This window comes from Nicotiana attenuata, chromosome 11 (assembly GCF_001879085.1).
Source record: "Nicotiana attenuata strain UT chromosome 11, NIATTr2, whole genome shotgun sequence".
Classification (NCBI taxonomy): domain Eukaryota; kingdom Viridiplantae; phylum Streptophyta; class Magnoliopsida; order Solanales; family Solanaceae; genus Nicotiana; species Nicotiana attenuata.
This window is the reverse complement of record NC_031999.1, coordinates 13,371,016-13,437,232: the sequence shown is the minus strand read 5'-3', so window position 1 is coordinate 13,437,232 and position 66,217 is coordinate 13,371,016. Positions and strand designations below refer to the sequence as shown.

Here is a 66,217-nt window from a genome sequence, read left to right as displayed (position 1 = left end):
ATTGTCAAACTACTAGACAGGGTCATTAATGGCTCCAAGGCACATGCAACTCCATATGGGTTCATACTGACTACTGTGTTGGACAGGCTAAGGGTGCCTTTGAAGAAATGGTAGATGGCATCAAGCAAGGAGCATTTTGGTGTTAAGACCTTATTGGCTTGTGACTATCCTGTCAATGCCACCCCAGTTGAACCTGGTTCATCTCTGAAGACACCTGTGAACATCAAGGTTAGGGCTTTGGTTCAAGAGTGTGGAACTAAGGATGCTGAAATTGCTAGGCTTCAGGCTCGTGTTGCTGAATTGGAAACTGAAAGAGATGGCCTTAGAGCTGAGCTAGCAAAAGAAAAGGAGAAAAGTGAGGGGATGATTCAGAATATGCTCAACCTTCTCCAAACCCAGCCCTCTAGTTCCTCCAAGCCTTAGGTCCTCCAATTGTTATCTTCTGAACCAGTCTAGTAACCCCACCAGTGACCCAGATTAGGGACTTTTTCTATTTTTTTTGCTCATGTTTGGAAGTTTTTCTTTCTTTTTGTGGTTTGTAGGTGGAAACATATCGTATCAATGACAACTGCTGTTTCTCTTGTTCTATGAAGATTTTGTTCTTAATAGTTTAAATGTGTTTGTTGATTATTGATGATTTAATCCATGATTTCACTTGCAGTTGCCCAAGTGGCCATGAGTAATTACTAAAATCTGGGATTCACACTGTATGCAACTTTTCGATGATGCCAAAAGGGGGAGGAGATATTATGCTTTAATTTATCCTGAATAATGTGATATTTATAACCTAAATTAAACCTGGTCCTTGATAATAAGTTAAGTGTTGATGGTTAAGCTGAGTTCTTACAGGTTTTTTGATCCATAAAAGCACAGAGTTTGTCATCATCAAAAAGGGAGAATTTGTTGGCCCAAGTTTAGGTGAAGTTTTGAAGAATGACAAATGAACTCAGTCATGGACCAGGTCCATCATGTGAGGCACAGTATTTATCAACCTAGACATATGAGATACACGTGAAGGAGATAAGTCTCAGTGATCAAGCAACAATATCTCCTGAACTAATCGAAAAGGTTGCATATTGGAGGAGGAGAGAAAGTCTCCTCATAGGAAGAGGACACAATCCGGATAAAGGATAGGGTTGGAGTTTGTATTATTCAAGGACTCAACTACGTTGGAAGATTAGCAATTGAGTCTCAATCAAACTCTGATTACTAACTCATTAAATAACAATGATTGTTCTCTTTTACATGTATTGCACAAACGCAGAAGTTAAACTAAATTGATAGCAAAAGAGCGAGGCAATTTTGCAAGCAATTTATGTGAGATTCAAGTGTGCATTCCTGAAGCTACTTGGACAAGATAGAAGAACCAATTCCACTGTGTCTTTCTTTTATTCTAGTTCAATTGTAGTAGGTGTTTTAAAGTTGTACCTTTCCAACTTTCATAGAAGCAATTGTATTAGGTACTTTGAGTATTCAAGTTAGAGTTAACTTGAAGGTGTCGCAACAGTTGAGGCTGTGTGCCACACTGGGATTAGAGTTTAATCCTTAGGTTTACAAGAGTTTTGTAAATGCTGTTTTGGCTCAGTGATTTTAGTGAAAGTATGGGAAAATCCTACTGAGTAGTAGGTCGTGGTTTTTTTACCTTTTGAGCCAGGTGTTTTCCACGTAAAAATCTCTGTGTTCTTTATTTTATGTACTCTTAATTCCGCAAACAGTAGTAGTAAGTACACCTAGAAGAACCAGGTTCTTCTAGAGCAAAAATTGGGTACCACACAAATCCACCCTCCCCCCCCCCCCCTCTTGTGTGGTATTGACGTTTAGAACATCACTTGGTATCCTCAATATATGTACCGGGGATCTCTTGGTATCCCGAGGATCTCTTGGTATCCTCAATATATATGCTGGGGATCTCTTGGTATCCCGAGTATCTCTTGGTATCCTCAATATATGTGCTGGGGATCTCTTGGTATCCCGAAGATCTCTTGGTATCCTCAATACATGTGCTGGGGATCTCTTGGTATCCCGCACTACAGTCAAAGTCAATATATGCGTAGGGGGATCTCCCGGAATACTCATCCGTAGTCCCAAAATAAAAGACAACCATATCAAGGAAAGAATCCACAATTTCATTCAAGAGCGAAATAGTATGAAGTAACACAGTATAATGATAAGAATAACAACAATTACCACAGAGAAAATATCGCAGAAGAATACAACTTAACACAGAGATAGCAACCAGGGATCTACCAGGATATCGTCCTGTAGCCCCCAAATGTAAATATCCAGTGGATCTCCCGGGATACCGTCTCGTAGTCCAAGTCATAGTGCGCGGGGATCTACCGGAATCCCGATCCGTAGTCTCCAAATGTAAATACCCAGTACTGGGGGAATCTACCTGGTGCAGTCCCGTAGTTCCATATAACTGTGCAGGGGGATCTGCCGGAATACCACATCCGTAGTCCCAAATAAATAGACAAGGGGTGGGGGGAGATCTACCGGGAACCGCCCGTAGTCCCAATGCAAACACGCAGCAACAACACAAGGATAATCAACTCAAAACAATTAATATGAAATGGACAGGTATTTCTAACCTAACAATGCTGCACAGAGTTCACATAAACAGTTTAAGGAGCTAGGACAATTAATACACTTAAGCATGCTTCCCTAAACTACGCAATAGGCTTAAAAATACAAGTAATGTTCAAGAAGAAGGAAACACAGTCAATTTACTTAATGAAAAACGGGTTTCCAACAATTAGCGCGTGTACGCACTCGTCACCTCGCGTACACGACATTCATATAACAACAATACCAAATCCTAGGGGGAATGTCCCCCACACAAGGTTAGACAAGCCACTTACCTCGAACCGGCTCAAAATCAACCCGAAACCACGCTTTTGCCACGAGTACTCGGCTCCAAATGGCCCAAATCTATTCAAATCAATTGCATAATGTAAATAAAACTTCAAGTAACGGATTCCACTAATTAATTCTAAACTAATACGCAAAATTAGGAAAAATGACCAAAATGCCCTCCGGGCCCACATCTCGGAATCAGGTGAAATTTACAAATTCGGAATCCTCACACTCTCACGAGTTCATATATGCAAAAATTACTCCANCTTTTCTCCAATTTTTCCACCCCAAATTCAAATATAATGGATGAATTTAAGCATAGATTCGTGGAAATTAATTAAATTCGAGTAAGGATTACTTACCCAAAACACCCAGGTGAGAATCTCCCACAAAATCGCCAAACCCGAGCTCCCAAATCAATTTTCTAACTTTTGAAACTAAATCCTCGAAATTCTTATTTTCTGCCCAGCAAATCCGCATCTGCGGTCAAATTTCCGCATCTGCGAGACCGCTTCTGCGGTAAAGGGAACCGCTTCTACGGTTTCCACTTAAATCCCCTTCGCCGCACCTACGACCCAGAATCCGCATCTGCGGTCCCGCAGGTGCGGTACACCTTCCGCTTCTGCGGTTTCAGCTCTTCTTCCCCTTGGTCGCTTCTGCGGCTTGGTTCCGCATCTAAGGGAGTCGCACCTGAGGCCTCTCAACCGCAGATGCGGTTATGACAGCAGTCATAAACTTCAGCTGCAACTCCAATTTCCCAATCTTTCCGACAACCATCCGAAATCACCCGAGGCCCCCGGGACCTCAACCAAAAGCACGAACAAGTCATATACCACTATCCAAACTTATACCAATCTTTAAAACACCTAAAACAACATCGAAACATCGAATTAACATCGGATTCAAGCCTAAGAACTTCAAAAACTCTCGAATTACGCTTTCGATCAAAAAGTCTATCAAACCTCGTCCATATGACTTGAAATTTTGCACACACATCACATTCAACACTACGGAGCTACTCCAACTTCCGGAATTCCATTCCGACTCCGATATCAAAATCTCACTATCGAACCGGAAACTTCAAAAATTCAACTTTCGGCATTTCAAGCCTAATTAAGCTACGGACCTCCAAAATACAATCCGAACACGCTCCTAAATCCGAAATCACCCAACGGAGCTAACAGAACTAACGAAATTCCATTCCGAGGCCGTCTTCACACTGTTCCGACTATGGTCCAAATTCTAAAACTTAAACTCTCATTTAGGGGACTAAGTGTCCCAAAGCTCTCCGAAACTCCAAATAAATCCTCCCGGCAACTCACAATAGCAGAAACAAACACGGGGAACGCAGTTAATAGGGGATCAGGGCGTCAATTCTTAAAACGACCGGCCGGGTCGTTACAATCACATATAATTATTACTATTACAAATGTCAAAATATTAGTTAGGATTTAGGAATAACATTTAAACGGAACAAAAGGCAGGAAAATTATGTTATAATTTTTTTATATTCAAAAACATCCAATTATGAATTAATAAATATTAAATAATTATTACATTAGTGAACTATTATTATGAACATCATTTCATGATAAGGAAGAGAATTTGGCAGGAAAATGTAGGTAAGCCCCAAACTCTTTAAATACAATTACTAATAAATATTAATAATGAATAATATTTAAATAGTGAAGGAAGGCTTGGGAATTTCATTACCTTTTTTTCCTCAATATAATGTTTTGGACACAAATTCTCTCACCAACGTGTCCTTACTGCATAGATCTATATGCTTGGTTAAAATTTCTCAACCTCCAAATTAAACTAGCAATTTGGTTGACATTCCAAAAGTGTGACTTACCTTTCTTTATAATTTACGTTAAATAAACTTCAAATGCTAAAAATTATTTAAGCAGTGTATCAACGACATCTTAACAAAGGCGATTGAAGAGATTACAACCGCACCGAGTTGATCACGCTGTCTTCAAAGATAAATTATTATATTTGTGATAATAAACTTATAGATTTAATATTCATATGCTTTTAAATAAAACTTTTATTTATTCTATCTCAATTAATTAAATTTTCAAAACATCATTTGTAAATTTACTATAACTGCACGAAGCGCGGACCAATTCACTAGTTTAATAAAATAGCAAATGACTTTTGTTGTCGATTATGGAATCTTTTAGTGAATCGAAAAAGTTCAATCAACATTTCTAAGTACTTTATCATTTTTATTTTTTATATTATTTTGTGCATTGAATTTATAATATGCATCTACAAAAAAATATAAAATAAATTAATTAGATTGGTTTTATTTCTATTTTTTGTTGTAAACGAATTGTAATAAACTTTATCACTTGCGACTTTGTAATAAAGACTCCTATTATTAATTATTTGGATGATATTGTTCCGTATCTCCTTAATTAAAGATACTTTTGAATCGTGACACCAAATGACATATTTATTTAGACTTCTATTTTCAACACATTCTTACCAAAATAACCTATATATTTTTGTATAAGATTATACTTATTTAATATATAAGAAAATAGCAAATGGCCTTTTTTTGTCGACTATGAAATTTTTAGTGAATCGTAAAAAGTTGAATCAACATTTCTAAGGACCTTGTCATTTTTATTTTTTATATTATTTATTTGTGCATTGAAATTTATAATATGTATCCTGCAAAAAAATATAAAATAAATAAATTACATTGGTTATATTTCTAAAACTTTTGCAAACGAATTGTATTGAAATCTTTTCTAAACATAATTTGCTAATTTGTTTTCTTATAATTACAGTGGACTCCTTCCTATTATTATGTGACAAAAATAGGTTCATATTTTTTTATAATTGTTAGAATAAGTTAATTCTAACCAATCTTTTTTAGGAGATTCAGATGGGCAATTTAATTCAATTTGAAAAAACAAATAAGCAATCCGAAGTTCTGAACAAATTTTGTATAAACAAATAAAATTTTCTTCTTTAATTCAATATATTTCAGAGTATTAATGACGCACAGTTACCATGGGAGATAAAATTTCTTCCTAAATAGAAGTGTATGTTTATAAGGCAAAATATTAATATAATAATTTGAGAAAAATAGTAAATGATAATTTTGTCTAGTTTTAGCGCACGTGCAAAAATAATTAAAAAAAAATAGCAATTGACGTCAAATAAATTATTTCAGGACCCTTTCTATAAATTAAATATAACAAATTCGAGTTGTAAATTAGTACATAAAACGTTAAATTTTTAACTATTTAGAGTTCAGCTATTTATGTTTCACTACCTATAAATTTTTTGCAGTTTTAACTTTTAATGTAGTTGCTATCTCAAAAATATATAAAGGAACACACACGCACAAACAAACATATATTACAGATAACGAAAGAAGCATGTTGAATAACCCGTGGAAGTCGCCAAGTATTTGATTAATGAACTTGACAATTATTGTGTAAAAATTTATAATCCTATACAAGAAAGAAAAATTTGTGTTTTAGAAAAAGAATAAATTTACTCGGTAGAAGGGCTAGAAAAAAGCAAATTACACTATTCTTATTATAATAAAAGAGAAATCACATCATAATTAAGCAAAAATTCTCAGTATTTTAAATGAACAGGCATGCCTGATCAGCTGACACTCTAGATTGCGAATAAAAGCAAGGATTTACTCGGTAGAAGGGCTAGAAAAAGCAAATTACACTATTCTTATTACAATAAAAGAGAAACCACATCATAATTAATCAAAAAATTCTCAGTATTTTAAATGAACAGGCATAACTGATCAGCTGACACTTTAGCTGACACTTTTGATTGCGAATAAAAGCAAGGAGAACATAAGCAAGAACTTTAGCGAAGATTTTATGCGGAAAAATTGAAAGTCAAAATTATTGTTGGATATTAATTCATGAAAATATACTACAAAGAATAAAGCAAAAATAAAAAACTAAACCTAAATCAAATCAAAACAAACTATGAAACAATTTGGACAATCATAAGCGGCTACGCATACGTTTTCAATTCTCTAATTCCCCAAATTTACTTGGAGATATGCTTATATAGTGACTTCTTCAAGTCTCCATATTTGGAAAGAAATCAAAGGGAATAAGGACTTTCTTTAAATAAATCTATGCGTAATTATTAGGTGAAATACTATAAAAATAATTAAGTAATAATTTGAGGAAAATAGTAAATGACAATTTTGTCTATTGTGGTGTCGTTTAATGAAGGGCAAAAAGTTCAATCAACATTTCGCTAAGGGGTCTTCGTGCTTTTAATATATATATATAATATATATATATATGTATGTATATATTAAAAATGTAATTTTGTTAAATTTCAATTAATTTTAAAATATGTAAATCCTGTTGTAAAATATTAATCAATGCCTGACCTGAGGCCCTGAAATAGTAGTATACAAACTTTGACTCTAGTAAACAGAATAACCTTTTTTTCTCCTCCAATTAGGGACAAGAGGAAGCATTCGGAAGAGGGGTGGACCCGTAAATTTGCTCCCGCTCGGACGCGCAATGCCGCTTGCCCGCTGACCGACTATTTGCCCTGAGTATCGCTTACTTATCTCCTACTGTTTGATTTGTTTCGAAATCAATTCTACAAATTTTCAAATTCAAGTCACTGTTACCCGTTTTATCCGATTAAGTTCTTGCTCGTATATCGAATTAGCCTGCCATATATACAAACAAACATGGCATCATTAGGTACCATGAACAAGATCGAGAGAGCACACCAGATGTACAGAGAAGGCAAATACGCGGAAGCCCTGGGTTTTTATACAGACGCGCTTTCTTTGGCCAAGACCAAGTCCCAAAAGATCGCTCTCCACAGCAATCGCGCTGCTTGTTTCCTCAAACTTCACGATTTCAAAAAGGTCAGATCTTTCATCGATAATTACAAAGCAGAAATATGTTGAATTCGATATTAAAAACTTGAAACCTCAAATGGTAACTTCTTGCTGGTATGGTTCGTGATAGTAAATGGTTGCTCTTTTGGGAAATTGCTTGAAGATTAGCCTTTTACTGAATTCAGCATGACTATAAAGTTTTTCCTTTTCAGTAATAACTTAGTGCAAATGAAGCAAAAAAGGATTTTCTCTTTTAAGTTAATGTTGACCCTACTTGTAGGGCTTTAAGTTCCAAATCAGTAAATCATCCTTTTCAATTTAGTGTTTATATCAAACCAATGATAGCATGACACGTCTCTTCTGTATACTCTTTTATCACTTAATTATGATTAATTAATGTGCATCACCTCTTTATTACTTAATCATGGTAAAGTACATTAGTTTGGTGTAAACACCGTGTGGGTGTAAGTTTTTACCCTGGCTGTGTACGTAAATTGTAGCTGTGGACTTTTGTCTATCCATTGTGTTCTTGATACCAGAATACTGCCAAAAGTTTCTGAATACGTAGTTTATTAATTACGAAACGTATTGGTTTTCCTATTAGAAATATCCAAGTAAGCTTGGACGTTTTCTTTTTATTTTAGGTTTTCCCTATATAAGAATGTAATACCATACTGAAATATCAAGGATATAAGTTAGCTGAAGAAGAGAAGATCGGTCAGTCTCCCTTTTGGTAAACTGTTAAACTGATGATGGTACTAACAATGAGGGCCAGTATTCCAACAGCGTTGAACATGTTTTCTACCAGATATATATGGCCTGCTTTCTGTGCAATATTTTTGTTGAAAAGTTGAGCACTGTTTCTGTAGTTTGTGTTGTTGAAGTATACTCTATTTTCTGCTTGGTGCTATTAGAAAGATAAAATAGGGAGGATTAGCATTATCTCTCTTCAGTGCTTGTTTTAATCCTATTGTTGGGTGTTGCCTTGTGCTGCAGGCAGCGGATGAATGTACGTTGGTGCTTGAACTAGATCAAAAACACACAGGTGCGCTGATGTTGCGCGCTCAAACCTTAGTCACCCTCAAGGAGTACCATTCAGCACTTTTCGATGTCAATAGGCTGATTGAATTGAATCCATCATCAGAAATGTATCAAAATCTTCATGCCCGTTTGAAGACACAACTGGTAGTCATTTTGCTTTTTTGTTGCGTTTCCTTTTTATATTTGTTTTAACTTTTTTACCAGCTCCCATCTATCTCTCTGCATACGGCTTAACTGTATATTAGCCCGTGTGTTTTCAACAATATATTTGTTTGTTTTCATTTACTTTAACAAAATGTCATAATTAAAGCATTCGTCCTTGCTATCTTTGGGGTAATCAACCACTAAATTAAGACAGAGTTGGGGCATAAGTTAGTCAAGCAAATGAATGGACTATCATTATATCCTGGTTTTCATACAGCTATTCGTAAATTGAGTCACCATAGAGTCTAGTTTAAGTGCTCATATAGAGTAATGGTTTCATGATTCTTTGTTCCGGGCCAAAAGAGTTCAAGGTATACAAGATTGTTTTCCTTGCCATCTGTCCCTTTTTACAGATTGTAATTTGAGACGTTTCTTCTTTCGTTCAAGGAAAGTCACTTGCTCCAATACCTGAAGCTGAAGTAGAGCTTGAAGAAGATGAGAATGAAGATGAGGAAGAACAATGTACTATTAAAGAAACCAATGAAGGTGATTTAAGGAAAGACGACAGAGATGTCATGGAAGCAACCACAGGAGAAGCTGAGTCTGGAACTGTCGAACTGACAACTGAAGTTGGTGATGTTGAGACAGCTGAAAAATCATCTGAACAACAGTCCACTAGCTGGGAAGCAATCCCACAGCCAAAGGGACATTCACGGCTGGACTACTCTAGATGGGACAGGGTGGAAGATGAGTCTAGTGAAGATGACGATGATGACGATGACGACGAGGAGGATTCTCAGCCACAATTTAGATTCCGTGTCAAGACTATTGGTGTGCGAGCTGTTAAGTAAAATGAAAAAATATTTAATGCAAGTTGCATAAATTGGGCGACAGCATTCTTTATTGTTTCATACGAAGAGAGCTGAAAGTCTATTCGGATTAGGATGATGGTAACTTGTTTCATTCAGCATCATGTGTGGAAGTCTCTGGTAGGCTCTATTCCTCGAGCCACTAATTGAAAGCTCCAGGTCATGTTGATAGTTGCTTTTTCTGTGAGCACAGAAACAATGTACGTCTTATATGAGGTGATTGAGCAACAGAATGAGGTAATCGCTGGCCAGAGTGAGATTCGTGTTTTCTGGCAGTGTTACTTCGACTCTATAGTGCTATTTTGATTGGTTACCTATGTCTGAAGACTGGTGTCCATGCTGCTGGCTGTACAGTCTCCTTTGGCGGCGCGAATGTAGATTTACATCTTTGGATGCATGATTCTGCTGAATGAATGAATTGTAAGATCGTCATAATGCTCTCTTTCCTATTTCATGGCTACCGATAGATCAAAGGTCAGCAATAGGAAGAGGAACATACCTTTTCTTTTATTTTTTATTTCTTGGGGGTTATGTTGTATCTTTTTATTTGTATTGTTAATGAATCATGAATGATAATGTTCCCGTTAAATTTACTAATAATATCTGCAGACAGCTTTGGGTAATAAGCTCTCTCCATTTTAGCTCTTTAGTTCAGAGTATACTCGTCAAGAATTAGGGTGTAAGATTGACGGTAGTCATTAGTCTCTTAGTCTTATCAGTAGTACTAGTACTATATTTGTATTTTTTTCTTATTCCTGGTTCTTTATATTACATGTTGTGCCATTTGTTCCTACTATATTGTTGTTGCTACTATTTGTTACTTTATTTTCACTGTTCCTTGAGCCGAGGGTCTATCGGAAACAACCTCTTTACCTCTGCGTACACACTACCCTCCCAGACCCCAACACTGGATTTTTTGTTGTTGTTGTTGTTGTTGTTGTTGTTATTGTATTTCAGAGTATACCTGAAATTGAAACACCGACCATTCTCCTTCACCCAGGAATCTACTCTTTTAGCCTTTTTCTGCGATATAGATGGATCGAAGAGTTAAATTCTAAGCGCATCATGCCATATTTTAGATGAATGGACTTTGTTACCCTTCTCTAGAAAGCTATAAATAGATTGACTAAGACTAACAATACTGACAAAGAGAAGAAAAAGAAATCAAGTTGAAGTGGCAGCATGGGTTGAGTTACACGGATTCTACTGTTTTTGACAAAATCTAAATGCAAGTCTTACGGAGTATGTGCTAAGTTTGTGATTTGATTGAATTTTCTCTCACAATTGATTCAATTTTATCTCTAATTCAATTCAAATTATGTAAATGAAACTAATTGTAGATTTGAAGATTGGGGTTAGGCTAGAGCTACACGAGTTATTATTGCTCTCTCTATTTCGTTTTATGTGATATTTTTTTTATCTGTTTCAAATAAAATAACATTTACTTAAAAATAGTTTAGTATGAGAAAAAGAGAAAATCTCACTTTATACCCATTAGTTCCAAACTATTTACCCTTTAATGCCCAGGCCCAAACTATTAACTACTCCTACCCATGTGCCCCAAACTATTTACCCGTCTTTATTATGTTCCTCTTCTTCTTCTTCCTCATTTTACCTTCCTCCAATTTTTAAAGTTTACAACTGTATTTGTTTTTGCTTCGGCAGTCACTCTTCTAGGTATATTGACGAAGTCTTAGATACCAAGAAAAATAAGAACTCACAAGAAGAAAAAAGCTGAGCAAGAAACAATATTTTTTGGAAGCTTCCATAAAACTAATACTATTTTGCTAACCACTTTTAAGCCATTTTTCTTAATCTAACGCGGTGACGTTTTAAAACTTACACATTTCCTCATAGGAAGAACAGATCAATTTTCGAAACTCCATATGAATGAGTTCAAAATGCCAGATCTGATTTTTTATAGTGTTTTACTGTTGAAATTCGTTAGTTATTGTTCTTTGATGTGTAGATTGTACCTTTGATGCTGGTTTTTGGAGATTTATTGTACATAAATTTAAATCCACCATTGAAGGACCTTGAAGCTTGAAACTCATAACTTGGTTTGTTTGAGTTTTTAATTATTTTGATCCGATCCTGTATGGGTTTGTTTGGAAAGTTGATTGGAGGTTGTAGCTAAAGTTTTAGTCAATTTGGTGGAGATTTTGTAGTATATTTTAGAAATTTGGGTTGAAATATAGTTGAACCAGAGAAGAAGACGAATTTGTATTGTATACCCAAATAGTATACAAATATACCATTTTAGTATACAATTCATTCCAACTATATACCCTATTAGTATAACTATATATTATATTGGTATCATATGCTAGTTGAATTATTTTTTGATTGTATTAGCTGCATTTAATTGGTACAATATTTGATTTTCTTTTAATAATAGTAATATAGTACAATATCTTGAAATACCTTATTATATTAATATGTGGTACACTATTTTTTTTTTATTTTTCTCATTATGCATGTGTGTTATGTAATAGTAGTATAGTCATATAGTTGTCGGGAATTAACTAGTAAAACTGTATACCATGTTGGTATAGTTATATGCCATATTGGTATCATATGGTAATTTGAACATTGTTTTGGTTGTTTTAGCTGCATTTTAAGTGAATTGTATTATGAAATTATTTATATGAACATGAGTTGCAATGCTGGAATTTTTGTGTGCCGATGGACATAAATTATGTGTATTATGTAATAGTTTTTATAGTTATAGGCAATTGTTGGAACGACCACATACAACTATATGCCCTCTTAGTATACGAAATGAGCAAGTTGTTTTGCGAATATTTAGCTTGCAATACGAGCATGTAATTTTCTCATACTTTTATTGCGTCCTTTAATGTTTTGGTACAGTAGTATAGTCGCAGATAGTTGTAGCAATATTCTAGAGAAATCATATGCTCTGTTGGTATACATATATACCATATTGGTATCACATGGTACTAGAAGTCTTTTTTGCTACTTATACTTTTGTTGCATTTTTTAATATTTTATTATCATTTTTATTCTAACTAGTATATATGGAGATTTGGTTGCCGTAGATTGTGTTTTCTTGCTCTATAACTGATTGTGTTACTGCTAATGGTAGAGTGTGTACTGATATTTATAGGGAAGGAGATCAAGATTTGAATGCAATCATGTGTTGATTCTTAGAATCTGATTATGTAATTTATAGTGCTTAGCAGCAGTCAATGTGATATTCAGTGAATTAGATCAAGTGACAACTGATATTATTTCAGTTTAATAATTAAATTTAAAAAATGAGAAAGAAAAAATAAAATAAAAGGTATATTGTACTAGTTATATTAAAAAAGGTGAACAAATATTTACTATATCAATTATTTTTTCTTATTGTATAAAAAAAGAATGATAAAAAATAGTGAAAACGGTAAAGAAAATTAGATTATGAAGAGAAAAAGAATATAAAAAAAAAGTTAAATAAAATTAGAAAAGGAAAAAAGAAAAAATAAGAAGAAAACGAGAAAAAAGAAAAGGAGAAAAGAAAAAAAAGAAAAAAAGAAGAAAAGAAGCATAGAAATAAAAAAGAATTGGAGGATAAAGAAAAAGTTTCCCACAAAAACTACTATGGGTAAAAAATATAATTAGTTTATGAGTAGAAAAACAAATGAATAGACAAGGATAAATAGTTTTGTTTTTGTAGGTAACTGTGTCATTCTCCCTAACAAAGGCATGCTCTGAAAAGGTCTTTCAGCTCCAGTCTGGGGCCTGGGCCCAACACGGACCCAAAGAGAAAAGGACCCCCCAACTTTGGAGGGAAATCCAATAAAATTTCAAACCCAGGCCTTTTAGAAGCAAAATGAAAACAAAAGTAAAAGAGACAAAAACAAGGAGAGAACATCGTGGAGCAAACGTCGTGTGCATAGCTTACGAATATTTCCTCCATTCCAAACCCTTGGAGAGGATTTCTGTTCAATTTCAGAAATTTAGGGTTTGGAATTCGGAATATGTCGGGGAGTAGCAGCCGGAGTGGCGGGCCGGACTTTCACCTCCCCGATGAAATACTTTCGGTCATTCCGACAGACCCGTATGACCAATTGGATGTAGCTCGGAAGATCACCTCTATGGCAATCGCTTCTCGCGTTACAAATCTGGAGTCTGAGATGGGTAGGCTCCGTCAAAAGCTTCACGACAAGGATCGCGTGATCCTCGACCTCGAAGACAAGGTCTCTCAGCTCGAGCAGGCCTGCCACGCGGCCGAATTGCGATTGAACATCACTCTCCAAGATAATGTATTAAACAAAATCTATTCTTTTATTCCCCTAGCTTTTGCTTTTCATTTCCATTTAACTGGAATTAATATTTTTTGCTATACTTTTCTGGAAATAAAAAAGGTGAAACTTTCCAAAGAGAGGGATTCTCTGGCTTTGACTGCAAAGAAGCTTGGTCGCGATTTAGCAAAGGTTATATTTCTTTTGTTTCTTATTCGATTTCTCCTGGTGAATTCTTCAAGTGTTATCTTATGGTTTTTGTTTATCTGTATTATGCTTTAGAAGAATCCTTTTACTTGATTTAAGCTAAAATTGTTATATTATACTTGCTAACTACAGGGGTGTGTAGCCTAAAGCCATATTTGACGAGGGGCTTAATTTTTTCTTAAATTATTATATTTTTAATTTGAAGTCCATTTTTTTAGTTTTTTAAGATGCAAAGTTAAATAATTTTTTTTTTTATAATTAATTTTTTTTCTAATAATTCTTTCTCAATTGAAGTAACGGCAACATGAGTTGTTAACATTATTCTATAAGTAATATAGGCATTTGGAAAAGAATCAAAACTTTTTATTTGATTGAGTATATCAATTAAACCGTTATCTTCTAATTGTACTATTTTTCTTAACACTTTTAATTCAGAAAATAAATCTAAACCATCAATATCAGATTGATTATTATGCTTTAAGTAACACTCAAGATTAAGGTAGTGTTTTTTCAAATTTTCATCATCTAGTGATCTCAGTTTTTTACGCTAAATAGAAAACAGAAAATATTTTAATATGATTCGAATTGTTCAAATCTATTTTGAAGTGAAAAAATAGTCTTATCTACTATGTATAAATAGCAGTTAACTCTGAAGGACTCTTCGAGAGATTTTGAGATTTCAATATCAGTATTCTCGTCAAATTATTTTTTTCATATATCAAACGTTACTTACGAAGTTCGGTTTGATTTTCATTCAGATGCAATTTCCTTGACAGAAATCATACCGGTTGCAAATTCTTTTACCCCTTAAGCTTTTAAGACCACAAATTTTAAATTGTTTTTCTTTCTTAAACTTCGTAACAAGTCAAACAACCTCATCTAAATTGAAACACAGAAGGTATATAATGGGGCCCCTACAAATGTGGGGCCTAAAGCAGTTGCTTACTTGCTTTAGGGTAGGGCCGCCCCTGGCTAACTACTGCAAGCGACTGTGATAAGTGTTTCCCTAATAAGTCATACATATTACTCTTAATTGGAGCATGTTCGCTCCCTAATTTCTGCTTTGTAATTGCTTTTCTGCTTTATATGCTTTTAGTTCCTTTACAGTCCTTTGCTCCTGGTATTGCGGTAGTGTTCCTATCTTCCCTTTAAGGATTGAATAATGAATGTGGAAATTCCTGGGCACTATTTATCTGTTAATTCCATTGCAGCTGCATAAACTTACTTTTCTTTCTTTCAACAGTTGGAGACCTTTAAGAGGCAATTGGTGCAGTCTTTGAGTGATGATGACTCATCTGTAAGATTACATAATCTTCTAGTTTTTGGACATTTCTTTATATTATTGAGAGGGTAACAAGAATTTTCAATAAGAACTTTTGGGTATAACCATTTTTTATAAGGTAAATAATATTTTAAAATGTTTGGGCATAAAAACGCTCGTATACTAGAAGTAAACCAAAAAGTAGGAATCCTCCAAAAATTATTATGGGTATAATCGTTAAAATTCCTAACAGGAATGAGTGTGATTTCCAATTGATATGTAGACTGTACAAAAACTTGAGGCACAATCTTTTCCTTTTAGAACATCTATTTCCCTTTAAGAATTATCCTCTCTTCTTTATTGACTATGGCGATCCTTTTTCTATCTTGGCAGCAAGCTGAAACTGTTGATATTGGCACTTACGATCAATCTGTTCACAAGTCATATCCTGTAATAGGTAACTTTAGCATTGCCTTTATTAATTTGTCCTTGATTTTGTTTGCTTTTCATGTTCAAGATATTATCTGAGTTGCTTCTTCAAGCTCGGAGACCTGATGTATTGAATTTAATCTTGATAATTCTATTTGCAGAGGAGGTGAATGGCTACACAATGCATCATTCTTTCAGTGGGTCTATGGATGGCAGAGGCAGTTACGATGATGGTATTTGACTCTACGCTTTTTTTACAAGATAATTTTAGAATGTAGCAAAAGCTATCTAATTTCTATTCATATTTTTCTTTTTGTATCCAGCCTCAAAGCAAGCTGTGCAAAGATTTTCCATCCCTTACATAACACCACGGCTTACTCCTACTGACACACCAAAAACAACTTCTGCTAGTGTATCCCCCAGAAGATTTTCTGCTGCTGTATCTCCTCAGAGGACGTCTGGCAGCAGCACTCCAACAAACCCTCAATTTCAAAGCCGAGGTTCAGTGTCATCGTTCTATCCTTCGAGTCAACAGTCCTCAGCAGCTAACTCTCCTCCAAGGGCACGTGCAAAACCAGGTTCGTGAGCTCTGCTAATGTTACTGCTTCAGCTGTGCACTTCTGTCGTCACACATACAAGGGAACTTTTCTTTGCATGAGATGCAGACGTGTGTTGCAACCAATGTTTTTATTACATTCACAAGTTCACTTACATTTAAGAATGATTCTATACACACGTGGCAACATATTCGGCTGCCTTATTATTTGCTAATATCATATTCATTCGAATAAATCATTGTGGTACTGATTAGTGCATGTGTGAATTGTCAGCTCAAACTCCTCGAGTTGATGGGAAGGAGTTCTTCCGTCACGCCAGGTATCTATTTTTCGTTATTAACTTTTGTTCTGTTTGAATTTATTGAGTAAAATCTTTCACCTGATGATCTGCATATTGTTGATTCAGGAGTCGTCTGTCTTATGAGCAGTTCAGTGCATTTCTAGCTAACATAAAGGAATTAAATGCTCAAAAGCAATCTCGCGAGGTGAATAATATAATCTTAGTTATGGTAGAATATCCTGTATTACCTTGTAGTTTTGTTCAATATCTAAATGCTTTTCTGCTTTTCCTTTTTGTCCATTATAATATTCCAGGAAACTTTGAAAAAAGCAGAAGAGATTTTCGGGACAGATAACAAAGATCTCTATCTATCATTCCAAGGGATGCTTAACCGCGGTGTTCGTTGAAAGTACGGAAAATCTGGGGTATATATGATTTCCCATATTATGGTAGCTCAAACTTTAACAGAGGTCTTAGCTTAGTGGCTGTTGTTTTGTGTGTCTAAAGTTGACCGGTGGGCATGTGGAACTCGTGGAGCTGTGCTCTAACTTGAGGTACAGATCGTCAATCATCAACTGAGAAATCTTTCGAGCTTTAAACCTTCTGGAAGTACAAAGAATTCGGATTGTTGTAGATTATGCTAGACTATGAGTCAATGCTCTCAAGTTTGACTTCTCACTAGCTCATGGGTGCATGCTGTAAATTATTCCCGTTTTTGTTTTTCTCCTCCACTTAAGTTTTTTCATTTTAGATTTTTACCATCACGTGTGGTGAGAGGATTGAGTGGTGCCAGCAGATGGTTGAATCAATATTGAGGTGGGTTTCCTTGCGTTGATCCTCTTTCTTTCATTTGCACATGGATAGAAGAAACGTATCTGCAGTATTGACACAACTGAAATCATGCGGTCATTAATATGTAAATTGGAGGGTACTATTGATTTTTAGCATTCAGAACTAGCAGTCAAAACTCTGATGTTGTAGTTGTATCTACTCTACGAATTTAATTCCACACTCTGTTTGGAAGTATGTAATTGAATTGCAGGAATGTATGGTCATATCTTTGAACCTTGTATCGTACATTGGTATTTCTCAAATTTGTGTTTTTCTCTTGTTCGTCGGAATGAATATGACACTCCCCCCCAATTGAAGTTAAAAGATTAATACAATCCCAAGCGCAAGAGCTAGTGAATCTAAATAGTTTTAAGTTCATATGTCCTGGGAATTGAGTATTCCTCGCTGGGATACAACTTATATCAGACCTACTTTGTCAATACCATTTGGATTGTATTGGTGTTGAATGAAAAAGGTAGCATTTGCATGTGGACTGGTAAAGCAGTTGATCACTACTTTTGACAAGATAGTCATGCCTTGATAATAGCGTGCAAAGAATTGGATACATGTACATCAAAGTCTGGACAAATCGACGAACCAAAGGATCTCAGATTCTCAAGATTGCTTAGCTAGGGAAAACAAAAGCTAGTGCTCTGTTAAACAAGAATACTGCTGTACGATATTTGTTGATCGTGTCTCCACCAAAAGAAAGGTGGCACTCTTTTAGGATCGCTGTTAAATCAATGGATTAAACTTTATTAAAGCAGAAAAAAGTGAACCAAAATCTGCAGCTATCTTATACTCTCATTTAACAAGATTTCTTCCTTTTTCTTGTTCAAAGAAAGAAAGGAATAAAAACATGTATTCCATGAACAAGCAGTGAATTTTTCTACGAGATCAATAGTAGCTGTAAAGAGAAAGGCTAGAAGGAACAAGAACTAGTCAAAGAGTCAAATCGAAAGGGATCAAATACTTGTGCTAGATCGAATGGCACTTGTTTGTAGTACATGTATACATGATTAATGAATAGTAAAATGTTTACATCAGAATGGATTTACTTACAAAGCATATATATGGCTAGGCAATTTGGAGCATAAGTACTGGCCCCAACTTCCAACTTGTTCTTGAGAGTGTCTTCTTTTCCAAAGGATAGCAAGCCCTGAAATCCTAGCACCTGATACTTGGCGCTTTTCACTTTTGGTATCGGAATTTTTTACTGCATGCTTTTTGCGGCAAATAGCCTGGTAATGAAAGATAATATTTTTCCTCTCTTGCCGTTTTATTTTGTTTTCTCCTTTTTAGTATTCAGAACAGATTCTTATATCCATTTGATTCTTTCTAAAATTACATACACGTGTTGTTGTTTCCACCTTTAACTATTGAGTATTACACCCTTACATTATGACAATTGTTTCCTTACGCTGGTAATCCACATCTAGTGACTTAAAATTTGGGATCCACTTCGTTTTAGGAGTGTTCATGTGTAGAGTTTTTTTTTTTAAATGTTTCCCAGATTGCCTGGCGGTGTTGTATTAGCAAAAATAAAGTTTGATGATACAACACAAGGGTAGAGAAAGCCCTTCAAAAAAATTGAGGCATAGGCGATTATAAATAGTTCGCCTCCTCACAAAGATTACAAAACTAGCTAACAAAAATATTGGCCTTGTCATATCTGTTCCATATGGAAGGAACCTGATCTTTGTCTAGCAAAAAAGGGCCTTTTGCCTGACTAGGCAGCTGTTGGTTAGAGTAGAAGTAAGCTAGCTGTTGAGTGTTAACTGCCATTTTAGCCAAGCAGTCCGCTAATTGATTGGCCTCTCTATAGCAATGGCTAATCTGGATATTGAAGGTGTTGATAGTCTCTCTGATCTTGTTCATGTGTAGAGTTAGCAAAAAGAGATATACTTAATTATCCTAATTCTGAATCAGCCATGCTTGCATAAGGTTAGATTATATATCTCTTGAAGAGCGGTCCTTTCCTAGACTATGCATGAACGCGGTATGCCTCGTGCACCACACTGCTTTTTAATTTGATAGCACATATATAGACATGCATGACTTAAGTCTAATACCATGCAGTTTAGTTTATGGTTTGGTTAACGTGAACGAATGCTCCTATGTATGTAAAAAGAGGAAATAAACACCAAAGTGAAGATATGCACAGTACTAAATGATATCCAAAATCAAAAGATGGGCATATATAAAAGAACTTTGTGCATGATAGGTATATATTGTACGTTGATAAATCTTGGGCTAGACCCATGTGTTAGATTCTAAGGCTATACAATAGGTCAGATCTTCACTAGTTGGAAGCAAATTAGTGCTAAGCTTTTCAATAGCATCAGAATAGTAACCACATGAGGCCCTCTCTTTTGGTCTTCACCTTTCTGTTGTTTGAGTTGCCACAAGGATTCCTTTTCAAGACTTAAGTAGTAGGAGTATATATTTTTCTGTTCGATCACTTTCATTAACACATTCGCCCTAGCAACCCGCTTGCATTGCTTTGTTTTATCTTCTTTTTTTCTATCTTGACCACTTTTTGCATGCACTATTAACAAATTGATACCTTAATGGAATTTTTATGCAGCTTATATATGTTGCTTAACTCAAACCTTTTAATGTGACGCTTCTAAAATTATACCTACATCCAGGGCAGAGGCGGAGTCAAGATTTGAAGGTTATGGGTTCGGAGTTCTAATCCTTTTAAGTTACTGGGTTCTAAATCAATAATTAGTACATATTCAATGAATTTCATAAAACAAATACAGAGTTTGGACTAAAGCTACTGGGTTCTGCCGAACCCGTAACTCATGGGCTAGCTCCGCCCCTGATCCAGGGGCGGATCAACACTGTCTACTATGGTACATGTGAACCTAGTAGCTTCTGCTAAGATTCAATATATGTGTTAGGAAATCTACATAAACTTCAAAATTTGGATCTATATTAAGAAAAATATACTTGATTGTATAAGTAATAAGAAATTTATGGAGATATATATTAAGAAATCTACAGAAATATTTGTTCAAACCCTGTACATGTGTTAAGACTACATAAATACTTGACTAAGAACCCAATTATTATTATATGCACTATAACTTGAGATTGCTATAGGAACCCATTAACTTTAAATCTTGAATCCCTGTTTGCCTACATGCTTCAAACATCAAGAAAATTTTACTATTTATAAAACACTCTTTCTTTTCCTGTTTTAATTATTTTTCCTTTTAAGTTTGGACATTAAAGTTGACATTTACCCCTCATCTGAAAGCTTATTCACTTTTTTTGTGAAATAAGCAACTGATTTAGAAATGACTCTTATGATTTCCCATGCTATCAACGACACTTCTCCTTTAATTTAAGGCCTTTGTACTGTTCTAATAAAGTTTCCGTTAAGAATTGTGTGTATTTCTTGCGCACTATATGTGCGTTAATAAATAGCATAAAATTGGAGAGAAAATGGAAAATTTCGCAGAGAAGAGAAGAATCTTCTTCTTTTCTCCCTTTGGTAAAAGGCTACCCCACTATGTGCATTAAACTGTAGCAATATATTTTACTTACCTGTAATATTTTGGCCCATAATGGGTAACTATAGTGCTTCAACATTAACTTAATTCTATTTGTAATAATGACTCTTCATAAGTAATACAACGGAGTATTAATATTAGGTATTTCAATTCAAACTATATCACAGAATTAGAACGGAAGAAGTATATTGAACCTCCTCACCATAATTGAACGCATGAATTAGAATCATGGCATGAATATTTTAATTAGAAGCCGTATTAGAAAGCAATTTAAGTGACAATTTGTAGGTTAGTAATTAGACTAGACCAGTAGATTATAGAATGTGAATGAACTTTTTACAAAATTTGTGCGAGGAAGCAAATGAGAAAGTATTTCGCTTTTTGTGGTGAAAGTTTATTTCGCTTTCAAAGACTTAATGTGTATTTCACAACAAATCATAGAATATAAATGGAAAAAAGTTGATTATCATAATTCACAGTACTCAGATGTCAAGCTCAATGGTATATATTATCAGTGTATACGGTCAAAACCGGGCTCGCCCTTTGTATGACTAATCGAGATCGAAATATGTTAGGTCAAGGTTCGATCTCGTGTTATATCGAACCATAGTGTAAAGATAGATCACCGAGCTCGTGACCCAGGGACCGATCAAGATCGAGATCGGCCAAGATCGAGACCAAGCAAAATATAGATCGAACAAGATCGAGGGAAACCTACCGAGCCAAATAACGGAAAGCCGAAATATCCGCAATCGGGCAAGAATCATGGCGGAAATCCCGGCATGTATCAAGAAGAGGCCGATTAATTAGCTAATCATGAGATTTCTTACCTCATATAGAACTGTACCAAGAGTAGGACTCCCCTACTATATAAAGGGGGTCTGATTATTTGTAAAAAACATGATTGTTACGCAATACAAAGCAATATACTGTCATTTTCTAGCTTTCATTATCTTGTTACTCTGTTCATAAGTCAGTTGAAACATCTTTTGGTTCAAGGGTGACTGAATTCGAGTGCCTAGGCTGTTCAATTTGTGTGGTTTGCATTTATTCATTCATCGTTAATTTCAATATTAATATATTCTTCTTAATTTGTACTAAGTGAAATTACGTATCCTTAAAATCGCGAATAAATTCAATTGTTATCCGGTTTTAGGGTAAACAATCAGCAACAAACAAAATAAAACTGGAAATGGGGAAAAAAGGAAAAGGTAAGAGACAAGAAACATATAGAGAATACAGCTAGAGCAAGTTGCGTAAAAGCTTTAGTAGCTATAAATAGTTAAGGGCACAAAATCCATATCGACAAACCAAGCCAAAATTGACTGACATTCACTAAATAAAAGGCTTATTATTAGCATACCAAATTTCTTGAATGGCTTTCACTCCTCAATACTATGGCCACTTCTTTTCCAATGAATTCAACTCTTCTTTCCCTGCAGGCGAAGGCGTTAGCGCCTTACAAATATGCAATACCCAAGTAACCCCCTCATCAGTACTTTATGATAATAATATTGAGGCGCAGTTACTCAATATTAATTCACTGCCTGATCATTATGTCCCTCCATCAATTTCAAATTCATTGATGATGCCATGGTTCCCTGAACGACTTGGCGTAGTTTCAGACATGACCGTGCCGGCTCTACTACCGGCGCCGGCCTCCTCTTCCGATACGTTTTCCAGCGAGTATTCTTTGAATAATACTACTCATCACGTTTATGTAGCCGACCAGCATGAGGCTTGTGAATCTTGCTGGGACGAAACTACTGGTTTGGATCATCACTCCAGCTTCTGGTCCCGTTGTCCTGTCGCTACCTCCAATAATTGGGTACATTTCCGGACGTCATCGTTTGCTTCCTGTATTTTATTTTGTTGTCAACTCATCATCCAAAAACTTAAAGCTAAAGAGCATATTTTTATTATGTTTTCAAAACCTAGGCTTGATTTTTTAATGAGACAACATACGTGAATTTATTTAATTGAATGCAGAGGCGGAGCCAGGATTTCAAGCTTATGGGTTCAGGATTCTAATCGTTTTAAGTTACTGGGTTCTAACTTAATAATTTGTACATGTTCAATGAAATTTTTAAGACAAATGCAGGGTTCGAACCAAAACTACAGGGCACTATAGCTCCGCCTCTGATTGAATGGCAGTGAGACTCGAAATCAAGATTCTCACTCTGTACGAAAACCTGCATGTTAAATTGTGTGAATGCGACCGCCAACTCATTTAAAAGTTTAAGCTATTAAAGCAAGCATAACTTTATCTACTTGATCATATGCCTTGAACATATTTCTCATAGATCACACACAAATTACCTAGCTAGTCTAATATTTTGTGCATGGAAAGTTAACAAAACAAAGAAAATACTTTAAATTTCAGCTGAGAGAATCAGACAGATTTGTAAATTGTTGTTGTCAGGGGCCTCAAAGGGAGACAAGCCCAAAAGCCAAAGAAACGCCAGCAATGAAGATCGGAAGGTATTCAGAAGAGGAGAGGAAGGACAGAATTCTTCGATATCTTAAGAAAAGAAATCAAAGGAACTTCAACAAAACTATTAAGGTTTCTACATCTCTTTCTTTTTATATATGCATGTGTTAATTAATCAGGTGTTTATATAAAGTTTTACATATGATTAGTTCAATCTACTGCTACTTTTTCTGAACATTAATTACGTTAAATCCGGGCATGCAGTATGCTTGTCGCAAAACCCTAGCCGATAAACGTGTTCGAGTTCGTGGAAGATTTGCTAAGAATAATGAAGTATGCGATGATGAGAAAGGGATTAATGATAATTGCCCTGGAGCCAAGGATATACGCTATGATAATCCGTTCCAGGTTAGTTTAAATTTATGCGTTTTTGATTTATGTGAGTCATTTTCTTTATTAGTCTGTTCTAAAAAAAATAACACATTTTGAAACAATTTAACTAAACTTTTTATTTTACCAATTTTATAGCCATACAAATCGAAAGTTACATAAAATTAAAGTTGTTACCCTTTAAGCTTTACCGTAAGTATTAAAAGCGTTTTTTAAACTAAGTGTCCAGTCAAACTATGTCACATAAATTGAAACATAGAGAGTATTTACTTAACGATCGATCTTTGTCTTCTCTGCCTAAATGTTTTTTACGAGTCTCATGATTCGTTTCTGTTTATTGTATTTGCAGATGAAACATCCTGATCAGTATGAAGAGAATTGGTTAGAAGAGGCTATCACAAATCTTATGTATATACCTTATATAGGTAGCTCCTATGATCATGGAGGAATGTCAGTCGAACGTTTCATGAGCTGATGTTCAGCCATTTGTTTATTAAGTAACTAAAATAGTTTATGTATTATTATTTACGAGAAGTATCGTTTCCATCTAGATAGTTAAGGTCCACTTCTTTATTATAAGCAGTTCCTTCCCCTCAAAAAGAATGATGGCACAAAACATACTACTAGTCTCTCTTTTTGACGTAGTGAAAATACTGTACCAACTGGCTACACTTCTCACTTGGAAATTCGATCTTAGAAATAAAAATTAAATTTCATGGTCTTTATAATGTTCACTCTCTATAAAGGGTCTCTAATAATTAGTGAGTACATTTACTTGATATATGTGCTAATGGGATGCAGTAGGTATTAAATGGAATAGTCTAGATGTACGTAAACAAGTCCAAACACCATTGTTAGGAGAAAAATATTAAACAATAGAACTAAGCTCGTCATTAGCTCTACACGAATTAAGCTCGTCATTAACATCGGAAATCTGTGAAGATACCCTAATTAAGCAGCACTAAAAGGTTGCTGACTTTATATTATATATACTCCAGTTATATGCCTAATGCGTCCATGTGATCCAAATAGTAAAATATAATAAAATGTACTAAGGAAAAAGAAAAGCTTATATAGAATCTAATTAGAAGTTTCAGGCTTTGATTACCTTAAAGAATCAAAACTTTTTTTCAACGTTAGCATCAATGCTCTTATCCAGCGATTATTGGCAGTCATTGATGTCTTGTAGTTACTTTTGTAAGGTACCGTTATAGCATCTTTTGGTACTTACCAAGAAAGACCATCATCATTATAACGTTGAAGGGAATTTTATACTCTAGCTTGCTTTCTTTGAAAAAGATGGACAGGCTTGATAAAGAGAAGAAAAGAATAAGGGAAGAGAAAACTTGGACAATAAGGAATAATTTTAATTTCTTTGGACAGATTAAGTACAAATAATATGAATATATATCTAAGAGCTGATATGGTGTTTTGTTCTTTATTCTTCTGGACTAGAATTTAGATTAGGAAGCATTTTTATCAGATGACCGTGCATGCGACAAAGAACAAGTTGTTTATTTTAATTCCGTTCTTCAAGTATTCAATATATTTATTCCTCAAATCTCAGGTTAAGCTTGTAGAGTTTATCTCGGCATGACCTTCCTCGAGCACAGATCTCGAGAGTTGAACGCAGTCCCCGAGCTGATCTCATTTTCCTCGACTGATTACCCCATATTTGCAAGTGCATCGGCCTCACTGTTTTGTTCTGGAGGTACATGTTGTAAAGTCCATTCCTTGAAACAGTGCAAAGTTACCTGCAGCTTGTCCAAATACCTTTGCATTTTATCCTCTCGAACTTCGAAGGTTTTGTTTACTTGGTTCACTACCAGTAAAGAGTCACACTTGGCTTCAATGACTTCTGCTCCCAAGCTTTTAGCTAGCTCGAGACCTGCAATCATGTCCTCGTACACGGCCTCATTGTTAGACAACCTAGAAGTTTTGATAGACTGCCTAATAGTGCTATCTGTGGGCGGATTAAAAACGATGCCTAGCCCGGACCCCTTCACATTCGAAGCACCGTCTGTGAAAAGGGTCCATACCCCCGATGATGTGCCTGATTTTAACAAGAGTTCTTTTTCAACTTCGGGTACGAGGGTTGGCGTGAAATCGGCCACGAAGTCCGCCAAAATTTGAGATTTGATGGCTGTCGGGGTTGATACTTGATATCGTACCCACTGAGTTCAACGACCCATTTGGCCAATCGGACCGATAGTTCAGGCTTGTGCAAAATATTACGAAGTGGGTAAGTGGTTAACACGCATATGGGGTGACACTGAAAGTATGATTTTAACTTTCTAGAGGCGCTTATTAGTGTAAGTGCCAATTTCTCTAAGTGTGGATATCTAGTTTCTGCTTCTCCTAAGGTTCGACTTACATAATAAACGGAAAATTGCGTACCTTGCTCTTCTCGAACTAGGACACCACTTACCGCGATTTCCGATACTGCCAAGTACAAGTAAAGTTTCTCATCTGCCTTTGGAGTGTAAAGTAATGGTGGGCTCGATAGGTATCTCTTTAATTCCTCTAATGCACGTTGGCATTCCGGAGTCCAGGTTTTCTCGTTCTTCTTTATGAGTAGAGAGAAAAATCTGTGGCTTCGATCCGATGACCTCGAGATGAATCGGCCTAAAGCAGCTATCGGTCCAGTCAGCCTCTGCACGGCTTTTGCATTGTCCACGACGGTGATGCCTTCGATGGCCTTGATTTTATCGGGGTTGATCTCGATCCCCCGATTCGACACCATGAAGCCCAGGAATTTTTCCCAAACCGACCCCGAAAGCACATTTCTCAGGGTTGAGCTTCATGTTATATTTACTTAAAATCTCGAATGTTTCCTGCAAATGAGCCAAATGGTCCCTGCGCGCAGGGACTTAACTAGCATGTCATCGATATAAACTTCCTTTGACTTACCTATTTGTCCTTCGATGGTAAGTAGCTACTGCATTTTTTAGCCCGAAGGGCATTACATTATAACAATATATTCCATACTTGGTGATAAAGGAAGTCTTTTCTTGGTCTTCTAGGTTCATATGAATTTGATTGTACCCGGAATAGGCATCGAGAAAGGTAAGGATCTCATGGCCAGCCGTGGCGTCGATCATGCGATTGATGTTAGGCAGTGGAAAAGAATCTTTGGGCCATGTCTTGTTTAAATCTGTATAATCTACATATTTTGTTGCCTTTTTTAGGGACTACGACTACATTGGATAACCATTCGGGATATTTTACCTCCCGAATGGACCCTATTTTGAGAAGTTTAGTTACCTCGTCCTTTATCAATGCGTGTTTTACCTCGGAATGGGGTCTTCTATTTTGCTTCACCGGTTTGAATATGTGGTCAAGGCTTAGCCGATGCGTCGTTATCTCCGGTGGGATCCCTGTCATGTCTAAATGGGATCAAGCAAAACAATATATGTTATCAATAAGAAATTGAATAAGCTTTTTCCTGAGTTCGGAGGTTAATCCCGTTCGCAGGTATACCTTTCGCTCGGGCAGGTACTCGATCAATACAACCTGTTCGAGCTCTTCGACCGTTGATTTAGTGGCGTCAGAATCTTCGGGAACAATAAAAGTTCGAGGGGTTAGAAAATCCTCCTCCTCTTCTTCTGTCTCCTGCTTCCCCGATTCGGTCAAGACTGGTGGCTGTGATTGCTATTTAGCTTCCTGTTTATCTTTGATGCTCGATGTTTCCGAGGTTGATAACGTCGATATCAGCGTTACCTCATCAATCGCAAACATTTGCTTTGTAGCATGCTGCTCCCCATATACTATTTTTACACTGTCCGACGTCGGGAATTTCATCATTTGGTGGAAAGTCGAAGGGACTGCCCTCATATTGTGGATCCAAGGCCTTCCGAGTAGGGCATTGTACCTCATGTCGCCCTCGATCACGTGGAACTTGTCATCTTGAATGGTTCCGGCCACGTTCACCGGTAGAATAATCTCCCCTTTAGTTGTTTCACTGGCCATATTGAAGCCGTTTAAGACCCGAGCTGCGGGCACGATTTGATCTTTTAGGCCGAGCTGCTCCACGACCCTCGATCAGATGATATTCGCCGAGCTACCTGGATCCACTAAAACACGCTTAACTTGAACTTTATTTAATAAGATAGAAATTACCAGAGCGTCGTTGTGGGGCTGAGAAATGCCTTCTTCTTCTTCGTCGTTGAATGATAAGGAGCCTTCAGACATATAATCTCGGGTTCGTTTTTCCCTAGTGATTTATACCTTAGTGCGTTCGAATATGGGTCCCTGTGGAATGTCGACCCCACCGACGATCACGTGAATGACATGTTGGGGTTCCTCTTGTTCATTTTTCCTGTTGGCGTCCCTTTCTCTGAAATGGTTCTTGGCCCGATCGCTGAGGAACTCTCCAAGATGGCCCTCATTGAATAGACGGGCTACCTCCTCCCTTAATTGCTTGCAATCTTCGGTCCTGTGACCATGCGTGCCATGATACTTGTACATCAAATTTGGGTTTCTTTGAGAAGGATCGGTCTGTATGGGTCTGGGCCACCTAGTATCTTTGATTCTTCCAATTGCCATTACAATGCCCGATGCATCGATGCTAAAGTTATATTCCAATAACCGAGGTGCCTCCGTGGGATTGGCATACTTATCAAAACCACTTTTGCTCATAAGTCCCCGAGAATTTTGTCCTCGATCAGTTCTTCGATCATTCCGGGCGGAATTGCGTCTTGAACCATTATTCCTTCGATCTGCGGCATATGGTTGATATCGTTCTCTGTTTGACCTTGGCTCCCTATCGACGTCCCTCTGGGTTTTAACTGCCGACCTGTTTGGATGTACTGATCTGGAAGGGGCTCCCAATTGGTCGTCCTCGACCCTGATCTTTGATTGATATTGATTGTGCATATCTGCCCAAGTTACAGCTGGATACTCGATCAAATTTTATTTCAACTGACGTGATGCTGTCGTACTCCGCTCGTTCAACCCTTGGGTGAAAGCTTCAACTGCCCAATCATTTGTGACCGGTGGCAACTCCATGCTTTCCATTTGAAACCGGGATACGAACTCCCTCAGCATTTTGTTATCCCTTTATCTTACCTTGAAAAGGTTCGATTTTCTTGTTGCGACCTTTATGGCCCCGACGTGTGCCTTTACGATAGAATCTGCTAACATGGCAAATGAGTCGATGGAATTTGGTGGCAGGTTGTGATACCAAATCATTGCTCCCTTCGAAAGGGTCTCTCCGAACTTTTTCAATAGCATAGATTCGATTTCATCATCTTCTAAATCATTACCCTTGATAGCGCATGTATATGAAGTAACATGCTCGTTGGGATCAGTGGTCCCATTATATTTGGGTATGTCTGGCATACGAAACTTCTTTGGAATAGGCTTCAGAGCCGCACTAGGAGGAAACGCGTTTTGTACAAACTTCTTCGAATCCATCCCTTTCAAGATTGGCGGTGCCCCTTGTATCTGATTAACTCGAGAGTTGTATGTCTCCACTTTTTCATCATTAGCTTCGATTTTCATCTCTCCTGACTCGATTCTCTTAGTGAGCTCCTCGAGGATTTTCATTATTGCAGGATCGGTCCCCGATCCGTTACCATTTGACCTTCTGGCACTGGCTCGGTACAACGAGTGATTTCTGGCTCAACCCCACTCGGAGTTCTATGTTGATTTTATAGCTGAGCAATAGCGGCTTGTTGAGCCTGTAGCATCTCGAATATCACCGGGAGACTAACTCCTCCGTCTCCTCTTCCCTATGTACCTTGACCACCAGATCGGCCTTCCCTGTGTACGCTCCCTTCGGGGTCCGCCCCTAGGTCCGTATTTAGAGCAATGTGCGAACTGACATCTGTCGCGCCCCCTTTTTCCTCGCGGAGTCCGCGTTTCGACATTCATGGGGGAATAACTCGTTTCCTTTTGGGAATTGGGTATTTGAAGAGTCGCCACCTAACGGATTAAGGTGCGTTAGGGCACCTAGAGCAATTAACTCAAGTAACTAGTTTGCATTACCAGAGATTAGGGTAAGGGCTCGAAATAACCTTGAGGGGAAGGTGTTAGGCACCCCTCGCGGCCCTCAACGGTGGGTCCCGACCGAACTTAAACTATGTGAATTAGTCAATTAACAAGTAAGCAGTGTTAGCACATATTTGCAAATAAAGGTAGTTTTCACAGTCTAAATACATATATGATCAAAGAAGCTGAGATGGTCCAATTCACACTTGTGAAAGAAGTTTAGATAATTTAAACACATATAGGAATTGGGAAAGGGAAGTCCTAAGTTGATTAGCCTACAGGATCAATCTGTGCAATGCCCGATAATCCTCCTCAACTAGAGGGGCTACACGTGACATTAGCGCGCAGGTCATCATATCCCTTTACTACCCATTACCCCCTCCCTTAATGGTTATATAAGCGAGTTTGATTAACGACCTCTAAGCGTGATGTTACCCGTTCCTTCCTTGTGGCCCCGAGGAATTTAGGACCTCTAGACTTGGGCAGTTTTAGACAATCCTAAGGTGTTAAAAAGGAAAAAGTCTAGGTGACAACAAATAACACATAGGACTGTCAATTAAAGAAGCAAATAAAAGGCTCATATTTACCTCCACAGATACATAGGCAAATAAACAGCACGTCTCAAACAGCTGATTTTGAAGAAGTTCAGAAAACCTAAGAACATGACATCTAGATGAATGTTACAGATACAGGATATGCAAGGTTCGTTTTAAGGGAGGTGACAGAATCCTAACCAGTTTGCCTACTGGTTTTATAACCTGTGGAACCTAAGCAGTTTAAACACGATCAGAACATAGTTTCTCATTTTTACAAGGAGATTAATTACCTAAGGCTTGCCTAGGCGTGGAATTCTAGACAATCACAGTTGCAGGAGCTGTTTAAACAGTTTGAGATTATTCAACCTATAGGCATGCTGGATCTAGGTGATACAGATTATAACAGGCGATTTATTAATTTGTGTCTAGAGACATGATACCGACACATGAGTCTGTTTTTAAATCTTTTCATGGGCAACTATTGATTTAATCGAAATAGACGTGGTTCAAATAGATGCAAACAGAGTTCCTAAGAACATGGTATCTAATGCATACAGGAATGACAGTTTTTATTAAGATTACTTAGTAGCAGGATGTCTATGTGACAGTACTTGCGAAGAACCAGGAATTGATGCATGCAACATGCTGAAGCAGTAAATGTGAAGGCCCTAAAAACAGGATATCTAATGCACAGGTTAAACATGGTTTAAATGTAAATGAAAACATCAATCCTAGAACATGGCTTCTAATGCAGATTTGCAGAATATAAAGCCTATAGCATGTTTCCTACCCAGTTTTACACACAGTATCATACAACTACCCTCCCTTTCCACTAGCTACCCCAATATCTATTTATAAATGATTATTACAGACCACAATTGAATTAATTACATAAATGCAATATAGATTAAGCTATAAGGAGCCTGCAGGCCCAAAGCAAAACTAGAGTACCAGGCCTTCAGTAGTCTCAAATGCCAAGGGTTTCATTGCCAAATTTGTGTCCAGGTGTGTCAGAGTTCCCTAAGGACCTCAAGGATCTAGGGCAGTGCTCACACCCAGACTTTTCTCAAATAGAGACTGATTATGTGCAGTGTGGAAGAGCCAGCCCTGATATGCCAGAGTTCAGAGAGATTTCAAGGATCCCTAAGCAGTACACATACCAGAGGGGCAGAACTTCATAACCTAAGAGTAAGTGAGAGTGCTTGACATAGTTTGAAAGACTTAGTGAAAACAGTGTAGAGATGACTTCTTAGGAGTGAAAAGATTTCTGGAATAGACCAGTTTTGAGAAAATACTAGGAATGAAAGCCAGTTTAGAAGAATACTGACAGCATTTGAAAACAGTTTAAAAGAGAGCAAATTCAGTAGACAGTCAATAAATCATAAAAGGTTCAGATTTACAGGTACTATAGCAGGCAGGTTTGCACACAGGGGTGAAAGGGATTGGGAACATATAGGAACCTCATTGGGGTACATGGATGGGGTGTAGGGAAGCATGTAGACAACAATATGCATAGAACACTTAGGAACTTCATAGCCTTAACAAATTAACCAAAATGGTAAGAAATCAAGGCATGTAGCTGTAGAGGACAGAATCAGACACACAAGTAGGATTAACCACATGCATTAAGTAACCAACATGATCATAAAGTTAAGGGATTAAGCATAAATCAAACAGGCTGTTCAAGCATCAGATAAAAATGTGAAGTGTAGACATACTAGTTGCACATTGAACAGGGCAGAATTTAGACATGCTTAAACAAAGAAGTAAATAGGAGGATAGGTAAAATCATGATCAATGAACTAATGCAGGAATGAAACACATAGAGTTTGGGTTTCAAATTTAACTAGAGACAATACATACCAGTTGAGGAAAAAGAGTGCAGAATATAGAGCAAGTATAGTCTCACTATCTAGCCTTGGATTTCAACCGGCTAGGCCCACAATAGCACAAGTAGCACAAGTAGCAAAGAAAGATGAGAGTTTGAGTGTATGTGTGTACTGTGAACTGATGTTCGTGTAGAAGCGAGAATAGAGGAGAGTATATATAGTAGTTAGGAGCAAAATAGAATAAGGTAAAGGAGATCAATCAGTCAGGAACTAAGGAAGCTTAAGGAATCAATTATGCACAAAATCAGTATAGTCTCCCTTAATTAAGGGGTAATTACCCAACGATAAAGGGCAGGACAATATTTAAGGGAAGAAAATCGAGTAAGACTTAAGTACAGAGTGGGAAATTAGGGGTAAATAAGCAAGGTTTCAATTAAGGAAACAATCTTGAGGAATCAGTAAGTATCACAGTTAATCAAATAAGGTAAGAAACTAAATAAGGTCGCAAATAAAGGAATAATCAAGAATCAGCCCCTAGGTTTTTACGGAGCAAATAAGAGAATCAGGAATCCAAAATAGGAGAATAATATATGTTTCCACAAATACACAAATAGGCTAAGTATAAACACACAGAATCAGTCGAGAAATCAAGTCAGAAGCCTTAATAGAGGCATACTACGGTAAAAATCACATGAAGTATAAATTAGACTAAGGAGAAATCATGAGAATCAAAGCATAGAACGAAACAATGCACAAGTAACACGGTCAAACTCAGAATCAAAGCAAAATGTCAAAAATTAGTGTTTTAGGATGAATCAACTAGGGATAAGGCAACTTAACATAAATCGACCAAAAAACACATAAGAACAGAAGGTTAAACATTCAAAGTCAGAAAACGTTTGGAGAAAAAGATTTCCAGGAAACACTAGCTTCAGCAAAAAATGGAAAATCACTCGAAAAACCAGAAGATCTTTTATGAAAAGCATGTGAAATAGGTCCGATTCTTCTCAGATCTGAGAAGATTAAAGACAAAATTTAAGGTATTCAGAAGTAAATCAGAGATGAGAACATAGACCTAGCAACTCACGAAATAAGAAGTTCTTACTCAAATCGAGCCACAACGGCCTGAAACAGGCAAGAAAGACTCAAAGGCGTAAGCATACTAGCCCTGGTCCCTTGAGAATCTTCTCAAGGACCTTAGAGATGGAAGTACCCAGCATAGAAGAGGCCATAGAGGCCTGGGGTGGTGAAGAACCACCATGAACGACAGTAGGTGAGTCACGGCGGTGGAATTAGGGTTAGAGTTGGAGAGCATATGAGAGACGGAGAGGAGAGGAATTTGGGGCGGCGGATGTAACAAAATGACTAGGTTAGGGGGGGTCGTTTGAATTAAAAAAGGTAAGAAAGGATGAGGGCCGTTGATCTCGGAGATCAACGGCCACGATTTAAAGATGTCTGGGTCGGGTTGTATTTAATTGGGTTGGGTTAATATTTGGTTTTTGGGCCATTAATTTGGTTCGAAATTTTGGCTTATTTTGGGCCAGCTCTTGAAACCCTTGAAAATAATTAAAATAAATTATTAAAACTTCTAATAAATGGTAAAATAATATTTATGCTGTGAAACTATTTTAAAATAGTAACTCAATATTATAAAAATATAAAAATGATACTTTGACATAGATAATATAATAAACGCAATTACTTGTAGAATATAGCCGTTATTGCAAATTAGTTAAATAGCTTAATAATGCTAATGCAATTATAAAAATAGGATAAAAAAAATATGTGAAACATGTATTATGGATGCAAATAATAATTTTGGGGTAATTAAATCATCACAAAGTAATTTAAAGGATAATTACTAGATATTTATATAATTTCAAAAAATAAGAAACATTAATTTGAAGCTCTAAAAAATTATGGAAAATTATAGAAAATGCTTGTATAGGTTTGTAGACTGAGTGATGATGCAAATATGCTATTTTGAAAGTATATATGTATATTAAAAAATATGAGGGCAAAATTGGGTATCAACAGCTGCCCCTCTTTACCCGGGAAGGATGAAAGAGTTTTCGGGTAAAGAAATGATGGCCAATTTTGACTGAATGGGATGTTTTGAAAGATAGAGGCCGAACTCTGGTCTTTGAGCTGCCTACATATCCCTGGTTTTACAGGAATCAGGCCATGAGTATTTCCAGGTCCATCGGCAGAATGTACCGATGAAGTCATTACAAGAACGGACACGAAATTTCGATATGGATGAAAGAGTGGTTATGGTGAACGGTCAAGTTTGAGATAGTTGAAGCAATTGGAGCGAGGTCACTCCTGCTGGGATAGCAGTTGCTTACTAGTTACCTGCAAATAAAAAGATGCTACGAACATGTATTTGTGCGAAAATTTAAACATGATGCAGATTTCCTTCGGACCATGAAAGTTGTGTTCGGACGTTTAAGGATGACGTCCTTAGACCATGATGTCCTGGGCCATGAATTGTTCAGATAAGAGATTCGCAGGCCATGAAATTATGTTCTCGGGCCATTAAAATGGTGCCTCCAAACCATGACGCTTTTGAATAATGATATGCAAATTTGAGAGATCCTCAGGCCATGTCATGGTGTCTTCCGGCTATGAGGATGATGCCTTTAGACTATGACGCCTTTGGACAGATTGGTGATATTTCAGCCGGTGAGATGCAATAATATGATGTTAACAAGACAAAGCTTAGTCTTGTGAAATGGAGGGCAGGGCTTAGCCCGACAGAAGAGCAAATAGATAGTACCGGAATAGAGCAACATTTATTTAAGGAGAGCCAATGCTTTGTCCCGTGAGAAGGCCGTGCTTACCCTCATGCAAAATCGGAGACAGAGCTTACTCTCATGCAAGATGCGGGATAGGGCTTAGTCCCATGTAGATGGAAGGCAAAGCTTAGCCTTATGCAGATGGGGGCAGGGCTTAGCCCCATGCAAGGTGGAGACAGAGCTTAGTCTCATGCAGGATGCGGGACAGGGCTTAGTCCCATGCAAAGAGAAGGCAGTGCTTAGCCTTATGCAAATATGGAGGCAGGGCTTAGCCTCATGCAAATATGGAGGCAGGGCTTAGCCTCATGCAAGATTCGGGACAGGGCTTAGTCCCATGCAAATGGAAGGCAGTGCTTAGCCTTATGCAAATATGGAGGCAGGGCTTAGCCTCATGCAAATATGGGGGCAGGGCTTAGCCTCATGCAAGATTCGGGACAGGGCTTAGTCCCATGCAAATGGAAGGCAGTGCTTAGCCTTATGCAAATATGGAGGCATGGCTTAGCCTCATGCAAGGTGGAAACAGAGCTTAGTCTCACGCAGGATGCGGGACAGGGCTTAGTCCCATGCAAAGAGAAGGCAGTGCTTAGCCTTATGCAAATATGGAGGCAGGGCTTAGCCTCATGCAAGATATGGAGGAAGGGCTTAGCCTCATGCAGAATTTGAGACAGGGCTTAGTCTCATGCAAAAGAGAAGGCAGTGCTTAGCCTTATGCAAATATGGAGGCAGGGCTTAGCCTCATGCAAGATTGGAGACAGAGCTTAGTCTCATGCAGGATGCGGGACAGAGCTTAGTCCCATGCAGATGGAAGGCAGAGCTTAGCCTTATGTAGATATGGAGGCAGGGCTTAGCCTCATGCAATGTTCGGGGCAGGGCTTAGTCCCATGCAAAGGGAAGGCAGTGCTTAGCCTTATGCAAATATGGAGGCAGGGCTTAGCCTCATGCAAGATTGGAGACAGAGCTTAGTCTCATGTAGGATGCGGGACATGGCTTAGTCCCATGCAGATGGAAGGTAGAGCTTAGCCTTATGCAGATATGGAGGCAGGGCTTAGCCTTATGCAAATATGGAGGCAGGGCTTAGCCTCATGCAAGATGGACAGGTCTTAGTCCCATGCAAATGGAATAGCAAATAAAGGTAGAATGTTTCTTAGCTGGGGACACATTCAGTGTCTAGTGGTCCGTTTGATAGTGATTTTGCTTCGTGTATATATATTTGCGAATACTATTGCTACGTCCGCTGTGCCTGTGTTCAAAGAAAAATTGTAAGTTTTATAAGGGGAAGGTTGGTTCGTGCCTTTGTCCGCTGGCCTTGCTTCTTCATGCTGGATGCCTTGTTTGAGTTTCCCTGGGTAACACCTGGCTGTTACGGAAATAGAGTTTTCGAAAATGTGCAATTATTGATAAAAATAGAGTTATTTTTTAGAAACATGGTGAAATTATCAAATAATTTTAGATGAACTAGTGATCATAATACATCTCAGGGACATCGCAGCTTTCTCGTGTTAGAATTTTGAGGGTCCTCCTCAAAATTCTGCCCCAGTTTGGTAGGTGATCCTTCGGCTGTTTGCGAGCAACGAACTCGTTGAACCTTCTTCGGAATTTTGAGAATCCTTCTCAAAATTCTGTCCCAGTTTCTTAACCAATTTCTGACTGTCTGGCATATGCTGGCGTCGGGTGGACTTGCTCCCCATGGTGTAATAAAAGCTGTTTTCTCTACGTCTTCTTCATCCATCCAGATCTGGTGATAACCCGCGAAGCAATCTACAAAGGATTGGAGTTCATGCTTGGCGCAATTGTCGACCAGAATGCCTATATTTGGTAGTGGGAAGTCGTCCTTGGGACTCGCTCTGTTTAAGTCTCGATAGTCAACACATACTCTGACTTTCCCATCTTTCTTCGGAACTGGCACAATGTTGGCTAACCATGTTGGGTACTCAACCACTCTGAGGACTTTGGCTTTGATCTGCTTAGTAACTTCCTCCTTGATTTTCAGGCTCATATCTGGTTTGAATTTCCTGAGTTTCTGCTTCACTGGCGGACACATGGGATTGGTAGGCAACTTGTGAGCCATTATTGACGTGCTCAAACCGGTCATGTCATCATATGACCATGCAAAGATATCATCATACTCCTTTAAGAAATGAGTGTACTCCTCTTTCTCTGTCGGTGATAATTGAATGCTGATGTGAGTCTCTTTGACGGTCTCGGCGTCCCCCAAATTTTCCGCTTCAGTTTCATCCAGGTTGGACTTAGGCTTATTCTCAAAGTTCTCAACCTCCCTGACAACTTCCTCAGGTATTTCATCTTCTTCATCCGAGTCACTATCCTCATATTGCGTTGCCTCATTACATGTCACAATCATCGGTTCATCAGGAAAAGTAATAATAATGTTATAGAAAGCAAAAGTGTGGAAGATAATAATGAATAATAAAGATCAATGCATTTGATTAAGACTAAAAACATCCAAACAAGTACGGCTCGATGAATCGAGCATTTATTTTGAAACAAGTAAGTCTTTAAAATAAAATTACTGAAAATCTTAGATGCCTAGAATGGCTATAGAAATAAAATATGCCAAGCTACCCAGGGACTCGACGGGTTTTCAGAAGTAAATCAGAGATGAGAACATAGACTTAGGAACCCACGGAATAAGAAGTTATTACTCAAAATCGAGCCACAACGGCCTGAAACAGGCAAGAAAGACCCAAAGGTGTAAGCAGACTAGCCCTGGTCCCTTGAGAATCTTCTCAAGGACCTTAAAGATGGAAGTACCCAGCATAGAAGAGGCCATTAGAGGCTTGGGGTGGTGAAGAACCACCATGAACGGCAGTAGCTGAGTGACGGCGGTGGAATTAGGGTTAGAGTTGGAGAGCATCTGAGAGACCAAGAGGAGAGGAATTTAGGGCGGCGGATGTAACAAAATGACTAGGTTAGGGGGGGGGGGGGCTTTTGAATTAAAATAGGTAAGAAAGGATGAGGGCCGTTGATGCCAGGATTGAAAGGGGTCTGGGTCGGGTTGTATTTAATTGGGGTTGGGTTAATGGGTTATTTGGTTTGGGCTCTGAGAATTGGGCTAGGGATTTGGGTGTTTGGGCCATTAATTTGGTTCGGAATTTTGGATTATTTTGGGCCAGCTCTTGAAACCCTTGAAAATAATTAAAATAAATTATTAAAACTTTTAATAAATGGTAAAATAATATTTTTGCTGTGAAGCTATTTTAAAATAGTAACTCGATATTATAAAAATATAAAAAATGATACTTTGACATAGATAATATAATAAACGCAATTACTTGTAGAATATAGGCCGTTATTGCAAAATTAGTTAAATAGCTTAATAATGCTAATGCAATTATAAAAAATAGGATAAAAAATATGTAAAACATGTATTATGGATGCAAATAATAATTTTGGGGTAATTAAGTCATCACAGAGTAATTTAAAGGATAATTACTAGATATTTATATAATTTTAAAAATAAGAAACATTAATTTGAAGCTCTAAAAAATTATGAAAAATTATAGAAAATGCTTGTATAGGTTTGTAGACTAAGTGACGATGCAAATATGCTATTTTAAAAATATATATGTATATTAAAAAAATATGAGAGCAAAATTGGGTATCAACAACTTCGACTGGATCGACAACGTGTGAACTGACATGTGTGAGCGCGTTTTGTGAGTTTGACATGTTTTAACCTGAGAGCAAAAATACTTGACAAGAACAAGCGTGAAATAATGTGTGTTATCAGAATCAGCACCAAACAATCACTATTATCCTTAGCCCCACGGTGGGCGTCAAACTGTTTGCCCTAAAATTCGAATAACAATTAAACTTATATTGTGGTTTTAAGGATATGTGATTTCGTCCAATATCAATCGATAAGCAAGAAAATAAATAAATAAATTAGAGAATAAAGTTAATCAAACCAGTGTGTACTCGACTTGGGATAGCCTCGAGGTGGGATGGCAAAATAAAGCAACTCTGAAAAACAGTAAGTGAAACAGTAGGAAAGTAATAAATGTATATATTCTTATCAGTGAACAATGATGCCCCTTACAAATGAATGGGATCCCTCTTTATATAATAGGGAGTCCTAAATAAGGTACACTTCTAATTATAGTAGGAAATCATATTAATATCTAATTAACCGTTGCAGATCGATCCGTTCCGAGATTCACACCTCGATTCTCGACCAATCGCGGATATCTCGCCTTTTTCGTTATCAAACCGTGCTGGTGTCACTCGAAGTCTGCCTCTTTCTGTCCGCCATCGAGGTCGACCTCGGGATGACTTGACGTCCTAGCTCTTTAACGTGACATTCCTATCTCAACCAAAGAATGAAATCGGGTAGCTCGAATTCCGCCGTATACAACCCATAAATTTAAAATTCTGATTTCGTCTCATGTCAAGAGGGAGCTAGAGTAATCAACCTCTTGTGCTATATATTGACATTTAATTGAACTAAAAAGAAAATGTAGGTATAGAGATGGGTATCACAAGCAGGCATTCTTCCAATCGTAAGAAAGCACTAAAAGTGAAGTGACCCCAATACCAATATCAATATCAATATCAATATCAACGAAGTGTCCCAATCAGCGTAGAGCCACCCCTTAAAGTCTTCAAACCCCACTCATTTAATTTCCCCCACACCCCGGAAAATGAAATTAAAGGAATAAAAGTAGGAGGGCTGATTTTAGTAAAATTTTGAATCATCATTCATAGCCAAATATGGTCATTTTCAAGGCGATCGAGACCTAAATGATTACACTTAAGTAACCAACACAACTCTGGGATCAGAAAAAACAAATAAACTCTCAGTGTCCTTTGAAGGAAAGGGAGGGTTAAATAGTTTCTCAATGGGATCAAACAATAACCAGCTACAGTAACACTGATAGCTAGTAAATCTAGTTCTGAAAATCTTTGAGTACTATGATCATTATATATATACTTTTTCATGAACTGTGACTAAAAATGGGTAATGCTATTTGCATGGAAATCAACATCAGACATTGACAAATGAGAAAGATATAGAGAGGATCAGTATATATATCCCCCTAAGATTTGTCGGTGATAACAGCCATGTATAATTTTGACCCACAAAGACAATATGTATGAAGCTGCAACTCTGCCACATATCTTCATATATAATCTCCATGCTTTTGGTAATTTGGTTTCTTGGATCGGCCATTACTACTGTTTGAACAATCAGTTGACCCTGTGTGTTTGTTTACCTGATATGATATGGAGTATTCCGAAAATGGGAACGTGGGGACTGTTCGTGAAAAGCTTCTCCCTATTATGACACCTTTGACAATTTTATGTGGAGTAGTAGTTTGTGTCTTCTACTAGTACTACATTTCTGGCCATATAGAGTTTTGCTCTCATTCTAGCCAAGGCTTAATTCAGCCATACTTTTCATAGTTCTTCATTAGTTAATTAGCTTCTAAATGACCCAAAAGTCAATGCCATCAAACTGATGACCCGAGTAAACTATTGATATTATTTTTCCTTAACCAAGTTCAAACTGGTTAGGTCAAGTTCATCTTTTATATGGCAGTATACTGGAGTATATATTAAAAACACAAAGTGCTTTAGCTTCATACTCCCCCTTTTTCATCCTGTATCTTAGCCTGTTTGACCATCCTTATTAGAAGTCAATTTGTTTTTTAAAATTTTAAATAGTGCTTATGTTTTTTTAAGTGATTATTTTAGAGAGTTAGAGGTGTTTGGTCATGCTTTTAGGAAGAAAAAAAATAATACTTTTGATTGGTAGCAAAAGCTATTTTTTAGTAGCAGAAAAAAATAACTTCTTCCTAAAAGTGCCTTTTAAAATCGTGGCCTAGGATGAATTGTTGTTCTAAAATTGGCAAAAGTTCTTTCTAAATTGATTAGCCAAACATAAACTACTGCTCTCCAAAAGTACTTTCTCGAGAAACACTATTAATAAAAAATACTTTTTAAAATAAGCAGATTTTGAAACCTTGACCAAACAAGTAGTTTGACTGGGCACATAATTTTAGAATGTAAAGAAGAATTGTAAATCTTGTGGTCTTAAACTAAATGTACCATATAATATACCAAAAGTACCATTCAAATCTTGTGCTCTCTCTGCTAGAAAACAACAAATTTGCGATCAACAAATCAGTCGAAAATCATATTTTTCCGACAGATTTCCGACTGAAAATTGTCAGCCGGAAAACACGTGGTCGCAATATATTTTTGACAGAATCAGTCAAAAATTTGCGACGGATTCAGTCGCAAACTGAAAAATATGGGGACATTTGAATTTAAGCTGTTTCGACCAAATCGGTCGCTAAATTTGCGACTGATTCAGTCGCTGACCAGAATTAAAAATAAATATGGATATAAAGTTTCGATTGATTCCATCGGAAAATTAAATAATAAAATTAATTTTTAATTAATTATACCGACAGAAACAGTCGTAAATATTGAGTATTAATTAATTAAAAATTTCAGAAATTCTCCATTTGCGAGTGATTTAGTCGCAAATCTTAATTAATTATTTTTCAATTTGCGACTGAATCAGTCGCAAATCTGGGTAATTTCTGGTAAAACTTGCGACTGATTCAGTCGCAAATTTCACCATTTTTAATAGAATTCTGCTGTATTTTTAATTACACCACCTGCCAGATAAAACAACCAACCAAACACCTAATATAACAATCCAAATCCAATATTTACTACAAAACGAGCAGTAATATTTATAAAAATTCAGCCAACTAATCAAACAACCAACTATCAAACAACATAAATTAAACATGTCTCTAACTTCAACTCTAAAACATTCAAACAGCCTAGTCAGAATCAGTCTCCTCCTCTGACTCAGACTCAGACTCCATTGCAGCTCCTTTCTTGCTTTTCTTTTTTAACAATTTGTTGATCAAAGCCTGAGTTGCTTGAAATTCTTGCGGCATTTGATCCAATTTTTGATGCATAGCTTCCATGTCATCTTAGGAAACTGATGCCTAGTGAATAATGCTGCTGGTGGACGATTGGAGGATCGTTGTACTCCAATCTCGTAGACTCGACCTTTATTTATTATTTTCACGAGAAATAAAGAAAAGAAAGTAAAAAAGTAAGAAAACAAACACGCAACTTTCAAACTAATACCAAAATAGATAATTACATAATATTTATACCTTTATTCACACCATCAGCCGCCTGTGGTTTCAAAATTAATAGGTACATTAAGCTATTGTAAGACAAAAAAGCCCTTAAACATATAAATTAATCTAATTTATTTCAAATTTGCATATGATAGCGCTCTAATACTTAATTAATTGCATTTTCTTCATTTCGTTCCAACAATAAATAATATAATTAACACATAGATAGGGCATGGAAAATTTCCAAACAAAAAATCGAAACAAAGAAGTATTAGCACTAAAGTTGTTTCTTAACTAACCTAACTTGAATGTATAAAAATTCTAACTCTTTAAAATATTTTTCAACTCTAACAGAGAAGTATTATCACTTAATTTTTTTTTTTTATATAAATAAGAATTTCATACTTATAGAACATACCCAGATTATTCTAAATTTTTTTCTTGATTTACTATTGGATACATACAAGTATACTAGCCATTTTCACAAGAACATCTAACTAAAAAGAAAAGAAAGTAGCTAATTAATCTAAACAAGTAATTTTTAACAAGTCACTATATACATATTATATTGCAAAAATGATTGCAAATTTATCTATACTATATTGCAAATTATATAACTAATTTATACAAACTATTTTGCTAAGTTAATGCAAAAAAATACCTAAAAAACGACCAACGGATCTGCTGCCGAACCACCACCGGAGGGGAGATGAGCCGCCAGATTTCTGCACCAAAAACAAGTTAAATAACTTGGAAAAAAAATACTGGGGGGGGGGGGGTGGACGGGGAAAAGGAAGAGGGTAAGGGAGAGGGTGTGTGTGTGAGAGGAAAATCATATCTTATATGGTTAGATTAGAGGAGAAAATCTTCCAATATAGCAGGTGAGGGCAGAAAAGGAAAGGGGAGGAGAGGAAAAAAAACTTGAGAAGAAAGAAGAAAGAAGAAAAAACGGGCTAGGGGTGTATTAAAATTAGATTTGCGACCGATTGAATTTTTAAATTGCAACTGATTTGGTCGCAAATCCCGTTGACCAGCCTGTCACGATCCAAAATCCACTATGGGTCGTGATGGCGCCGGACACCATTGTCAGGCAATGCAAACACTAAATAACTAGTAACTTCTCGTTTTAGATATTTCTGAATTCACTTCTTTTATACATTTAAACAATAAAGAATAAATTCCACTGAATAAATAATGATATCTTTAACAATTTTAAAATACTGACTAATCCCATAGACATCCCAGAACCCGGTATCACAAGTGCATGAGCAATTACTAAGTAATCGAATAAAGTACAATAACTGTCCGGAATACAAATTGGACAGAAAATAAATATAATACACTGAAAGAGACTATACTGGCTGCGGGTCGCCCCGAGAAATGCAGCTCACCTAGTCCCCGTATCATCCATGCTGCTACGCCCAGTAGGCGACTAGAAATACATGTGCCCGTGCAACAAAAATGCACAGCAAGTGTAGCATGAGTACGAAAACAACGTGTACTTAGTAAGTATCCCGTCTAATCTCGAAGAAGTAGAGACGAGAGGTCGACTTCGACACTTACTAGTGGTCCAATAATGATACGTCAATGATATAATAAATCGAGGATTTTTATAAACATGATTGTGTCACACCTCCTTTTTACACACCCGGAGGTGATATAAGGGAGTTTTTCCAATTTAAGTGACATTATTCGAAATGAGATTATTTATTAATTTTTATTCAGAGTCCCCACTTGGTATGGCTTATTTTCTGCTGTCCCAAGTCACCGGTTTATTTTAAAATCCCAAATCGAGGAAAAATTCGACTTTCCTTTTGAAGTCTGCGAACCAGAAATTCTGAATAAGGAATTCTGTTAACCCGAGGGAAGGTGTTAGGCACTCCCGGATTCCGTGGTTCTAACACGGTCACTTAAACTATCATAATTGGCCTATTATCTGATTTTAATACATGTTTTAGCCTATGGTATATTTTAACTTATTAAACCGCTTTTAATTATTTTTTAGGAAGATTCAACGTCATCTAAAACACGTCTTGAACCACGTCACATGAAATGCACCCGCGGTCCACGATACATTTTATCTAACGTTGTTGAGATTTAAATTTGGGTCACATGAAGTGCACACCCGAGTTTAGGAAATTAATTTTTTAAAATAGCGCACCTAAAGCAACTACGCGCTTTCAAGTTTGCGAGGGCCATGGAAAATTCAACTAAATGGCACGCCTCGATTTCTAAGGATTAAAATTAATTAAGTGAGGACCATGCGTTTTGAGATTTTATTTGGCACGGCGTACCTCAAATTATTAAAGGGCCTACTTAATTGATTGAAAGGCCAGGGGAGTTTCTAATTCACTTTGATCAAGTGTCTAAGCTAAACTTTAGTAGCTAATTGGTTGACCCTAAGTAAAACAGGCGTTTGGTTATTACAAGAGGGCATGAGTCGACTGGAAGCCCAGTTGACATTCATCAATTCCATAACCAGCGCGAAGGCAACAACAGGGCTCAACATAAGGCCCATATCGAGAATATAAATTGCCTAAGAAAACTTTGGCACAACTGGGCCAACACTTGACAGCTCAAGCTCGATTCAGCACTAACACTTGAAGCGAAAACATTTTTTTTTCATGACAGTCTTGAATTGAAACAAAACTGATAATCCTTGAGCAAATATAAAACACATTTTTATACCAACATATATTCTAAATGAAGGTACGTTTCCTAATCTGATAGCAACCCTTACACAAATTGTTTCACCATTTAACATCACAAATTCAATGGTCATAGCTCATGTAAACCCTGATTCAGACCAACACCTTTAAATAAAATCACATGACTCAAGCTTTTCCTAAGAAAACAAAGTGTAAGAGTTAAACTAAAATCCGAAAATTCTCAGGTCTGATTTTCAAACTTAGAATCTATTTGGAAGCCGTTTTTAATTCAAGGTGCTCACATATGAGCCAAGTAAGCTAAACGCCAAATACTAGAATGGTGAGGCCATATTTCAGGCTATGAGTAAGCAAACCAATACTTGTCATTTTTAACAAATTCCAGCAGAAATCAACACCAAAACAACACTGGTCTTAGTAGAACTAAACAACGTCTAAAACAAAAGTAAATCGACTGAATCTTTTGCTGCAATAGCCTTAATAATCCATTTATACAAACACCAAACTCAAACTCATTTAGACCAAGTGGCTAGAGCCCATGATTTATACAATATTACAAACCAAACTTAAAACTAAAACAGAAATGAGCAAACATAACAAAGAAAATCAAACTAACTATAGCATCTGATGGTTTTTAGGGATGTAAGAAACAACATTTAATAACTGATAGCTCTAGATTTCAACTCAATCAAATAACTTCATGTTCCTCCATTTCACATGTCAAGGAAGTGAGAAATACCTGGAAATAAAAAGGAAAACAAAAGAAGTGAAGAATCAACAATCAGCAGCAGCAGAAATCAGCTCAGAACCAGCAATGAAACAGGACCCTACAATAACTCAAACCAATTTTTGGAACCCCAAACTCAAACCATTTTTACCCAGGTGCAAAACTTTGAAGCTTCTCAGAATTTTAGCTAACAATGAGGATCAGAAAACCAAAACCAAGCATAATTTTGAGCAGTTTTCCCAAAGAAATACAGGGATTTCAATGTTATTTCAGAGTTTTTCTCCAGACTCAGCCGTTTCAATTTTTCAGGATTTTTAGTCTCTAAGTTCTCTGACTTGTGTATGAAGAAACACTGCCTTTATAGGCAAGTCTTAGGGCAGCAGAAATGAGTTTTAGTTTTTGCCCTTTTACCCTTTTGCAATTTTTGTTTTTGCTGTTTAATCCCTAGTTTAAAAATCAGCCTTTCAGATAAGTCCCCATCCCACCTTCCTAGAAGTTTCCCTATTCAGTTACAAGAGATTTCCTATCCTATAATTCCTAATGTAACCCTTAAACCCCTGAAAATTACCTCAGTGAACCAAACAGTTCACTGTTGACCCAAGGTCCAAATTCTAAAATTGGGCTTGCCAACCCAGTTTAATTCCTCCTTTTGGGCTTTCTGATTTTCAGAACTCAGTTCAAATTAGCAATCAAAAAATTACTGCACCAAAAGACTTACAGAGTCATAAAGTCTCGTAAGGTCTTGGGCTCAAAACAAACAACATTCAAACAAAAATCTAACACGGAAACAAAATCGCGCTTAATAAAAATAGACTTAATTCTAACATGCATGAAAAATGATTTTGAGGAACTAGAAAAACAAGAAAGAATCAAGAAGAAAAGAAAGAAGCAGAAGATAATGATATAGGAGATAAAAAAAATGAAAAAAGATGAAGAAAAGATAAACAAAAGAAAGGGAAAAATACCTAAGATGGCTCGGACAAAAAGAATTGAAACAAATCTCTAAATCTTCAGATTTAGGCCGAGTTTGACCTTAATCGTGTGTTCTTGTCAAGAACACACGAATAAAATCCAACTAGACCTTAATCCTTCACTAGAATCTTGATTTGGAGTTTTGGGATTTTAGGCTTCGTCACTTCAAATCAAGATTCGACGGGTTCTAGCAGGATTCGAGGGAAAAGAGTTATGGATTGGGAAAGAGGAGGGTGTGAGGCTTCTATGGTGTTAATTTGGGGCCGGTCAGGGGTGGCGCCGCCACCGGAGATGGTAGGGATTTTGGGGTGGCGCTAGGGTTTAGGGAGGTGTTCTCTGAAGATGGTGGAGTGAGATGAGAGACGAGTTAGGGGGGTAGGGGGGAGGGGCTTTAGGACAATTAAATAATAAAGGGTCCTCAGTTCCGGACCGTTCGATCAAATGAGATCGACGGTCCTGATCAAATGGAACTGAAACGGGGTCGTTCGGTTCCTGAGTGGGGTAGACCGGGTATGGGAACTGGTTTGGGCCGGTTTGGTCGGGTTTGGACGGGTCATGGAGGAATTTTGATTTGGGCCTGGGGCATTCAACGGATTTGGCCCCAAAATCAGGCTTTTCAATTCTTTTCTTTTCTTTCCATTTCAAAATTCTTTTTCTTTTCAAAATTAAAAATAAAACCTAAACTAATCTTAAAACTAAAATAAACCATCAAAAATATTAATTACTCAAGCATAGTATTTACAATAATTAATTGACTCCTAATTTAAAAGAAAAAGCTACAAAATTCAAAATTAAAGATTGAAAAAATGCAAAAATGAATCATTTTTTTTTAATTATTAAACCAATTTCCAACCCTAAATGCAAGGTTCCTAAAATTCATCCCCGGGCCCACGTGCCAGGATTCCGGAAATTTTTGAAGAAAGTTGTTACCCATAACCGAAGGATCAAGAATATATGATTTTACTCCATTCCATAACAAATTTCGTGGTTAAATCTTATATTTAACAAACTCTAGGTTTTTCATCTAAACCCTTGATTTTCCCTAATTTTCACATGTTAATCTACCCATAATCTATGTATTTAACTCATGTTGTGTAGAAATTACATACCTCAAAGTGCTAGGTGAGAACCCTCTTCCAAAAGCTCCAAAATCACCTAAGAGATGAAAGGAAATGAGCTAAATGGTCTAAGTCTCGAAATTAGTTGTGCACAGGCCTCAGATGTCGCATTTGCGACACCTGGTTCCCAAATGCAACGGTCGCAAATGCGACAAAACTATCGCAAATGCGAACATGGGCCTCCCCTGCCAAGGTCGCAAATGCGACCAATGAGTCGCAAATGCGGAATATCGCAAATGCGAACTCTGCCTCAGGCCAGGCTCCATCGCAAATGCGAAGCCTCACTCGCAAATGCGAGGTTCACAAATGCGAACAATTTCTCGCATTTGCGAGACCTACAACTGCTGCCAAGAACACTAGAAAATCTGGTGTGTTTTCAACTCCTCCCGCACGTCCGAAACTCACCCGAGGCCCCCCGGACCCCGTCTAATCGCACAACTCAGTCCCATAACATAACACGGACCTGCTCGAGGCGTCAAATCACATCAAACAACATCAAAATCTTAAATCACACCTCGATTCAAACTTAATGAACTTTAGAACTTCAAACTTCTACTTTCGTTGCTTAAACCTATCAAATCACGTCTGATTGACCTCAAATTTTTCACACAAGTCATATTCGACATTGGACCTACTCCAACTTTCGGAATCAGAATCCGACCCCAATATCAAAAAGTACACTTCCGGTCAAACTCCTCAAAAACCTTCAAATTTCTATCTTTAGCCAAATGACTCCAAAATGACCCACGGACCTCCGAATTCACTTCCGATCGCGATCCCAACACCAGAATCACCATACGGAGCTATTCCCAAACTCGGAATCCCAAACGGACATCGATAACACTGAAATACACTTCAACCTAAACTTATGAAATTCTTCCAAAAATGCTAACTTCCACAATAGGCGCCGAAACGTTCCCAGATCTTCCAAAACCTAGTCCGGTCATACGCCCAAGTCCGAAATCATCATATGAACCTGCTGAAACCTTCGAATCCCGATTCCGAGGTCGTTTACTCAAAAATCAAATCTTAGTCAATTCCTTCAACTTAAAGCTTCCGAAATGAGAATTCTCTCTCCAAATCAACTCTGAACTTCCCGGAATTTAATTCCGACCACGCGTACAAGTCATAATACCTGAAATGAAGCTACTCAGGGCTTCAAACCGCTAAACGACGCACTAGAGCTCAAAACGACCGGTCGGGTCGTTACATTCTCTCCCACTTAGACATACTTCATCCTCGAACGTGCTGAGAACTGCACCAGAGTTGTCCGAAATCGCTGTTTAACACCTTGAGCACCTACCCGTGCTACCACAGCTCAGTTGAGCACATTAACTCGATCAAATCTGAAGATATTACTCTTTTATTCAAACAATTTAGCTTAGAACCCAATTCCAACATCCGGAATTCTCCGTCAGGCCTGCTTCCAATATATGAACACCGTATCAATCACTACACGAGGTACCGGAATATGAGTGCATACTTTGCTGAATTCTCACCATGCACCACATCATTCACAGGACCATAATAACATTCTCTGATCATAATAACCAACATTCCCCGAATCTGGTGCTCACAACGCACCTCATGATATATACAAGTCTCGTTCCAACTCTTACAATACTGCCACGACGGAAGAGACATGTAGAAATTCATAACCAACTGCCGGGTCAACAAATCATTGAGTCTATACTTCTGACAAGAACATTACCTCATTCTGAACCAAATAATGATCTTTGCTCTTTAATATACCTCATACAATCCGATTGTACTGATCCTAGATCCAATAACCTTGTCTCACCCAGTACGAACTGCTCAGGCAACAAGCCACCCCTGACATGAACAAAAGTCTCATATGATGCCACAACGTGCCAATAGGCTACCAACTCGAACGTGATACATAAGAAAGACAAGCTCTGGAAGGGACTACTCCACTCACGCAGCTAATATGAACTCTCCTCAGAAAATGGAAACAAGACACACAGAATAGAATATAAGGGACTGTAATTATTATCACACTGTTGCAGCGTGCAACCCGATCCGCATATAAAATTCACATAAGGAGATACACATCGAGCTAAATTGCTCATTACAACAAAATACCGAATATTGGTCACGAGCACGCTAAGTGCATAATACCGTCCCTGAGGGGACATATAGCGCCATAAGCTAACAAACTCAAGCACAACTGAGGTGCGATATATGTCCTGAAACTAAAGAGCCATCCTACTCACATAACACCATCGCTACGCAGAACCTCAACACATAAGAAAATTATCGAGCCGTCCATAACTCACACGGCACAATATAGCATTACATGAAATAGTCGACGATGAATTAACATCCAACGTCCGAATACTCCTCCATAAGGAGAGCTATGCTGGAATGAACACATTCGGCCTGATATAGAGCCCGTATTCATATTTAAATCCATCCACAGACCTCAAGCCGATTCTGATCGTACCAAACTAGGCCAATAATCTTTTCTGGGTCCATAATAACCCCTCTTTCCCATAACACACAAGAACAACCACCATAACCGAAGTAGTCCTCCAAAATCCACAACCCAATAAACCGATTTCCCTCCAGGCATAAATTCTCAACTTAACGATATCACCATAATCTTCATACTTGGTTCCATTCTTCAATCAATCAAGTGACTACATGCCACGATTATACAATCTTCCCATGAGGCACGCCCCCACGGTCTTCCGTAATAGATGGCAAGTCTGAACATCCATACCATCGGCCGCACTAACGCTGAAAAGCGATCAAGAATCCATAACCAGGATGCAAAGCCTTTTTCATAAGACACTGATCTCAGGTGACGCTGAAGACAATGCTCGCTTACTCTAATCATTCAAATCCCTTTTATGCTCATCCGAGCTCGTGATATCCTTGTGTCACGACCCCGGTTCGCCCTCCGTGAACTGTCATGACGGCACCTAGTCCCTACGACTAGGTAAGCCTAACAATTTGCAGAAAAGAAATAACAGAAATAAACTATCCAAACTGCAGAAAATAATACAAATCAAACTCTTACAATGAGCTACATTTTCCCAAAACCCGAAATCTCATGAAATCACAAGCTATGGAATAACTACAGTGTTCTAACTCCAGAGTGTCTAAACAAAGTAAATACAGAAGGCCTAATACTATGAGCCAGAATGGAAAGGGACTCCTCGGCCTGCGGACGCGGCAGACATACCTTGATGTCTCTGATGGATCACTCCGCCTCAAGGATGGTAGGACTGAGTCGAAGAACCTAGATCTGCACATGAAAAACATGCGAGGGAAGGGCATGAGTACACCACAGCAGTACTCAGTAAGTGCCAAGCCTAACCTCGGTCGGGTAGTAACGAGGAAGGTCAGGGTCCTACTGAGGTTAAAGGAAATACAAGATATAATAACAGTGTAGGATAAGACAGTTTACTTAAGTGCAACAGTAAAAATGTAACACAGGATTAAAGAACAACAACAACTTTAACAAAAACAAAGAAATCACGGGAAAGCCAATACAGGTCAATGCAGAGATAACAACTGGGGGATCTCCCAGGATACCGTCCTGTAGTCCCCAAATATAAATATCTAGTGGATCTCCCGGGTGCAGTCCCGTAGTCCAACTCATAAATGCGCGGGGATCTACCGGAATATCACATCCGTAGTCCCAATTATAAATACTCAATACTGGGGGAATCTACCGGGTGCAATCCCGTAGTTCCAATGTATAAGTGCAGGGGAATCTCCCGGAATACAAATCCGTAGTCCCAAAGTAAATATACAAGGGGGGATCTCCCGGGGTACCGTCCCGTAGTCCCAAAGTAAATACACAGCAGCAACAAGAAGAATACTCAATTCAATCAAATTTCACACCGAGGTAAAGCAGGTGTCGCGCCCCCTATTTCCCTCCCTTTTTGACCGGGAGAGGTCCGAGTTTCGACATTCACGGGGTGGAATGACTCATTTCCTTTTGGGAATTGGGTATTTGAAGAGTCGCCACCTAACGGATCATGGTGCGTTAGGGCACCTAGAGCGATTAACTCTTGGGTTGGTTTGCATTACCAGAGATTAGGGTAAGGGCTCGAAATAACCTCGAAGGGAAGGTGTTAGGCACCCCTCTTGGTCCACAACTGTGGGTCCCGGACGAACTTATATTCACAAATTAGTCCATATAAACAGTTGAATCAAATAAGTTGCAAGTAAAGCACGTTGGGTAACTCATGTAGTAAGATAAAGGTTTGAGCAAAGGTTTAAATAAAGAAAGGATTTGGTAAGGAGGGGTCCTAGGTTGGTTATCCTATAGGATCACCCCACGCAATGTCCAGTAAACACTCCTCAATGAGGGGCTACACGTGACATTAGCGCATAGTCATCATATCCCATGTCTACCCTTCACATCCCCTTATTGGTCATGCAAAGCGTCAATGATTCCTATTGCGTACTGCTACTCGTCCCTTCTTAATGGTCCTGGAGGGAGTTAGGACCTCTACCTATAGGTGGTTCTAGACGTACCCCTAAGGTTTTAAAAGGCAAAAATTCTAAGGCGACAGTCAAACGCATTTAGGACTTTCACACATAATGGGAGCAATTAAGAGGCTCATAGTTTCCTCCTCAAACAAACACATAAGCAGCACGACTCAAGCACAGTTAAGGTCTTTTATTAATCAATGTCCTAAAGCAAATTATCTAAGTGAATATGCATAAACAGACAAACCCTTTTTAGACTCAGAAGTTACACCCTAGTAGTTGCCTAGGGACTCTTTTTAAAAGCCTGTTAGGATCAGAAAACATCGAGCGATAGGGACAGTTTCAGAGAATGTAGTTTTGAAAATGCCCTAAAGGCTTGCCTATACGCAGAACACTGATGTCTATATTAATACGGAAACAAAACAAGTTTTGAAACAAACATCCTTTAATACCTATAGGCATGATATCTAATGAGATTGAGGCAGTTTCAAAGAACTTGTTTCAGGAAATGCTTAATACTTAATAGAACCAATTCAGAAACGAACTAGGCGTGATCAAGTCGATTTATTAGACTAAATTAACAGACAGAATTGCGAGTAGAGCTCCCTATATGCATGATATCTAAGCGTAACACTGATTTTAATGATTTGCAGGTATGGAAACATACATAAATACTTGTTATAACTGAATATGGATTAGGTCCTATAGACATGGCATATATTATTAAATTGATTTTAAGACATGATTGTTTGGAACCTATAAGAATGGTTTCTAAACATGACAGAATGTAAAACCTTATGGACATGGTTTCTACTTGATGAGCAAACAAACTTAAAAGTGAAATCCTATGGACATGATTTCTATTAGGCAAAGCAATCAGATTAAAGAGTAAAATTCTATGAGCATGTTGTCTATTCAGAGCAAACAAACTTTAAAAGTAAAGTCCTAGGAGTAGGATTTCTACCCGTATTACCCCATAAAGTATGCATCTACCCACCCTTTTTTACTAAATACCCCAATATCTGTTTACAAATTATTACGGGTCAATGAATGAATTACATAAATAGGAATAGAAAATCAAGAAGCTATTCTATAGGGAGCCTTCAATTAGGCCCAGATTTCCCAAAGCTTCCAATAGCCTCATATGCCTCAGTTCCATAGACAAATCAGAGTCAAGGTGCATCAAAGTTCCCTAAGGATCTCAAGGATCCCGGGCAGTGCTTACACCTAGACTTAGTAACCAAAGATTGAACAAGTGCAGTGTGGAAAGGCCAGCCTCAGTATGCCAGAGTTCAAAGGGTTCTCAAAAAAATCCCAAGGCAGTACACATACTAGAGGGGGCGGAACTTATTGACTAAGAGTAGAGTGAGAAGTGATGGACACAAATTGAAAAAGTTTTAGTAAGAAACTGTATTTAACAAAAAGTCTTTTTCTTTTGAAATAATGTAGTAGAACAACAGAGACTTGTTTGAAGAGATGAACAGAAGTCAAAACACCATAGGACAGGTTTATACATATCTAGTTCATAGAACCAAGTAAATTCAGCAGTCACACACAGGGGTCAAGGGGTTTGGGATACATAGAACATTTTCCTGCAAACACATAACCCAGTAAAGGTCTAGGACTGGTTTGGACATGCTCAGAAACAGCTGACACTGGCATAGTCACAAAACCAGACATGAAGAAAACAACCATATAGAGGGGTGATAGGGATTTAGGAATTCATGGGATATAGGATGGTAAGTACACAACAAGTAAGAGATAAGACATGCTCAGAAACACACATAAAGGGGAATATACTGATCTAAAGGAAGGGGAAGACATAATAACATGCTGATAATGTAAGTCTTAACTACAAATTTCACAACAAAACCATAAACAAAAGCAAACTAGAAACAAGAGTAACTGAAACAATAAGAGAATCATGTTGTTGTTGGAACTTTAAATTGAAACTAGGACATACCAGTGAAGAGGAGAGTAAGCAGAATGAAAGAATAATGGGAGCACAAGTGGTTAGCCTTGGCTTGCAGCCGGCTAACTTAGAACAATAGCAGATAGCACAAGAGAGTATTTTTTTAGTATGAGAGATAGTTTTGAACCCAAGTGTTCGTGTCTTGTGCTAATGAAAGACTAGAGTATTTATAGCTTGAAAACAGGTAGCAAATAAGGTAAGAATCATAGTAGCATGGTAATTGAGGAACTCAGAATCAGTCAGTCAAAAAATCAAGGGCAAGTACTCCCATAAGTTAGGGAATTAATTCAAACGGTAAGAACCAGTAGCATATAAGGCAAGAAAAATCAGTACATGACTAATAAGGAGAGGATCAAGGTTTAGTAAGCATAGGGTAGTCAATTAGGACTAAGTTCGAAAAACTCCAATTAAGGAAATAATTTAGTGAGAATAAAGTACCATAGCAAATAAGGTAGGGGGATCAGTCAATTTAAACAGACAAGGTAGAATTTTATGGTTTTAAAAGAAAATCTTTCAATCAAACCATCAAATAAGGAAATCAGAATCAATCAAGAGAGAGTTATGATTCTATACTTCAACATACAAAATAGAGAAGAACAAACAGACGTAGCAAACAGGCAAGGTCAGCAATATCGACAGAAAGAGGCAAAAGATGAACAATCAAGATGAATACATTCACATAGAGGTGATATAAGTACGCTAAGGACTCAGTAAAACCTATTCGAAGCACGGTAACCACAGAAACTTAACAAGAATTGAGCAGTCATGCTAACACACAGAACCAAAACAAAGAAGATCTAAAAAATTAGGGCTTTTAACATAGGCGAGTTGAAAAGGCAGTAAGAACATAGAATCAGTCAAGATATGCAAGGATAGAAGTTTCAAACATAAAGAATCAGTTTAAACAAAGTGTATAAGAAGTTCCGAAAACCCTAGCTTTAGAAGAAAGTAAAACAACTCGCAACCGATGATTTTTGCAAAAGAAGTTTGAGAATAGTGTAAAACATAGAAAGAAACTAACTTGAATCGTCAAAAATAGCACAGATCTAAGAGATACAAATGAAAGTTAGGGTTTCAAAGGAAACCCAAATAGAAACGGAAGAACCTGCTATAAACTTCAAATATCGTAACAAATATGGTGTGATTTTGCCCAAAATCGCACCAGAGAAGCCATGAACAACCAAAACAGCAACCCTAGATACAAGTTGGCATGGCCCAGGGCCCTTGAAGGCCTCAGAGATGATGAGTAAGGCGATGGAGGGACCATTGGAGGTTTGGGGTTGAAAAGTGGTCGCCAGAGAAGACCGGAGAGGGAGGCGGCGGTTGAAGAGGGATTAGGGTTAGGTTCAGAGAAGAGAGAGGACGAGAGCATTTGAAGGCGGCGGGTATGGAATAGTGATTAGGGTTAGGGGGTCGTTTAGAATTAAAAAGGAAAGAATGAACGAGGGCCGTTGATCTTTTAGATCAACGACCAGGATCTGATGGGTTTTGGGTCGGGTAGGTGTAATTAGGGCCTGGGTCGGGTATTTTAATCCCAAATTGGGCTGGGGTATTGGGCTTAATTTGGCTAAAATTGAAAGCCAAATCAGGCTACAATTTAAATAGCCAATTTTCCCTATTTTAATTTATAATAAAGAATAAGTAGTTTATGGAAAATAATTTAATGTGCCAAGATGATTTAAAATATATAATTATTATTTCAAAAATATAGGGACCAATTTCACGCATATATAATGTAATTATACATAAAAGGGCTATATTGCAATTATATGCAATTTAGCTTGAAAAATACCAAATGCAATTATAAAAAATGCATAAAAAATATATCAACCATATTTTGGCATAAGTATAGAGATTAAATGAATAAATCATCATAACAATAATTTGGGAAGTAATTATTTGGGGATTTTATGAATAAAAGGGAAGAAAATAAATCAATTTAAATCCTTAAAATTATGGGAAAAATTATAAAAACCTTGTGCATGCTTATATATGAATATATATGCTAATTGAAGGTATTTGTGCATATCTAAAAATATATAGGAAAAAATTGGGTATCAACAGCTGCCCCTCTTTATCCGGGAAGGATGAAAGTATTTTCGGGTAAAAAAAATGATGGCCAATTTTGACCGGATGGGATGTTTTGAAAGACGGAGGCCGAACTCCGGTTTTCGAGTTGCCTACATATCCCTGGTCTTACAGGAATCAGGCCATGTGTAGTTCTGGATTCACCTGCGGAGTATGCCAATGAAATTATTGCAAGAACGGACACGAGATGTGGAAGCGCTACGATGAACGGTTAAGGCTCGGGATGGTTGGAGGGAACTGGAGCGAGATCGCTCCTGCTAGGATAGTGGTTGCTTACTAGTTACCTGCAGATAGAAGATGCTACAAATGTATTTGCGAAAACTTAAACATGATGCAGATTCCCTTTGGACCATGAAGGTTGTCTTCGGACGGTTAAAGATGACGTCCTTGGACCATGACGTCCTGGGCCATGAATTATTTAGTGAGGGATTCACAGGCCATAAAATGGTGTTCTCGGGCCATGAAGATGGTGCCTCCGAACCATGATGCCTTTGAATAATGATATGCAAATTTGAAAGATCCTCAAGCCATGGCATGGTGTCTTCCGGCTATGAGGATGATGCCTTTTAGACTAAGACGCCTTTGGATAGATTGGCGATTTTTCAGCCCATGAGGTGCAATGGTATGATGTTGACAAGACAAGGCTTAGTCTTGCGAGATGAAGGGCAGAGCTTAGCCCGATAGGAGAGCAAATAGATAGTACCGGAGTAGAGCAACATTCATGCAAGGAGGGACAATGCTTAGTCTCATGCAAATAGAAGGCAGCGGTTAGCCTTATGTACATATGGAGGCAGGGATTAGCCTCATGCAGGATGCGAGACAGGGCTTAGTCCCATGCATATGGAAGGCAATGCTTAGCCTTATGCAAATATGGAGGCAGGGATTAGCCTCATGCAAGATGCGGCACAGGGCTTAGTCCCATGCAAATACGGAGGCAGGGATTAGCATCGTACAAACAGGGAGGCAGGGATTAGCCTCATGCAGATATGGAAGTAGAGATTAGCCTCATGCAAATGGGGAGGCAGGTATTAGCCTCACGCAGGTAGGGAGGCAAGGATTAGCCTCATGCAAGTAGGGAGGCAGGGATTAGCCTCATGCAGATAGGGAGGCAGGGATTAGCCTCATGCAAATAGAGAGGCAAGGATTAGCCTCATGCAAGTGGGGAGGCCAGGATTAGCCTAATAGGGAGGCAAGGATTATCCTCATGCAAGTAGGGAGGCAAGGATTAGCCTCATGCAGGTGGGGAGGCAAGGATTAACCTCATGCAGATAGGGAGGTAAGGATTAGCCTCATGCAAGTAAGGAGAAAGGGATTAGCCTCATGCAAATAAGGAGGCAAGGATTAGCCTCATGCAGATAGGGAGGCAATGATTGGCCTCATTCAATTGGGGAGGAAAAGATTAGCCTCATGTAAATAGGGAGGCATGGATTAGCTTCATGCAAGATAGGGAGGCAAGGATTAGCCTCGTGCAAATAGGGAGGCAAGGATTAGCCTCATGCAGGTGGGGAGGCAGGGATTAGCCTCATGTAAATACGGAGGCAAGGATTAGCCTCATGCAGGTGGGGAGGCAGGGATTAGCCTCATGCGAATGGGGAGGCAAGGACTAGCCTCATGCAAATGGAGAGGCAAGGATTAGCCTCATGCAGATAGGGAGGCGGGGATTGGCCTCATGAAAATGGGGAGGCAAGGATTAGCCTCATGCAAATAAGGAGGTAAGGATTAGCCTCATGCAGATAGGGAGGCAGGGATTAGCCTCATGCAAGTGGGGAGGCAGGGATTAGCCTCACGCAATTAGGGAGGCAGGGATTAGCCTCATGCAAGATATGAAGCCAGTGATTAGCCTAATGCAAATATGGGGAGGCAAGGATTAGCCTCATACAGGTGAGGAGGCAAGGATTAGCCTCATGCAGGTGGGGAGGCAGGGATTAGCCTCATGCGAATGGAGAGGCAAGGATTAGCCTCATGCAGGTAGGGAGGCAAGGATTAGCCTCACGCAAATGGGGAGGCAAGGATTAGCCTCATACAGATAGGGAGGAAGGGATTAGCCTCATGCGAATGTGGAGGCAGGGATTAGCCTCATGCAGATGTGGAGGCAGGGATTAGCCTCATGCAGGTGGGGAGGCAGGGATTAGGCTCATGCAAGTAGGGAGGCAGGGATTAGCCTCATGCAATTAGGGAGGCAGGGATTAGCCTCATGCAAGATATGGAGGCAGGGATTAGCCTCATGCAAATGGGGAGGCAGGGATTAGCCTCATGCAGATAGGGAAGCAAGGATTAGCCTCATGCAAATGTGGGGAGGCAAGGATTAGCCTCATACAGGTGGGGAGGCAGGGATTAGCCTCATGCAGATAGGGAGGCAGGGATTAGCCTCATGCAAATGTGGGGAGGCAAGAATTAGCCTCATGCAGGTATGGAGGCAAGGATTAGCCTCATGCAAACAGGGAGGTAGGGATTAGCCTCATGTAGGATGGAGGCAGAGATTAGCCTCATGCAAATGAGGAGGCAGGGATTAGCCTCACGCAGGTTAGGAGGAAGGATTAGTCTCATGCTAGTAGGGAGGCAGGGATTAGCCTCATGCAAATGAGGAGGCAAGGATTAGCCTCATGCAAGTATGCGGAACAGGGCTTAGTCCCATGCAAAGAGCGAGTAGCAAATAAGAGTACCATATGTCTTAGCTGGAGATATATTCGGTGTCTGATGGCCTGATTGATAGGATCTTGTTATGTGTATATATTTGAGGACGCAGTTGCTACGTCAGATGTACCTGCATTCAAAGAAAAATTGTAAGTTTTGTGGGGGAGGTTGGTTCGTGCTTCCGTCCGCTGGCCTTGCTTTGCTCCGTTCTGGAGGCCTTTCGAGTTTCCCTGGGTAACCTGATTGTTACGGAAATAGAGTTTTCGAAAAATGCGCAAAAATAGAGTTATTTGGAAACATGTTGAAATATCAAGTAATTTAGATGAACTAGTGGCTGTAACACATTTCAGAGACACTGCAACTTTCTTATGTTAGAATTTTGAGGGTCCTCCTCAAAATTTCGCCCCAATTTAGTAGATGATTATTCTGCCACTGGCGTTTAACGAGTCTTGTTGAACCTTCTTTGGAATTTTGAGAATCCTTCTCAAAATTCTTCCCCAGTTTTTTAATCGATTTCTGACTGTCTGACATATGTTGGCGTTGGCTGGACTTGCTCTGGAATTTTGAGGGTCCTCCTCAAAATTCTGCCCAGATTCTGATCTTGGGGGGAAACGGAAATTTTATTATGATATGACCGAACCCATAAGGTTGCCTACGTATCCCCTCTTAAACAGGAATCGGGTCAAGCGTAGTTCAATTAAATATAAATAGTCTAAACATAATATCTTTTGACTGTGTCTGAATTGATTGGTTTTGGCCAAATTTCTCCGTCTATTTCCGCAAGTATAAGTGCTCCTCCTGTCAGTACTCTGTGAACCATATAAGAGCCTTGCCAGTTGGGAGAGAATTTCCCTTTGGCTTCATCTTGATATAGGAAGATCTTCTTCAGCACCAGCTGTCCCGGTGCAAATTGCCTTGGTTTGACCCTTTTGTTGAAAGCTCTGGACATTCTGTTCTGATAAAGCTGACCATGGCATACTGCATTCATCCTTTTCCCGTCTATAAGGGCCAATTGTTTGTAGCGACTCCTAATCCATTCTGCATCGCTGAGTTCAGCTTCCTGTATGATTCTTAAAGAAGAAATCTCTACCTCGGCGGGGATGACAGCTTCGGTACCGTAAACCAGCATGTAGGGAGTTGCCCCGGTTGATGTGCGAACCGTGGTGCGGTATCCCAATAGAGCAAAAGGTAGCTTCTCGTGCCATCATTTGTGGTTTTCTACCATCTTCCTTAGTATCTTCTTGATATTTTTGTTGGCGGCTTCCACGGCTTCATTCATCTGAGGTCTATAGGCTGTGGAATTCTTATGATTGATTTTGAAAGTTTCGCACATGGCTTTCATCAAATCACTGTTGAGGTTGGCGGCATTATCAGTGACAATGGACTCGGGAACTCCAAATCGGCAAACAATACGGTCTTTGACAAAATCTGCGATGACTTTCTTGGTTTCAGCTTTGTAAGATGCAGCCTCTACCCATTTTGTGAAGTAATCAATGGCTACTAGGATAAACCTGTGTCCATTTGAAGCAGTAGGGTCAATCGGACCAATGACATCCATTCCCCAGGCGGCGAATGGCCAAGGTGAGCTTGTTGCGTTGAGCTCGTTTGGCGGGACTTTTATCATATCAGCATGCACTTGACATTGGTAGCATTTGCGGACATACTGGACGCAGTAGGTCTCCATGGTCATCCAAAAGTAACCGGCCCTGAGTATCTTCTTAGCCAAGACAAATCCATTCATATGCGGGCCGCATGTCCTAGCATGTATCTCCCCAAGTAGTTTAGAAGCTTCTTTTGCGTCGACGCATCTTAGCAATCCCAAATAGGGAGTTCTTCTGTACAAGTTTCATCCGCTGTGGAAGAAGTGATTGGACAATCTCCAAAGTGTGCGTTTTTTGGTGTGGTTTGCATGCTCCGGATATTCTCCTTTCGCCAAATACTCCTTGATGTCGTGGAACCAAGGTTTTCCATCTGTTTCTTCCTCAACATGGGCACAATAAGCCGTTTGATTATGGAATTTTACTGGGATGGGATCAATGAAGTTCTTGTCCGGATGTTGTATCATAGATGACAAGGTGGCCAATGCATCGGCAAACTCATTCTGAATTCTGGGCACATGTCGGAATTCTATCTTCGTGAACCTCTTTCTCAATTCCTGCACATGGTGCAGATATGGTAATATCTTGGAATTCTTGGTGGCCCACTCTCCTTGTACCTAGTGCACAAGCAAATCTGAATCACCAATTACCAACAGCTCTTGAATATTCATGTCGACTGCCATGTTGAGTCCTAGTATGTAGGCCTCATACTCCGCCATGTTGTTAGTGCAGGGAAACCTGAGTTTAGCAAATACCAGATAATGTTGACCTGTTTCTGATACCAAAACTGCTCCAATGCCCACTCCTTTGAAATTTGCAGCTCCGTCAAAGAACATCCTCCAACCGTCGTATACTTCAGTAATGTCCTCTCCTACGAATGACACCTCTTCATCAGGAAAATACGTTTTCAAGGGTTTGTATTCTCCTCCCACCGGATTCTCAGCAAGATGATCTGCCAATGCTTGTCCTTTGATCGCCTTTTGAGTTACGTAGACAATATCGAACTCACTCAATAGTATCTGCCATTTGGCCAATTTCCCGATCGGCATAGGTTTCTGAAATGTATACTTCAATGGATCCATCCTGGATATGAGGTGTGTGGTATAGGCACAGAAGTAATGCCTTAATTTTTCAGTTGTCCAGGTCAAAGCACAACACGTGCGTTCCAGCAGAGAGTACCGTGCTTCGTAAGGTGTGAACTTCTTACTCAAGTAGTATATGGCTTGCTCCTTTTTCCCTGTCTTATTATGTTGTCCCAGGACGCATCCGAAGGCTCCATCCAATATAGATAGATAGAGTAGCAAAGGTCGTCCCGGCTCTGGCGGGACCAAGACCGGTGGTGTGGACAGGTACTCCTTAATCTTGTCAAAAGCTTTCTAACAATCCTCGGTCCAGCTTGTCTCGGCATCTTTCCTCAGCATCTTGAAGATGGGTTCACATATGACTGTGGACTGTCGCAATGAAGCGACTGATATAATTGAGACGCCCTAGGAAGCTCATCACGTCCTTTTTGCTCCTAGGCGGCGGTAACTCCTGAATAGCCTTGTCTTTAGACGGATCTAGATTGATCCCTCGACGGCTGACAATGAATCCCAATAACTTTCCTGCGGGAAGCCCGAATGCACACTTGGCGGGGTTTAGTTTCAAGTTGTACCTCCTTAGTCTGTCGAAGAACTTTCTCAAGTCTGCTATGTGGTATGCGGCCCTATTGGATTTGATAATGACGTTGTCCACATACACCTCTATTTCTTTGTGTATCATATCATGGAAGATGGTTGTCATGGCTCTCATGTAGGTAGCCCCAGCATTCCTTACACCAAATGGCATCATCTTGTAGCGGTATACCCCCCATGGTGTAATGAAAGCTGTTTTCTCTGCATCTTCTTCATCCATCTAGATCTGGTGATAACCCGTGAAGCAATCTACAAAGGATTGCAGTTCATGCTTGGCGCACTTATCGATCAAGATGTGTATGTTCGGCAGTGGAAAGTCGTCCTTGGGACTTGCTTTGTTTAGGTCCCGATAGTCAACACACACTCTGACTTTTCCATCTTTCTTCGGAACTGGAACAATGTTGGCTAACCAGGTTGGTTACTCAACCACCCTGAGAACTCTGGCTTTGATCTGCTGGGTCACTTCCTCCTTGATTTTCAGGCTCATGTTTGGTTTGAACTTTTTGAGTTTTTGCTTCGCCGGCGGACACATTGGATTAGTAGGTAACTTGTGAGCCACTATGGACGTGCTCAAATCGGTCATGTCATCATATGACCATGCGAAGATGTCCTCATACTCTTTTAAGAAGTGGATCTACTCTTCCTTCTCTGTTGGTGATAAGTGAATGCTGATACGAGTTTCCTTAACGGTCTTGGCGTACCCCAAGTTTACTACTTCGGTTTCATCCAGATTGGACTTAGGCTTATTCTCAAAGTTTTCCACCTCCCTGACAACTTCCTCGGGTATCTCGTCTTTTTCATCTGAATCACTATCCTCATGTTGCGTTGCCTCATTACATGTCACAGTCACCGGTTCATCAGGAAAAGTAATAATAACGCTGTAGAAAGAAAAGTGTAGAAAATAATAATGAATAATAAAGAGCAATGCATTTGATTAAACTGAAAAACATTCGGAGAATTACGGCTCGATGAATCGAGTGTTTATTTTGAAACAAGTAAATCTTTAAAACAAAGTTACTGAAAATCTTAAATGCCTAGAATGGCTATAGAAATAAAATCTGCCAAGCTACCCAGGGACTCGGCGGGCCCGACATGGTGTGGCTGTCCAGTTCCTGAGAACAGCTCCCTTCTCCACATTCTGAATAGTGAGGCCTTCTTCATCCTCCTCCTCGATCATTGCGCTGCAGTCTATGTCTTCGTCTTCCAAGAACAGATCCCTCACCCCAGCTAATGCTTCTTCTTCTGCGGTTCCCCATATTGTGCCAGCTTTGTGAAAAGTTTGATCCAGATGCGGCACTGGTTGCTCGAGAGGGTAGTACGGTCCACGCTATGGAGGCGACCAATCCTTATACTCTTGCCATGTGTACTGGTATCCGAGCCCGAAATTAGTGCCATGACCCTTCAGCTGTATCGGTTTAGTAATACCCTAGAGATTCTTTCCGAGCCCTTTCTCGGGTTCATACCCGAACCATGCCAGAATGCTTCTATTTTGCTGCTCCACCATTTGTCTTTCTCAATGGCATTGACACGTTCGATGTGATGATAGGTTTCCCCTCCTAGCCTCCTTCTGTTTTCGATAGCCAAAATGGTTTGGCTGGTGTAAATGGGGTTACTCCCGTCCCCGTGAATGATCACCTCCTGATGGTTCCATTCAAACTTTACTGCCTGATGCAAGGTTGATGCCACAGCCCCAGCGGCGTGTATCCATGGTCGTCCTAGCAGCAAATTGTAGGATGCAGATATGTCCAGTACCTGAAACTCGACATCGAACCATGTAGGCCCCATTTGTAGACAGAGATTGATTTCCCCCAATGGTAGCTCTTTGAGACCCATCAAAAGCCTTCACGTTCATGGTCCCTTCCCGTATCTCGTATAGGCCATTGCCCAACCTCTTCAGTGTAGTTAATGGGCAAATATTGAGACTGGATCCTCCATCAATCAGGACCCTGGTAATGAAGTAATCTTCGCATCGCACTGTGATGTGTAGTGCTCTGTTGTGATTCAAACCCTCAGGAGGCAACTCATCCTCGTGGAAAGTGATTTTGTGACTTTCCAACACCTGTCCTACCATGTTAGCCATTTCTCCGCTTGTGATGTTATTGGGCACATAAGCTTCGCTCAACACTTTCATCAAAGCGTTCTTGTGTGCTTCTGAATTTTGTAACAGTGACAGGATGGATATCTGAGTTGGGGTTTTATTCAAATAATCAATGACGGAATACTCCCTTGCTTGTACTTTCCTCTAAAGGTCATCTGGCCTTGTTTCAATGGCACGCTGCTTGGCAGTGGCATCCTTACTTGGTCCTCCCAGGTGTTCAGGTGTATAGATTCTTCCGGTCCTAGTCATTCCTTGTGCGGCATCGGATTCCTCCATCTTTGCCTTTCCTTTTTGCCTAGCTTCGGCAACATAATCCCAAGTTATTGCTTTTGAATTGAAAGGAGGTGTGGTTGATACGGTCACTGTAAAAGGTGCGACCACTTCTACTTCAAACGGAATAGGGATGGCCGCGGGTGGAGCCACCTCTACTTCAAATGGAACTGATGTGGCTGCCTCAACCTCGATTGGCGACTGAGTCTGTACTACAATAGGGGTGAGGGTGACTAAGGGTTTAAAGTCATCACCTTCCCGAATAAGCCCAATCGACCCCTCAGGGTCCCACTCTTCATTAGTCTCTATCACATGTATTCCACCACCTCTATGATCAGGGAGAGGGTTATTGCGAACATTGGGTGTGGCCTCCTTTGCTTGTATAACCTTGTTAGAAATCAGCGTCTGGATCTTGTCTTTCAATGCTCGGCATTCGTCAGTGGTGTGCCCCTTCATACCGGAATGGTACGCATAAGTTTTACTAGGATTGACCCATTGGGATGGATTCTCTAATGCCACAGCGGGAATAGGAGTGACATAACCCACGGCTTTCAACCTCTCATACAACTGGTCGATGGGCTCAGCAATGGCGGTGTACTGTTTGGGTGGCTTGCGGTCAAAATTGGGTCTTGGTCTTGGATAATTTTGGCGGGTCGGAGGTGACTGGAAGTGAGATGGTTGGGAGTTACAGGTATGATAGACAGTGGCTGGTTGGGAATATCTGGGAGATGACGGTTGATATGTAGGTGGTGGCGCTTGGTATGTGGATGGAGGTGTTTGATATATGGGCGGAGGTTTTTGATATGTGGGTGGAGGTGTTCGATAGGTAAGTGGAGATTTCGGGCCTTGAGCCACCATTACTGCCCCAACGTCTTTCTTCTTTGATATGCCGCCTGATTGCAATGCTTTATTTTTGTCACAGAAATGCCTCAAAATTTGTTACCATCCCGCTTTTGATGCCTTCCTCAATTCTTCCCCAAGTTTAATGATATCGGAGAATTTATGGTTTTCAATAACCATCAACCTTTCATAATACTGCGGGTCCTGGGCTCTGACGAAGAACTTGTTCATCTGTTCTTCGTCCAAAGATGGCCTGACCTTGGCTACTTCCGACCTCCAGCAGGTAGCATACTCGCGGAAAGTCTCAATGGGCTTTTTCTTAAGATTCTGGATGTAGAACACATCGGGTGCATTTTCTGTGTTGAACCTGAACCGGTCCATGAAATCCGACGCCATACCTACCCAATTGGACCATTTCTTGGGATCCTGGCTGATATACTAGGACAAAGCATCACCAGTAAGACTTCTCATGAAGAGTTTCATCCGGATCTTTTCATTTTTTCCGACTCCAACAAGCTTGTCACAATAGGTCCTCAGATGGACCCTAGGATCACCTGTACCGTCAAACATCTCGAACTTAGGAGGTTTGTACCCCTCCGGCGGTTCCACATCTGGCTGTATGCATAGGTCTTCATAATTCAAACCTTCTATCCCCTTGCCGCCTTCGACGCCTTGAACCCGTCTTGTCAATTTCTTGAGCTCTTCAGCTATGTTTTTAATGAGAAGGTCCTTCTCGGAGGATTCTGGTGCATAGGAAGTTGGTTGAGTAGAGTGAGGTATGGTCTCCAGATATATGGGGTTGCTTTGATGAGTGCCAGGTACTTGGGTGTAATGATGGTCATTGGTTGAGTTTTGAGGATCGGGAATGGGTTGTGGTGTATT

The 66,217-nt window shown here is 38.8% G+C and overlaps 3 protein-coding genes across 4 annotated transcripts; all 3 read left to right on the top strand.

Moving 5' to 3' along the window:
* Positions 7,291–10,410, top strand: LOC109234142 (protein unc-45 homolog A). Its single transcript, XM_019400006.1, has 3 exons — positions 7,291–7,747; positions 8,717–8,905; positions 9,358–10,410. Exons 1-3 carry the CDS (start codon positions 7,565–7,567, stop codon positions 9,754–9,756), a joined length of 771 nt encoding a protein of 256 aa, XP_019255551.1. The 5' UTR covers positions 7,291–7,564; the 3' UTR covers positions 9,757–10,410.
* LOC109234141 (uncharacterized protein At4g15545-like) lies at positions 13,604–17,868 on the top strand. 2 transcript variants are annotated; one of them, XM_019400004.1, is made up of 10 exons: positions 13,604–14,042; positions 14,145–14,213; positions 15,472–15,525; positions 15,883–15,946; positions 16,080–16,151; positions 16,242–16,496; positions 16,749–16,794; positions 16,882–16,960; positions 17,070–17,164; positions 17,263–17,868. In XM_019400004.1, the coding sequence occupies exons 1-9, from the start codon at positions 13,758–13,760 to the stop codon at positions 17,160–17,162; spliced, it is 1,017 nt and encodes a 338-aa protein (XP_019255549.1). In that variant the 5' UTR covers positions 13,604–13,757; the 3' UTR covers positions 17,163–17,164; positions 17,263–17,868. The 2 variants fall into 2 exon arrangements, with proteins under 2 accessions (XP_019255549.1, XP_019255548.1); XM_019400003.1 differs by having other exon boundaries at positions 17,070–17,868.
* Positions 22,437–24,615, top strand: LOC109234978. Its single transcript, XM_019401007.1, has 4 exons — positions 22,437–22,938; positions 23,533–23,673; positions 23,806–23,949; positions 24,281–24,615. Exons 1-4 carry the CDS (start codon positions 22,486–22,488, stop codon positions 24,404–24,406), a joined length of 864 nt encoding a protein of 287 aa, XP_019256552.1. The 5' UTR covers positions 22,437–22,485; the 3' UTR covers positions 24,407–24,615.

What these genes read in the sequence shown, in the direction of transcription:
- LOC109234142 (XM_019400006.1), top strand. Translation starts at nt 7,565, where the DNA reads ATGGCATCATTAGGTACCATGAACAAGATCGAGAGAGCACACCAGATG. An exon ending in AACTTCACGATTTCAAAAAG is followed by an intron (nt 7,748 to 8,716) that starts GTCAGATCTTTC and finishes CTTGTGCTGCAG; the next exon opens with GCAGCGGATGAATGTACGTT. An exon ending in CCCGTTTGAAGACACAACTG is followed by an intron (nt 8,906 to 9,357) that starts GTAGTCATTTTG and finishes GTTCAAGGAAAG; the next exon opens with TCACTTGCTCCAATACCTGA.
- LOC109234141 (XM_019400004.1), top strand. Translation starts at nt 13,758, where the DNA reads ATGTCGGGGAGTAGCAGCCGGAGTGGCGGGCCGGACTTTCACCTCCCC. An exon ending in CAGAGGCAGTTACGATGATG is followed by an intron (nt 16,152 to 16,241) that starts GTATTTGACTCT and finishes TTTTGTATCCAG; the next exon opens with CCTCAAAGCAAGCTGTGCAA. An exon ending in GAGTTCTTCCGTCACGCCAG is followed by an intron (nt 16,795 to 16,881) that starts GTATCTATTTTT and finishes TTGTTGATTCAG; the next exon opens with GAGTCGTCTGTCTTATGAGC.
- LOC109234978 (XM_019401007.1), top strand. Translation starts at nt 22,486, where the DNA reads ATGGCTTTCACTCCTCAATACTATGGCCACTTCTTTTCCAATGAATTC. An exon ending in ACTTCAACAAAACTATTAAG is followed by an intron (nt 23,674 to 23,805) that starts GTTTCTACATCT and finishes CCGGGCATGCAG; the next exon opens with TATGCTTGTCGCAAAACCCT. An exon ending in GCTATGATAATCCGTTCCAG is followed by an intron (nt 23,950 to 24,280) that starts GTTAGTTTAAAT and finishes TTGTATTTGCAG; the next exon opens with ATGAAACATCCTGATCAGTA.